The 72,089-nt window shown below is 43.0% G+C and overlaps 1 protein-coding gene across 1 annotated transcript; it reads left to right on the top strand.

Moving 5' to 3' along the window:
* Positions 1-21,150: 21,150 nt before the first annotated feature.
* Positions 21,151-70,458, top strand: ntf3 (neurotrophin 3). The gene is made up of 2 exons (XM_084049854.1): positions 21,151-21,293; positions 69,421-70,458. The coding sequence occupies exons 1-2, from the start codon at positions 21,276-21,278 to the stop codon at positions 70,273-70,275; spliced, it is 873 nt and encodes a 290-aa protein (XP_083905980.1). The 5' UTR covers positions 21,151-21,275; the 3' UTR covers positions 70,276-70,458.
* Positions 70,459-72,089: the final 1,631 nt, after the last annotated feature.

Here is a 72,089-nt window from a genome sequence, read left to right as displayed (position 1 = left end):
GTTCAAGGAAACCAATGGGCTGATGATGTACACAAAGATTGGCAGCTCTGTTTGATTGTACTTGAAACAATATTGAGGGATTAGAACAGTTTTCAAGAACTGGAACGTCCTAATGTTTATATACATCCTGTATTCTGTATGAAGCCACATTTCAACAGAGTAAACCTATACTGCTTATGTACAGCAAAATCATTCAGTCAAATATCCCACGTGTATGTGAAAGTAATCAACACCCAAATTCAGGCACCAGTTCAGCTTAAGTGGTTGAGAACAAACACTTTGAACCCATCCTTTTTTGTTTTGACTTGCCATTGGATATTGGCGAACACCAATCTTCTGTACAAAACAGACGGCATATGTGTATTATTACACAAACCACGTCAACACGGCGGCATAATCAGTACGACTACCAACAACTTGGACAGACACACCGAGCGTAACAGCAGGCAACCTTGTTAGCTGTCTGACATGCAGTTACAGTCATAGACACATAATCCATTACAGCTGTGGAGAGCTTAATGCAAACCAGGACACTGCAAAGAGTCCGCTTTTCTCTCTTATCTGAATGGGCGAGTCTGATGGGCGCACATGTACACACACACACACACACACACACACACACACACACACACACACACACACACACACACACACACACACACACACACACACACACACACACACACACACACACACACAGATGTTATTTCCCGGTATATGGGCTGATGAAACACTATGAATTACAGTGATGTAATTTCCTTTTTTGTCCCACAAACCCTCTAAAAGGAGTGTCACTCATCTACACATCCATAAAGCACTAAGACACCTATTGTTCTTAAACTTTGTTGAAGTATAATGTCACATTAAGTGTTTACAGGTGCACATCACTCACTGAATAGTATGTGGTGCTGTAGACTGTGTTTCTGTACTATATTGTTGCATAATATACAATATGTGTGCTCTGGCTGTGCAGTGTTTGTGTGCATATCAGGTTATGTGTAAGCGTTCGTGGATAATTGAAGTCAAAAGTTATAGTCTTAATACAATATCACCACAAACACCTGTACTAATACACTGTGTGTGTTTGCGTGTGTGTTCACTTCTGTCTGACAACAGAGGAACTGTCTGTGACAGCCTATGATGTTGTTTTCCAGTACAAGTGGTTTCTAAGTGGAAACCACATGTACGAAGAGATTTTATGAAAAAGACAAATAATGATCCTATACGGGTTACAAAGCAGTAGCCGGCATGAAAAAAGTAACTACGTTCTAGTAACAAAATTGTCAGTGACTGTTTGTGTGAACTGGGGAGTGGTGGGTTGCAGAACAATATTCCCCAGCTAAATAAAGTATTTGTTGGGTCAACCCCTGTATGAGGTCACATGATGAACTGCTAGACTTGGCGGTAACAGCATCTTATTTATTTGGTGACATTTTGATTGTAAGCTTATTATAATAGAATTTTAACGGAGAACATCTTCATAACAAAAGGTCTAAGATCTAAGATTCAAAACAGAATACAGCGGGGCAGTTGGTAGGCTGACGTCACCTCTCAGGTCTCTATCTAAGAGTGCACGCACATTGTTCTACAGTTAATAATGCGATTAGTAATATTTGTCGCACAATGCTATACATAATGCTACCAAATAAAAAAATCAACAACACAATTCATACTTTGAATGTCATCATTCAATTTCAACACAAAATGAATAAGTAAACATGTCCAAGCCATCAGATGCCCAGTTTAGGAAGAATAGGGAAGAACAAATATGAGAAATGTTTTTCTGCCCTGAATAAAATGAGAGCTATGAGAGTGAGTGAGCGTGCATCAGAGATTTGTGCGCTGCACGCATCAGAGAAAGTGCACATCAGAGATTAAATTGATTTGGTGTCGGGTCTCGGGTAGGGCTCGGACTGAGAAATTGCAGACCCATGTCAGGTTGGGGCCGGGCCAGGCTCGAACACCACGGGCCAGGACCGGGCTCGGGTTGCAGTTTTGGAGAGAGAGAGAGAGAGAGACACTATTTCACTTATGCAATAACCAAGCCAATGCTGGGTACCGAGAACTGAAAACCCTGATCAATGTCAGTGCAATAACCCCGGCAACAAGCTGATAACACAGTGGGAGACACCTTTGCTTATCCCATGGCTCACTTGAGGCTTCTCTTGGGTGAATGACAGCTTACTTGACAGAATGTTTCACCATGTCGAGCGACGTCCCACAACTCCCTGTTCATCTCTCTATATCTTTCACTTTCTCTTTCTACTAACCAGCTCTTCCGCTGTCAATTCTGTTCATTCAAGTCTGCACACTTTCACTTGCCACTAATCCCATGTCTCTGTGTTCTTCTTCTCATCCCCTTATGTTCCTGCCATTTCTGCAGCCTCCCTTCAAGTTCATCCATGGTACAATACTGTACATTCCATTCTAGTGAGTCATACCCTCCTATTAAACTGTCATTGTGATCATCATCATTTGGTCGACTGACAGCGGCCCCTAAAGGTCTCTGACTCAGGCAGGACAAACAACTGATCTTACAGCGTATATATTCAAATCTGTCCTGGGGCCACAGAGCCAAATGGGCATGTTTTCATGATTGCTCAAGAGCTGTTACCTTGGAACATATGAGCACTGTAACCAGCTGTTTTTTTGGTCATGCCCGAGATCTGTTGAGGATGAACATCAGCCATGGATGTATTTACAACAACTGAAATGTGAACAGGCGTGTGTAGGGTTTTGGTTCTAGTGTCACAAACGAACACTTATTGGAATAATACTGAACAACAATTTTATATTTGCAATATAGATAAATATTAAAATATAATTTAGATAAATAAATCTGGGGGGAAAAAATAATAAATGGGGCTGCATCATTATACTGTATATGATGGCCAGCTGGTGGACTCTTTAATATAAAAAAATCCAAAGCACCTTACAGTACCATGAGTGCATACACTTTCAGGGTGATTGACATTAGTGCACATGTCTCCTGAAGGAAAAAGAAATCATCCTGACACTTCAACGATCTTCTCTACACTACACGATGGACAGCTCCACAGCTAAAGTACAGCAGACTGGGGAAAACATGACATACTAGACTGGAGACAAAGTGACTAATAGAGCATCCAGGATGACTGATATTATGATGAGGGTACAGAAAATGGTAGAACTACAACAATACAGTACACAACTTGTTTTTGGATGCAATTTTAGTTTTAATGTGTGGATCAGTGGTTGTGTGCATAAACCCTCTGCTTCTGTACCAGCATGTATTGTAAGAGCTGGTCGAGTCTGGTCTGTCTGCCATTCCCTGCCTCCGCTGGATACATCCCCTGCAGTTTTCTGTCTAAATTATGGAAACGTACAGTATAAAAGGGGAGACACCAAACCTGCCAACATTAGGCTGTGAAAAAGATGGAGATTTTCTGAGGTATCGGCATGGCTTACCCTAAATGCCCCCACCCTCATACAACTCTACACTACAGATGAATTAATAGAATAAATACAAAACATTTGAAACTAAAATGGCTTTTAATTAGTCTTAAATTCATTGCTAACAACGGTAAAATAAAAAAGTGACTGTAAAAAAAAATATCCAAAAGAATCTGAAACTTACATCCAAATAATAACAATCATTGTGAAAGAGAGTGAGTGAGTGAGTGAACGAGCGAGCGAGCGAGCGTGCATGCTTGCGTGCCTGCGTGCAGGACGTCCCCAAGTCTTGTGTGATAAGGAGCAACTGTGCTCTACAGCTAAGGTTTGCCCAACATATCTTATTAATGCATGGTGTTTTCTGGTGTAGCTATAGTGATTAGAAGGGTTGAAGGTCTCGCACAAAATGTATTGAAATTTGGAAGTATACTTCTTCTTTGGACCGATTTCATCCATTTCTCAGCGGCAAAGTGAGTGGAGGGGAGGGCTTGAGCGAGCACATTGACGAGTGATGCCTGATCAGGCATGCTCACTTATATCCAACACAGAAAGTGAGAAACACCCATTTGATTTGTATCACTATGAATTGGGAGATTAGCAGGATAAAATGGCAATTGGGAACACAATGGGAGAAAAGGTTATAAACAGGGAAACTCCCAAGAGAATCAGCAATGTTAGTTGGTATTCATTTCACAGAAAGACATACATCAGGCTGACAATGTCAATCCCTGATCATTGTGTCACACCAAATGAAAAACAAAGAGGCAGTTCTTCTGGGGGAACAACTACTGTACATAAAGCCTCAGAACTCGTTCATAAGGAGAACAATAAAACCAACATGTTTCGCCCAACACTGGCTCCCGTCAAAGGCAAGGGTTGGCCGACACATGTTGGTTTTATTGTTCCACTGAACGAGTCATTAAAGGCGTTTTATATTTTTGCTACCTTAGTGTTTTTTCCTTTGGTTTGATATATCTAAAAAGCACGTAGTATTCATCCAGTACCTTTTTTATGCTTAAACAGATACAGGCTTTATGAATGACGTTCAGAGAGCCTATCTTTGATCTGCAGCTACTCAGGAATAATGTAATTGAGCTTTTAGGATTACAGTCACATGCTGAAAAGGTGTTTGTTCAGTCCTTCTTGAAGGCATGAACACTACTTGATGTGATGTCTCCAACAACAGCAGGGGGAAGGCTGTTCCATGTTGTTACTGCAGAGTGGAGAAAGCTCCTGTCAAGGCATTAGGTGAGAGCCCTGCTGCTTGACAAGGCACGGCATAGTGGTTCAACCTGGGACATGAGCTAAGGGCAGCAGTGCTTTCAGATATGCTGGACAGTTGAAAGTGTACATTTTGAAAAGAACAGTTGTTGCAGCATCTGTTCGTGGATAGCTCAGCTTGGTGATGGCATAATGCTTTAGTTTTAGGGCATACTCATGTGCACCAAAATAATGTAATGCTTTTTTTCTGGATGATACCCAACTACCATGTAGTTTGTGTGGCATTCATCCAGGCAAGGCAGGGGTACTCCATGATGCTCCTGATCTGGGTTTTATAGGTGTTGGCTCTGCCTTTAGCTTGTTGGCCAGCTTTCACAATGCTCCAAGATGTCCAGCGTGCTTGCAGATGTGTTAGACATACAGTATGCTGTACCTGGCGAGTCCACTTGAGTTTTGTATCGATGTGTCTCAGAACTTCCATCTGCTCACAGAGCTTGAGTTTAGTGCTCCCAAAGAAGAGATCTGGACGAGATGATTCCTCTTTCTGGACAGGATCATTGCCTCACACTTGCTCTGCTCAAAGGTAAGCTTCCAGGCATCAGCCCACTTTCAGACGTTATCCAGCCCTTTGTTTAGGCTTGCTGCCATCTCAGACCTACCAACTACTGTACTTTGCCGTTTACTTTCCACATTCATTGGGCTTCTCAAGACAGAAATTAACATATGTGGATCCTTTAATTGAACTGTATTCACATTTTAAAACCCTCTTGCTGACTATGAAATTTAAGGCCGTAGCCTTTGAAGTGATAGCGGGTTCTTTTGAAGCCTCACGCCAGCATATCTTTCTATCATTGCCTCTAGACATACTGTGTACGTAAGCGATGCAATCAAAAGACCTGTTGTCAAAATATGGTGCTGTTACATTTCCAACGGGAAATTCCACTCTAACACAGAAGTACTGCAGAAGTAAAAGTCTTTCATTCTTTGGGGCGGGTCAGTTTAAAAATTGTTAATGACACACACAAAATCTAAACTATTTTTAAAATCTACAAGCTCACATTGTGTCAACAAGCTCACATTGCTCATATCGTGGCACGTTGTGAGCTTGTAGCCTGTAATGACATTACCAAAATAAGGATGCCAGAGTTAAAGTGGTTAAACAAGACTCCATAAATGACAATATGACCAAAGAGGTCATTTCTGAATTTCTAGGAACAGGCTGCTTCTAAGTTATTTTTACGGTGTGGCTCTGAAACAGGCTGGCCGTCGACAAGAGCCGTCTCCAAAAGTGCTTTCAGTAAGTTCTGCCTATTGCACTGTTTTGAAAAAAAGGTTTAACCATAATGTATTACATTGGGTCCTGACAACTGTGACCCAAAGCTGCCTGCAACCCACACCTGCAACCCAACACGTATACACAGCATTGGGTGTGCAACCCAGCCTGGCAGAGATATGTGCTCTGCGGAGCGCCCCTTTCTAGCTATTCCTGTACCAACTTGCACTGTACAAATCCATAGTTCTGAGTGGAATTATTACAACTGACATGTTCCCAACTTTGGCCTTTGGAAGCCTGCCAATAGATAATAGGTCTAATAAGCACTTCCAGCAGCAACAACTGTTACTTTGTCTGTTACATTTGTCTGTTATTTCCTCATAGCAGACCACTGTTTTCAATAATCACTGCTTTGCCTCCGTTTACATCGCTATGGAAGCGGAAGTGGGTAAACTAATAATAAAAATAATTAATTTAAACATATATTAAAATGATATATTCATTGGTTATAGATGTAGGCCCATGCTCACCAACCTCAGCAACGCCTCTACTTATTTCTCGCCAAACATCCCCTTCTTTACCTCTCCTCTTCCCTCCACTGTGTCTCTCCTCTAGTTCCCTCTGACCCCTTTTTTGCATCCTCACCTACTGTCCTCCAATTCCTCCACTTTCCCTCCATCCTCACTCATTTTTACACACTCTCTCCCTCCCTCCTCTCTGTTCTGACCTTCATTCTTTCTTCCTTTCTCTGGAGAGAGAGGGATGAATAATGCAGTGTTCTGCTCTGATGATCATCTTCATCATCACTCCATTCTCTCCTTCATTTCACTCTCTCTCTCTCAATTTTTTACTCTCCATCATTTTCTGTCTATAGACTGGGGACATTTTCTGTACCTGTCAATAGTTAGTAATAATGAACTATAAAGCTCCTTACACACCGGGGGCGATTTTTTTCATGCGAATAGTACGTTTTTTTAAAAAACCTTATAAAGTCAATTCAAGCTTCAATGGAGCGAAAAAGCGAAGCGAAAAAGCGTCTTTTAATTATTCGGAACGAGTCCGAATTTTGCATATATTCGCATAATCACTGGTGTGTAATGACCTTATGAACCCTAGTCCCTACCAGACCCGCTCGAGTGACTTCCTGACGCTCAAGGTTCCATTTGCTCATACAGAGCTATAGGCAAGGATTCTCTGTTAGTGCTCTGTCTGCTTGGAATGGGCTCCAGAAGTCCTTAAAAACCAGATCACTGCCTTCCTTGGGTCAATATAGGGCAATGGTTTCCAACACTTTTGATCCAGACTGTAACTTCTTTAATTAAGTTATTTGAAGATCCTCAGAAGAGCCTACCCAGGGCTGTGTAGCGTCCTCTTGTAGTGCCACCATGAGGCAGTTATGCCTTGGCCTAGTGGGAAAGTGTGTGCAAGGTTTTACGCCAATCGGATGCTATGTTCATGATTTGTGGCATTTTGTGCAAAACGGGCCGGCCCTGCAAACTTTGGAACTTTGGAAGCCAATCGTAGCTAAATCTGACAGATAAATCTTGATCACATGACTGCATAGATAGCATGTACCAATTTGCGTGAGTATTCGAGAATCTCTGTAGGAGTAGTAGCAAAATGTGTGCTTTGAAGAAAACGCAAAATGGAGCACATGCTTCGTGTCACTTCGTGCCACGCAGCCAGCTTGTACATCTGCTATTTCTGAACATTTTTTTAAAGTCTTGAAAGTGTGAGAACTACTGATTTAGGAGGCATTTGTAGAATCTGCCTCAGGTCTTAAAGGGCAAGACCACTTTGGTAGAGGTTTGGGTTGTGTAGTTACCTTGCCATGATGTAACAACAAAGGTGGGCAAGACATAAAAACATATTTCTCCATTGACTAGAAATTGATTTAAAATATGCCACTCATTGACTTACATTGTACAGTGAATAGGATCAGGAGGAGCTCTTTTAGCCTGTATTTTCTTTCTATAAAAATGTCAACTTCCTATTGATTTTGTTATTTTTATTTGGAAGAAAACCTGGACTGGATCCACGGATCTGGATCCGGATCCGGATCTTCAAATAGTAAAATCTAAAGGAAGTTGACATATGCGTTCGTTTACGGGCTAAAAGAGCCAGCATCAGAGTGGCCTTTCAGGAAAAATGTTTTTGACTGGTGAATGTATCATTTTGACTAGGCTACATTTAGTTTTTTCTGGAAACATATCATTATTAAATGTGACTATACATGCTTGCATAGTTTGCATGAGTGTGAATGATATCTGTCAAGTTCCCTGCTAAGTGTTGACAGCTGCATGCAGTGGAATGGACCCTAGCACGCACACACACACACACACACACACACACACACACACACACACACACACACACACACACACACACACACACACACACACACACACACACACACACACACACACACACACACACACACACACACACACACACACACACACACACGGCTACTGAAGAGGCCCTTGTGAGGAATCAGCAATTAGGACTGTGCCTATTGACCACAAGCTGTGCCCCTGTGTCAATACAATTACACTGTCTTTATGTGCCTGTCACCAGGAGCTTGTTTCTCCCTGTGAGGTCTGAGAGTGTGTGTGTGTGTGTGTGTGTGTGTGTGTGTGTGTGTGTGTGTGTGTGTGTGTGTGTGTGTGTGTGTGTGTGTGTGTGTGTGCGTGTGTTTTCTACTTTCACCCTTGCTGTGAAAAAAGTTTCCTGTCTGTCTAAGACTCAGGCTCTTGCTTGCACGCTTGCACGCACGCACGCAAACATCACCATGGTGTTTTGGCCAGCTTCTCTCTCACACAAACACAATCATGCATACACAACGTTGCACATGCACATGAAACCTTGCACATGCACACACACGCGTGCATGCGTGCGCACACACACATGCACACACAATCACACACACACACACACACACACACACACACACACACACACACACACACACACACACACACACACACGCACCAACTTCTTCACCTTCTTCTGTTTGTTTGTTCAAATGTCTGGTAATCAGCAGAGCAGCGCTACAGCCCCCCCCTCCATCATTTAGCCTGTTTCCTCTCTTCCATTGCTCTTGGCTTCCTTCCTCCTTTGCTTTATAGATTCATCTTTCTCTCTCTCTGTGTCTCTCTCTCTGTCTCTCTCTCTCTCTCTCTCTCTCTCTCTCTCTCTCTCCCATATCCGCTTTACCTTTCACTTTCTCTCCTCCTCCCACATCTCTGTTTGTTTTATCAGCGTGTGCATACGGCCACTTGTATGACAGGGAGAGTCCCTTGTGTTTGTCAACTCAATGTGCGTGCACGTGTACGTAATGCGTGTCCACCTGTGTTTATTATGCACTCGCGTCTGTGCGCGCGCATGTAGGTTGCATGTATATTTGTACGTCTATAATGATGGATGGTCCTCTTCTGTTTATTGTGTACCCTGAGCATTCCTTTGCATGTGCGCTTGCATTTGTGTGTTTGTGTGAATGTGTACAGTGTGTACATTATGTGTTTATTATGCGTTCGCGCCTGTCCTAGCAGACATAACTCTCCACACGCTTTGAAGAAACCGACGGTGACACGTCACAAGTAACATGCAGTGACAAAACAAAAACGGCATGTTGATTTTCTGGGTAGTGATTGGGGGTCGTTTTCTGATGCCTATCGCAGTGCAAACACGGAAACAATTGCGCTGCGCTTTTGAACGAGCTTGTTATATATCCATGCAAAGTACGTGGCATTCACTGTGAAAGCACATCTAAGCCGTGTGTTGTAATTAGAACATGTGGTTGGATTTGGGCCTGCCAAAACACACTCAGTCTCATATTGCTCAAGCAGTGCGGCATCTTTTGTCTGTTCAGACAGTCTGCCACAAGTCTGGTCTCCGGCATTGGGAGAGAACTGTTTTTACCAACCCGACACAGACAAATGGCGAAACATATGTATTATACCCAGCAAAATCCTAAATGTTTAAGTGTCTATAAATTATCCACACATTTTATGTCCTACCCGGCATTCAAACCTGGGCCTCTAAGTGAGAGACCAAATATGTACAGCCAAGGGGCAATCTCTGCTTGACATGGGGAGATGTTGCGCTGATGAGCTTCAGGCAGCACTAATTGTCAACAAGTCGTACTGTAGATGTCCTGCCCGTCTAAATGTCTCAATGGAAGAGTAGGGAGCCCACCTCCAACCACAGTAGATATACTAGTTATATTTCATGAACATACTCTACCTTACAGAATGGTTGAAACATAATTGTATTCATTAAAATAATTACATTCCAGATTGCAGCTTAATTTAACTCTGGGAGTGTCAAAAGGACCATTACAGGTACATTTTTACACTTCCAATGTTACATTGTGAATTGTATTGAAATTGTATTCTCCACACTCTTGTCTTTCTCTTGTCAGTTATTACAATCATACTTCCTCTCCATCATTCTTCAATGCCTCTCTCCACCCATCAACCTCTTCTTTAAGTCCTCTCTCCTCCCTCGTCATCACTCTCTCCTTGCATATTTGATGATGTCTCTTTCATTCATAATAATTACATGGTGCTAGATTGTGGAGCCTGGGGGAATTGTGTTGTTGCTTTATTAAATATTCAAGGTGTCCTTTAAAGAGATGATGTTGAACATGGATTATTGAATCTTTTTTTTTATGACGGGTGACTAGATGACTAATGCTGAGTCATGAAGGGAACTACCACACACTGTTCCTTTCACACACACACAATGGGTCATTTTACATTACTAGTGCAGTGTCTGTTCGGGGTGTGGCCGTCATTCGGAACACACGCCAATTCGTAGTGGGCTGGTTCTGGAGAACCGCTCATTCACACACTCAAAACCACACTTCCTTTGGTCCTCAGCAATGCTTTGCTAAGAGTGAAGTCGATTAGATAAACAGTTCTCAATATATAAAGGCCAGACAGACAGACAGACAGAAATTCATGGAATTTATAGATAGATAAAATGAGTTGGACAAATCATGATGAAAAGGGGAATTAGTTCATCTGATTGGTTAGGTGTGGTATAATAAACATATAGCCTGTTTTAGAGTGCCGGTGGGAAGCTTTACACCGTTCCAGGTGGTTCGGCAAAGAACGATGGATACATTCGATAGTTTACTTTTTTACTGAGGCTTTTACATACAGGCTTCAACTGTACAGAGGTGTGGGTGTGCTTCTGTCAAAATACACCAAACAAATAACACAAAACAATTAACACCCAATCTACAAACATTAATGTCAAACATAATACCTGCCTAAATAACACAAACTTAACAATCAATGTCAGACATCAGCGCAAACAAATATGTACTCACAACAAAGGTCTGCACAGATAAGACAAACTCAACAGACTGGTCCTGTTTTATAGCTGACTGCTAGGCTTGATTGTCATGGGCTCCAGCTGACTGACTAATTAAGCAATCGAGTTCAGCTGGCCTTGCCAATCAGTGGTACTCCACTGCCTTCAACTGGCCTTTTTCACATAGCCTATGGCTATGACATTTTACGGCTCTATATCACTCCAAAACAAAAAACATTAGGCTTGTAGGTCAAGGTGAAATCAACCTCAAAATAAGGTGACCTTCGATTTCCGTGGAGGCTTAACTACGGAGCACTTAATAGAGCATGGTCCAAGGGGAAAAGTCCACCTTAAAACGATGACATGCCGAGCAGCAGGAAGATGAGATTGAAGAATGTGGGGGGATGAAGTCAGCACCATTATGGGCCATCAAATGCTTTGATGACTGTGTCAAGAAAAAGGTGAACGATGGCCAAAACGCAAAACCTCCTAAGTGCAAATTTCATGATTTTCAGATTTCACTGTGGATGAGGACTATAGGCCATGCTGCACATGCTCAGTCTGTCTGCAAGATAGTCCCGCCCCTCATTTTGTCAGAAAAGTCATTTGACTAAAACCTCCTATCTTGTTCAGTGCAAATTAGTGCTAAAATGTTGAAGCGCAAAACCTCTTATCTGCACCAGAACTAGTTGAGCAGCAGACAGAGCTGAAACTTTAGAATTCTGTGTTATGTAGACCATCTAAATGTCTTTCAGTTTGTACTAATCAATTATTTTCAAAATAAAAAAGTGTCTTCCACTCTTACTATTTAAGTATTTGTTAGTAACTGTCAAGTTAATTGCAATGCCTTGTTGATTGCTAATGATTAGTGTCAGGTGGTGAAACTTATCACACCAAGAGTATGAGTTGATCAAAAATGTGATTGGTAATACTTGTTACAGTACTGTAGAATGTCTTGATCTCAAAATGAGCATAAAAAAAACATTATTTATTCATTTGTAAGTCTAACTGTTTCTAGGTAAAAACCTCCTATGTGCATCTATGTAGATAGGAGGTAATTTTTAGGTGTAGATAGGAGGTTTTGGCGTTGAACATTTTGAACTTGTGGTTAGAGGTTGTCGTTGCTGCTTTGCTGTGAACATCCATGTTGTGATTTTTTATTAAATGCAGACACGTGAACACCGTGGCAGCCAACAACCCTGTCAGAATATTGTGTTGTGTCGGTTGGGGGGTATGAGGGTATGGGGGTGGGATGGGGTTTGGAGTTATGGGGTGTGGGAGGTGTGGGGTGGCGGTTGGGGGGTTATGGGGTGGGGGGTGCATGAGGGCTTGGGTGGGTGGAGTTTGGGGGTTGTGGTGTGTTGGTTGGGGGCATGGGGACCGGGGGTTCTGGGAGTGGGCGGGGGTAATGGATTGGATGGGATTTGGGGGTACGAGGGTATGGGGTGGGATGGGGTTTTGAGTTATGGGGGTTGAGGGTATGGGATGGCAGTTGGGGGCTATGGGGTTTGTGGGAGTGGGGGAGTATTGCAGGTGGTGGAGTTGGGGGTAGAAGGTATGGGGGGATTTTGTTGAGGGGGCATAGGCAAGTTAGGCCAGATCATATAGGATAGGGTCTTTGTGATGCGAGAGTGTGGTCTAGCCAACACCAACTCGGGACTCCTGAAGTGGAATGGGGTTTTGAGTTATGGAGGTGGAGAGGTGTGGGCTGGCAGTTGGGGGGGTGGGGTTTGTGGGAGTGGGGGAGTATTGCAGGTGGTGGAGTTGGGGGTAGAGGGTACGGGGGGGGGGGATTATGTTGAGGGGGGCATGAGTCAGTTAGGCCGGATCATATAGAATAGGGTCTTGCGATGCGAGTGTGGTCTAGCCAACACCAACTTGGGACTCCTGAAAAGCTGCCCTCCACTCTCTCCTATCTAGCATCATGGTTTTGAGCTCTACAGTGTTGTTGGCTAAGCTGTTATGCCGAAGTGCATCTACGTAGGTGGTGCACTTCCTGTCTTTCCTGGCTTTGCCCTGGGTTGGCTCCCATAGTGTCAGTTTGCTTGCCATTAGTTACAGTATGGGTGCCTGACGCAGTGCCCTGCCTCATCCTTCTCTCTCTGACTTTGTCTGTGACACATGGTAGGTTCCCGTAGAGGACCACATTTTTGATTTGGTCCGTCCATGTGACTCCTAGTGCCATTCATAGCATTCTTGTGTAGACTCCATCCAAGGCCCTTTCCAGCAGTACTGACTCAACTGTAACTATATGAACAGCCGCCTCTTGAGGTCTTCTCCCATGTCTGATTTCCACACTCTCCTCATCCCATGCAAGGCATTCCAGTCAAGTGCCCCCCGGACCTTCAGGTCCTGCTCCATTGAAGCAGTCCAGGCCCAGGTTATTTGAAGGACTGCCTCAAGTCCTGGACTGAGGCACTGCCTGGACTGCCTCAAGTAGCGTGTCTCCATCATCTGAACCATCTTCTCAGGAACTCCGTAGGCCCGGAGAATGTTCATCAGTTTCCCCCGGTGGATGGTGCCAAAAGCCTTTTGGAAGTCATGAAGGTGATCACCACTGAAAGATTCATCTCCTACTCCTTCCAGTATCCTCCTCAGCACCAGTATCTACCCGTCTGCTGTTCGCTCTGGGCGGAAGCCATTCTGCGAGTTTCTCAGTACAGGGTCTAAGACGGTTGAGGATCATCCTGTTAGCCACCTTGGCGACTTGTGAGCTCAGGTTAATGCCTTGGAGGTGTCCGTCTTGGTGAGGTCGCCTGATTTTGGTACTGGATCGATGATCATTTGCTCCACAGCTTCGGCAGCTCACTAGACGTGTGTGCTTGATGAAATCCAACACCACCTCGTCTATGGGCACATACATCAGAACCTCTGCTGTCACTCCATCCTCCTCTGGCCTCACTTGATAGTAGCCTTGGCCCTCTGGTACTCATCCATGGTAAATGATCCATGATCTGGTATGGGAAGGTCATGGAAGACAAGAGCATCGGAACATCCTCTTCTTCTGCTGGTACCATGTTTCAACTCGTTCCTCTGCACTTTCTCCCCAGATCTTGGAAGATTGAGAAGAGCTTCTGCCAGAAATTCATTGATGAGCTTCCAGCTCTTGCCATGCTTCTGTTTAACATGCACCTTTTTAATGTCCCTGATCTTTTGGGTCAGCTCCTGTTTTTCGAGTTGCATACACTTGGTATAGCTCCTCCTTCCTACGCTTATATTCCTCCCTCAGACCCTCTCCTTTTTGGTCAGCGACAAAGCCCCTGTGTGCTGCTCTCATCTCCCTGGCTTTGGTGATTCTAGGGTCAAGGCATCCGTCTTTCCTCCTTGCTTATAGGCTCTTTAAGACATTCAATGATCTTACATACTATTCCACTACTGGACCACAAGGTCCAGTTGTATGAGTTAGGGGAGTTGGAGGGCATGAGGGTTTGGGGGGTGTGGTGTGCTGGTTGGGGGGAATGGGGGTTGTGGGAGTGGGGGGGGGTATTTCAGGTGGTGGAGTTGGGGGTAGAGGGTATAGGGGGGATTATGTCGAGGGGTGCCTGGGCCAGTTGTTTTCTAGTCCACCTAATTGTATTCCTGTTGTCCTTTTTGTACATTTTATTTGTAAGCACTTTCATTTTAGATTCTTGTTGTGAGCATTGCCCTGCAAACTTTGGTTTGTTTTTGAATAAAATAAAAAAGCATTCAATGCAACTCAGTGGTGTGTTCTACCGTGTTACGCTGTATACAGTGCAGATTTTTTTGGAAGAAGGCGTATACAGTCTACTAACCATTCCATCCATTGAAAACGCACTAACGTATACCCACAACCACGCGCATTTCGTGCAGGGAATGATTATCGTATACCTCAACAAAAAAAAAACTAGACCACACCACTGATGCAACTGTTTTCAGCTGTAAATGTATGTATTTGCAGCTAGTACTATGTGTCATTATGTAGTTAAGCAATCACTTTACATTGAATGCAAAAGCTCCTATCTGCAGAATTATCCAGGAAAAGTGGGGAAAAACCTCCTATCTGCATTTGCAATATGAAATCAGTGTAATTAACATATAATAATGTAATATAGTCCAGACATCCAGAAACGGTGTATTATGTGATGGGTTTCATAAAAAAATAGCATTGTGCAAAAAAAATACAACATTTTGTAGTTTTCTTTTTCATTTTCCCAACAATTAACATTTTTCAGATAGGAGGTTTTGCGTTTCTGCCATCGTGAAGCTTTAAAGATGCACGCACTTTAAAGATGTATGGTTAATAGGTTTTTGAAGCTTACCCATTAAAGTCCTGGTGCGTGTGTTTTTCTTTTTTCACTCTGCATTTATCTATCTATGCATTAGAGATGCACGATTTTGAAATTTTGGATATCCGATAATATACTGGGTCAAATCGTCCGATACGATATATTACATTATTATATATTATATTTATATTGAGCTCATTGCAGATTTATTTTTATTTTTCATTTTCAAAGACATTAACGGTCACATTATTATTGCATCAATATCGGTGAAATATCGGTCAATATTCACATCGGTCAATATCGGTGAAAAGATATCGGTCAATATCGGTGATAAAATATCTGGATTGTTTTTACATCAGTTCGATACCGATATTGCATTTTTAATGAAATATCGGCCGATATCGATATGCTACTGATGATATCGTGCATCACTACTATGCATTACTATATGGATGTTTGCGATCAAAATCTGGTTTTCAGACCAGCAGTCCCTGAGAACAGGTGTGACGTACAGTACAGTAGTACACACAACTCAGGTGCGATGGGATTGCCAAACTAACAGGAAGTGAATCGTTTGCGCACATGAAACAGTGCATTCGCGACACACAATGTGTTGCTGTGAGCATTTCCTCTATGAGAGAGAAGTGAAACAACTTTTATGGGGCTGCTTAATTGTTCACAGAGAGCCTGCGTGTGGTCACAAGCTCACTGTAGATCGGCTATTTTCGGAGAGTTGGTGTAGAGGGAAAAAGAGCAGACCAAGTATCTGTACTTGGTCTGCTCTTTTTCCCTCTACACCAACTCTCCGAAAATAGCCGATGACAACTGACAAGTCTATGAAGCTATCTATTCAATCTATGAAAAAGTTGAATCTGCAACACAGTTTTATACAATATGTAATAGGGGGTCCCTGCTTCATCTCTCTCAGCTAAGAAAAAAGTTGAAGACCCCTGCTCTTAACTTCATTGATACGCACATTAGAAGCGACCCAAGTATACGCAATGGCAACGCAATAACATCATTTATGACAGGTTGACGTTTATCTATTGATCCTGTCTTCTCAAAACGTCAGGCTGGTTGCACAGAAGCACCCACTTTATTCTATAATATAATATTACAGTAGGTTACTATACATACATCACAATTAATCTATAACTTAGACAAATGGGCTAAGAACAAATAAAAACCATAGCTGAAGATGTGATTGGAATCGGTGTAGGGTCCACCTCTGGAGACATTCTCGCAGGGGTGTGGACATTTCGGCATGATTCTAGGGTGTGTCATATGGGTATATTAATGAGGGCATATTGGCAGAATAAATAGATCAATAGTTCCTGGACTTTTTTTTTAGGTGTGAACAATACTTGACATGAACATGTATTGATCAGATTTTTTAACCTGAACTGCAACTTTAAATCTTGCAACATCAAAGGTGGTTTAATGACATTTTGTGAGATTTCTATGCCAATATCAGAAATGGCAAAGGACAGGTAGAGCTGAGCAAAAACTGACAAATTTGAAGAAAGGATTGATATAAACGTTGCATATCTTTTTTAATTCAATTGTTATTATTTGGGATATGTCTATATATTCTTGTCATGTTTGCTAACCATTTCATAAAAAGGAATGACTAGGGCTCTATCTTGCCTTACCCCTTGTGCCTAAATGTTTAAAGGCATTTTTTACTATTTTGAAAAACATTTAAAAATAGTTAAAATAGCCGATCTACAAGCTCACAGGTCTTAATTCAAGATCTAAACCCTAGAGAAGGAAAACTGCACATGAGAAATTTCAACATGACTGTCAGACACTTTTTCAGCAGCATAGTGCATCTCAATGACCAGATTCCCCTTTTCATCAACTGGAAGGCATTTGACTTCCTTTATGTGGGTCAGGGATTATGCATGTACTTTGAAACTCCTATTTTTGCTTCTTTAGGTACAAGTTGGTACATAATCTCCCGTAAATAGAATATATTTCAACGTCCCGGGAGCTTGATGACAATTGGTCCTCCAGTGTCCAAAGTACATTATCACTCGGAGAATAAAGTACAAGTTCACTCTTTGGTAATGTCAGGCTTCTGTAGGACACTGAATATGACCAAAATTCTCATGAATATGATGATTATATTAAAACAAAATAGATTTTTGGGGATTCCGGAAATGTTTGTCTTTTGTCTACAGCTGTGGTAATAATGGTCCATCAACAAACCCATCTGCCAGAACAATTACCTCCCGGCTTATGAAGCTGGGGCTGTTGCGTTTTGGCCAGTGCAAAACATTCACTGCCATTACCAGCTGCGCTATCAAGGTACGGTAAGTAGAGGCATGGATTCTTGTTGAGAGATGAGACCAGATGTGCAGCTAATAGGCCTTTGCAGTGTTTGTTTTGTTGTTGTGCAACACACACACACACACACACACACACACACACACACACACACACACACACACACACACACACACACACACACACACACACACACACACACACACACACACACACACACACACACACACACACACGCAGTCAGGGATAATATAATAATACACAATAATCATAATAGCCTAATAATCATAGTAATAATAACATCTTCAGACTAATCTGACTGTGTATGGTATTTGGTTTGGATATTTTTAGCAGCTGCTGCAAGCGGGCTGCTCTACAAAGAGACAGACACATCATCATCCACGACACCTATTCAACATTGGCTGTCCTGGCTGTCCTTCACTCCTTTAAGCCAATGGGGACACTTCCCCGTTTAAGCCAATGGGGAGATGGCCCGTCCTCCGCAGTACCACCCCTCCCCTCCCTGAGGAAATCAAGGCTCCTTAGTTTCTTCAACAACAGTACGCTGCAAGTGCAACTTAGCTTCAGACTACAAAGTTAGCTTAAATGCTAGCGTGCTTCCTCAGACCTAGTTGGACTATTAAGTTATTATTTGGCCATGTTCACCCTGACTTTAATCTTCGCTATTGTGGGAAGACCCGTGTGTTGTCTAAGAAGGTTGCCAACACTTATATAAAAAACATAATTAGCGTTTAGCGGCGCACATTCAATGCTGCCAGGTTTGGCGAGAAGTCAGGCTATAGAGTTAGCCTAAATGCTAGAGTGCTTCCTCAGACCTAGTTGGGCTATTAAGTTATTATTTGGCCATATTCACCCTTACTTTAATCTTCGCTATTGTTAGGAAGACCTGTGTGGTGTCTAAAAATGTTGCCACCACTTATATAAAAAACATAATTAGCATTTAGCGTCGCACATTCAATGTTGCCAGGTTTGGCGAGAAACAAGCAGGTCTATGATAACAATCACACACACACACACGCTGACAAGCCGCACACACACGGCACACACACACACACACACACACACACACACACACACACACACACACACACACACACACACACACACACACACACACACACACACACACACACACACACACACACACACACACACACACACACACACACACACACACACACAAAATACAGCATGCAGCTGCTAATAATATGACTGTCAAGTCATTTATTCTTGTTTCTTTTGACATGGCAATCATTGACATGACAATGGGGAGCTTGATGACAATTGGTCCTCCAGTGTCCAAAATACATTGGTATCACTCGGAAAACAAAGTACAAGTTGACTCTTTGGTCATGTCAGGTTTCTGTAGTGTAGGACACTGAATATGACCCAAATTGTCATGAATATTATATTAAAACAAAACATTTTGGGGATTCCGGAAATGTTTGTCTTTTGTCTACAGCTCTGGTAATAATGGTCCATCAAAAACCCATCTGCCAGAACAATTAGCTCCCAGCTTATGAAGCTGGGCTGTTGTGTTTTGGCCAGTGCAAAACATTCACTGCCATTACCAGCTGTGCTATCAAGGTAAGTAGAGGTATCAATTCATGTTGTCCCTTAAGGTTATTTTATTTACATTACAGTACCCATTCTATCTAACATGGATATAGCTTCTTTTTTTGGTAAGTTAGTGCAGCATTGGATCAAAACAAATCAAAACAAATAAAGCTTATCAGTGGTGAGCCACAAAATAACCATGTAAACAAATTAAGTGCAGTAACAAAACAAAACCAACTCTACTTGAAAGAGGTAGCTTGACAAGCTTCACAAGTTGACATTCAGTTTAAGAAATACAAATTTGTCTTAGCGCAGAATTCTACACTTAGGACTGTTACGGCCCTTCAAAATTGGCTCGAACACCAAAGGGCCACACCATAATAAGACAAAGTCAGGTCAAAAGCATGCGTACGTGCGCCTGTGTGTGTGCACAATTAACTTTTATTTTAAAGTGAAAAGCACAAATCAAGTGTCTTTCTTTCTTGGCAGACAACAAAATACTTAGCAGCTGACAAGAACAAGACCTAACTAAATATCCTAAACAACAAAACAGATGGGCTGGTCAGAATCAAAAGTGGGGAGTCTGGTGAACCAAGCACTATGTGTGCCCGTCGTCTCACCAGACTCCCAAAACATAAAACTAAACATAAACTAACCAATAAAGGAAATACGCCAAACCATACTAACGACCAGCCCATCAGAACTGAAATAAAGAAAGTCAAAACTACTAAGGGTTCAGGTAACTCATGTGCTCTGCTGGGGTGCTGGGGAAATATTGAGACCTGGCAACGGCTCTTCTTTATAGCCTGGGCCCTAACCATGAATGAGACACAGCTGAGACATGGAGGGGCAACCAGCAATCTCAGGTGATTGACAGGTGAGTGTCTAGCCATAAACCTGCCATAAACCAGCCATAGACTAGCAGCAGCATGCAGCAAGGCAGTGTATACACTAAAGAGAACAAATAAACATTAATGAACAAATTAGTAAGTGATTTTCTTTGGTTAAGATAAGTGTTAAATTGCTCTATATTCTGATTCTCATTGATATAGAGTGTTTGTTCAGTAACAGGAGTCTCCATGTCTCTCCAGCTCTTTATTAAACAGAAAATGCATTTTACAGATTCATTCATTCATTCAAAAACCTTTTTGTTTTAAGAAAAGAATACCACTTACCCTACCTTTAATCAGACTAATCTGACTAATGTTTTGGTATGGTATTTGTTTTGGATTTTTTTCTATTGACATGGCAATCATCGGGATATCAAAGGGCAGACTGCGATGCCAGTAGCTTACCTGCTGACATGTTAGCCTGCCTGTCATATGACATGAACAATGTGAAGGTTATATTTGCCCATATGACGCTTAACATTTACACAAAGACTGCTCGGTGTCCTAATTTATGCGTTGGGCTTGTCGCCTTGTCCTGCTGACAGACAGATAGTGAGTGACAGCATGCATGCAGGTCTTTAGACAAACATACGCTAAGAGCCATCTGTCCCGCCGTGGAATACAAGAACGCTCGCCCCAAAACACCCCGGGTCAACTCCGGCGACCTCGGAACGGTCTGACTCCACCGGTTATTCCTCAACTTAGCCTCAGTAAGGTTTGCGGTTGCGGCCCGCGAAAAAGAAATGGGGGCGAGCGTGTTTTGGGGCGAGTTTTCCGGTGTTACCCGGCCGTGGTGTAGCCTACCAGAAAAAGAGCGAGAGAGAGAGAGAGAGAGAGAGAGAGAGTTGCGCTTATCGCACTCTATCCACGCTAGTCACAACTAGAGTGGTAAGCAGCGCAGGCGGCAGCAGCAGCTCAGTGCGCTCCGTTGCATTGAGAAAAGTGGGAAGTTTCGCCAAAAGGATTCTGTCTTCAAATCATCACCTTCATGTCGACTCTGTTGGATACTAACCTGCCGATGCTATGGTTACCCTTATTACGGTAGGGACGCGTTTATTCTTTATTCTCACTGGGCTTCTATAGTTGATGTAAACGCTGCAAGATAGTCAAATGTAGTCTCTATACACTACACGGGCTGGGGTTAAGAGTGACAGCAGATGTTCCTAAATGTTCCCCATAAAGACGGAGAAAAAAACATATACATTAGTAAAAGTTGTGTTTTATGTCTATTATTCTTTTAACCAACTTGTGTGTTAGGTGACACATTATTCGTTGAAGTCGTTGTGACTTGGACACAATCGCAAAAAAAGTTTTGATCCTGATAAAACAAAACACTTTACCTCTGAATCAGGCACTATTAAGATCTTCGGGGCGAACACAATGAGATTAAAATGATTCATTTTATGGCAGATGATAATTCATGACCAGTTTGTTTATTCTGCTTTAGTTTGTGTTTTTTGTTGGTAAAAAAAAATGAACCACGTATGGAAGAGGAATGTGAAATGCAATGCGTCGTGCGCTGCCCCAAGGCACAGAGAAACCAGTACGGGCATATATTCACTCCTTATACCTCCTCTCCTGTCTGTGTGCGCAGGTAGACAATAGACTGGGTTGGTCCTCTGCCACTGACTGCACACACACACATGGATTATAAAATATAACCTTTTCCAAATACACTTGGAAAGTTATTTTCCAGCAAACGGAATTTGAACTTTAGGTATTATGGCAAAGCAAAACTGTGTCTAGCCTGCTCTTTGCCTTTGGATTACCACACACTAATTGTTCTTTAGCGTGCTGTTATAGTGGGAGTGAAAGCCGATATGTCACAGTTAACTCCTGGCACAAAGGCGGACTATGCATTGAATTGCTTTCTCCCTCCTCTCTATATCCTCCTTGCACCCCTCGACCTGCGCGCTCGTGCGTGCGTGCGCGCCTCTGCATTTGTGCGTGCATGTGTAGCAGAGTGGCTCTCACAGCCTCAGCCTGATGAACTAAAACTCTACTATCTCCCCCAGACAACGGGAAATTGCCTTTAGTTTAGCCGTTAAGATGTTGGCTTTCCACGTGGGAGACGCGGGTTCGAATCCTGGACGTTACGCTTGCATGGCATGCGTTATGATGGTGTGAACTTTTAGAACACACACACACACACTGATATGCACTGTGCACACATGTGTGCATACTAGGTTACTACACACAAATGCACACCGCATGTGCGTTCTGACAAGCACATGGTACCCCAGCTCTGTATACCTCAAAACTCCTGCAGTTCTCCAGCTCCTTATCATGACACCTGGCCGCTTAATTAGCCTAGTGGTTCTCAAGGTGGGGTCCAGAATCCTTACAGGTCTGTTTTCTGGGTACATATGGCAACAGGATATGGGCACTATAGGCACATCTGGGCACCCAATTGGCTATTTTGTACAAAATGTAAAAAAAGAAAAGAAAAGAAAAATGGTCACGTAATGTAAAGTATACATGATTAGAAAATGCTTAAACATTCGACAATTAGGGTCTAATATTGCTATAAATTGCTACAAAACCTGTACACCCAGTCATTTTGGGGCATGAACAAGAAGTTGAAGGATAAAATTAAGTCTGATAATGATGTACGGTGCATGTTCAAATCATGTATACTGTACTTAACAATACTTAAGACCATTTTTCGAATATTTTATTTTTTAAGATTTTGGACAAAATAGCCAATTTTACATCGAGGTGCCCAGATGTCATTAGTGCCCACCTATCCTGTATCCGTTATCTGTAGCCTAACTCACAGAGTTATGAGGGTCCTTGAAATTAAAACGTTGAGAACCACTGGCCTATAATAACGATGGAACCAGAATGTAATGTTATATCAGATAAACTGACTGCCACCGTGACCATTTCTGTCCCTGTTATGTGTCTAAATATTACACAGGCTGCTGTGTGTGTGGACTGTGGAGTGGAGTGCTGAGTGCAGTTACTGTGATCCCGCCGGTAACGGACCACCAGTGGTGGTCTGTTGTGTCAGTTCACTACTGCTGCGTGTGTGTGTGTGTGTGTGTGTGTGTGTGTGTGTGTGTGTGTGTGTGTGTGTGTGTGTGTGTGTGTGTGTGATGTGTGCTGTGTGGTGCACGCATTGACCGCTGCAGCAGCTGCTGCAATGGTGGATCTAACGCAGAGTCCCTCGTGATGTGCTGGGCTGCTGGGCAGGCGAGTAGGCAGGAGGTAGGACAAAAAATTAGGACGCATGCAGGCAAGGAGACATGAGTGAGGCAGCCGTTGCATGCTGCACATCTGTAGACCATCATGGATCCGACTATGTGCATCCTGTCTACATTGTACAATCCTGAGTGTTAATTTAATTCTGAATTTAATTCAGTGGACAATTGAATTCTGTCAACAAATTCTAACCAATTGGACCCATAATAGTCCATTTGTTTACTTTTGCACACCTCGAGTTACAAATGGATCGTTTAACACTGTGTATGCACACAGACACAGTGCAATCCAGAATGTTAATGTGTCTCTGATGGTGTCCTTTACAGACCCAGAATGGCCCGTGTTTATGTAACGTTTAAATCCTCCAAGTTCGGGACAACCTGGCCTCACACATAGCTAAAATAACAGCCAGGATTTTGCATGTTGGGCAACTCAAGGTCAGCAGTAATAGCTCAGTTTTACTGCACCAATCTGTTTTGTTTGGTTTAGTTTTGATTGACAACTTAGGAAGGAAGAAGATAAGGCAAACAGAGATCATGTGAAGGACAGAAATAGATTTGGTTAGAAGAATGTAACAAATGGGTTGTGGCAGGGCTCCCCTCATGGTTAAGTGGATGGTTAACGTTATGCTCTTGTGAAACTTGTGTCAGAAAGTGTTGGACTCAGTCCCTTTGTGTGTATTGCACTGCATAGCCACTTCTTTCCAAATTTGTATGTATTGCTCCCTGCTCTTTTCCTCTATATTTTGCACATACCCTCCCATTTTTCTTTTGATCACTGGAATAACCTTACCCTCTGCTTATCTATTGTGCTATACTCTTTTACACTTTTTCTTTGTCTTTTATTTGGCTACAGGAAACTAGAGACAAAAACACTACAAGTAATCCAGTAAACCTTAGCTGACACTATACTCGGATCTGCCTGAACTTCATTTTCATCTGTAGTTTGGACACCTCTGATCATAACAGCTTTGCTGAGTTAGACCAATGACCATGCCCAGAAGGCTTAACATTGAACATGGTGTTCTAGAACCATAATCATCATGAACATTTCACCACGATTAGTGTGCAAACATATTAATCTACTTGAGTGTAATTTAATTTGACATTTATATTTTAAATTTAGCAAATGCAAGTTGATTTTCTCCACTGACGTCAAACAGCTACTTTAGTGTAGTGACAGTCCATTATATCAATGGAAAAAAGTTGGCCTGCATCCTCGGAACAAAAGTTGGTCTCTGTGGTGGTAGTGCTTGCAGCACTATTATGTTAACTGCACTGTTAATTGAACTCTGAGGGTGTGAAAATGGTTGACACTGATGGACACTGTGGCCCTACAAGTGCAGCTGCATCCAAATGCCCGTTGACAACAAGATGTCAAAACTTTGTCAAACTACTCAAAGCCGTTGTCTAAACATGATTTCCTCTACATTTGAGGGTCTGAAGTTAAGAATACATGTGCTGTAAAAACAGAAATGGCCCAGGAAGCAAGTTCTTCATTTTAGTGAGGTTTCGTGTTTTTAAGACGTTCAAGAGTCTTGTAAATGAAGTCAAGTACACCTGTCTGGAGTGGCCAACGAGTGTGTCAATGACTACATTGTCACTTTAGTCTGACAAGGGTGTTTTCAATGAGCCTACAGGGTAGTAGGGAGGGAGAAAGTGCTCTGTCGCAAATAGATGAATAGCTTCTTTGGTCATTTGGTATGGCGATATTAAAGACATATTGCACAGTAAAGTCTCACCTTTTACAGTCAGCAGCAGATCTAACCAGTACTTGATACTACTTTCTCTCCTTCTTAGTTCAAACTATCACACTTATGCTTTGTGGTTGGTTACAGATTTCCTCATAGTAAAGTCCCAAGTCTTAATTTAACTCTGAGAGTGTAAGAGAGGGCAGCCCTGCATAGATGGAGGTGGTTTACACATTTTAGCAGAGTGTTTACAAAGAGCACATTCTTATGGTTTGTTAGATAGAAACCATACCATAAGTATTTACATTAAGAATGGTGGGTTTAGCCTGTATGGGGCAAAAGAACAGCCTGGTGTGTATACACACACACACACACACACACACACACACACACACTTTTCAAAACGGCCGACGCGCCTATGTAATTCATTTTCAATGAGAGGTGGGCGATTATTTGGGACCCGCAGAGAAGTTGAGGGGCGGTGAGGCAAGCGCGGTCCCGTGAAATCAAGAGCTGGATTGTGGTGAGCTTTTGTTTTCCCCGCACCGTGCAGGAGGACAAATGATCAATGATCGCGGCGCAATCACCGCTGATCCGAGTGGTAACGCATGCGTGGACCGCTTCCCGTCCGTTACAACCTTAACACAGAGATGAAGACACATACACACAGGCACTCAAAAGCCACACATATACAGAGAGATATTGATCATGAGCGGTTTCAAGGTGATGGCTCTGACTTCCTAGTAACAGTAATATGACAGACCCCTCTCTCTCTCTCTCTCTCTCTCTCTCTCTCTCTCTCTCTCTCTCTCTCTCTCTCTCTCTCTCTCTCTCTCTCTCTCTCTCTCTCTCTCTCTCTCTCTCTCTCTCTCTCTCTCTCTCTCTCTCTCTCTCTCTCTCTCTCTCTCTCTCTCTCTCTCTCTCTCTCACATCCCAAGCAATTCTTTATATGCCTGCCCCCCTTCTCTCTCTATATATATATCTGTCTGGGGACATGAAATAGAAGTGCACTCAGTGCTTCGCTGATAGCAGAACTATCTGGCGTACCATCGTAACAGCACTGATCAACTGATATACAGTAGGTCTGTTTCCCGTACTTAAAACATTTAATAGAATAAAGTAAAATAAAATGAAGGTAAACTGTTATTTTGGATTGGACTCAGTGCTTTCCTGTGTGGGGCCCTGTCCTTGAAGCCGTCCCCAGAGGGCCCTACAGTATGGCACACTGTTAACACATTCAATCCGGGAACGCATCTGTGTCATTTTAGATTTCTTTGGCTATTCAAAAATAGCAGACATACAAGCTCATAGTGCGGCACCGAGTGCCGAGCTATGAGCTAGTAGATCTGCAATTTTTTGAAAAATCGTAAAAAGTTGTGCAAATCTTGGAATATATAGATATGTTTTAAAGCAAACATTTGTAACTCAAATCTTTGCTTCTGGGGGTCCCCTGGAACAAAACATTTTGAGATCATCAGCGGTGCTCCAACCCTTCCATGTCAAGGACCCCCAAAATGATATATTTTACTTATTTCTTACTTCACAGTTGTACACTGTCGGTAGTATCACTGCAGTCCTCTATGACATATGACTCCAAATTTGGGCAAGATTTCAGCCCGATCAGAGCACAATTGAATTCCACTATAAAATGTAAGTTCAATATTTCAAAGTACACAACATACTGTATGTGAGAAAGAAATTAGTGAAGGCACCAAAGAAATATGGCACTGATCGGTGCAAGATTATCTCTGGACACACACAGTCTATATAGACGGCTAGACTCCTGCAGAGCCACACTGTAAAAATGTGGTAAGGGGAAGTCTGTTAAATATGTCAAGACTAGGACACAGGTAGAGAGGTTAACAAGCCAGGAACCCACTGCATGACCAATCCATGCCATTGAATGCTGTGCATTTTAAGCCCACTTAAGTGGTTCTCAGTATGACCCACATTAACTCCATAGACGGTTCCTTCATTGATCTATTATTCCATAGGGAATTCATGGCTCATAGACCTGGGAGTGTCCGCCTCCGTGGTTATCCCCCCCTCCCCTCCTCATTGAACACGGGCCTATAGGTTACCTCAGTATGGAGCGATGTGTCAACCTTGTGGCCGACTTTGATATTTGAGAAAACAGATGTGTTCAGCTGGCCTGAGGCTGAAACTCTGTTCTGTAAGACTATACGGTGTACACGTTTGAACCACACACACACACACACACACACACACACACACACACACACACACACACACACACACACACACACACACACACACACACACACACACACACACACACACACACACACACACACACACACACACACACACACACACACACACACACACACACACACATTTAGTATACACAAAAAGATAGAGCGGAATAAAATGAAAGAGACAGAGAGAAGGCTAGTGTCAAAGCATACCATATTTTACTGTAACATGCTTGATGGCTCAAAAGATCTCCATCATTACTGATGGATTCCAATTATTCTGTTTCTACAGTCAGAGCATGAATTGCCACAGTCCCACAGGTTGTTTTTTATAGGGGAACAGCAAGTGTCAACCTTACATACTTACTGACTTTCTAAATGACATCCACCTAATTTACTAAGTGGTACTCATCACTGTGTTTGTTGCCTTTGCAAGCGTGCCTAAGATAGCTGACTGCATGACTCGCATCTTGGCCTGAATTCTTTTGAGCCTCAATCCATGTTAAAAAAGAGCCCATAATTTAATAAAATATGATATAGTCTCTGGACACTGTGTGACTCAAATCCCTAAGTCAGGCTGCTCTGGAAGCTTGACTCTTTTCCCTCCTGGCTCCCAAGCTGTGGAATGACCTCCCTCCTCAGTCAGGACTGCAGACTCACTCCCCATTTTTCGCTGCAGTCCGAAGACTCACCTCTTCAGACTTCACCTCACCCCCTATCACTTATAGTTGCCAATTTTTAATAAAAGCTAATTATACTATACAGATTTTTGCTTGTCTACAAACATTAATTATGTTATTTCAACAGCATGCTGTTTAGACAGATGCTAGGTTTAATGTTTACTTACATGTAGTATTCTAGTTACTTTGCAGCACTAAAGTACTTTCCTTCTATTTACTTGACCATTTACCCTGTATATTTTTGACTAGGGTTCATGCTGCACGTTGTAAGTCGCTCCGGATGAAAGCGTCTGCTAAATGCCTAAATTGTAAGCTGTCATGCTGGGAGAGACATATGCATATGTCTTGCCAGAAATCAACTCAGTGCTGCAGGATGGGTTGTCTGCATGTGGATTTGTCATGAAATCCCATGGTAATCTCTGGCATTAGTGTGTTTTCTTCACGGGTAATGTGTCCAGGCTTTGACAGGACATGCTGGTCAGATGGCCTGGGGGGTGGTAGGGCTGCTAAGTGGGACAATGAGTTGGAACCGTATCCTGCATAGCGGTTGGGGTCCTCTGCTTAGGAGTGATGTGTATTTTTCAAGTATGGAATATTTGTAACCACTGGGATTCATACAGATAATAATTAATCAGCTCTAATACTCCACATCATGCTGCGTTCACACTAACGGCGGCAAAGCAACAGGCTACAAGCCAGTGACATCAAGCTACAAACTGTCATCAAGCTACACACTTGTCGCTGCGTGCCGTGCTGACGCGCTACAAAAAGAAGTTGAGCTTGCTTCAACTTTTTTCAGTGCTCCAATGACGCAGAGAAGCGTCAATCAATCACATGTTTTTGTTTAACCATTTTCACTCCCCTTCTCTCTCCCCACAATTCCTGTTTCATTCTGTAAAATGAAGAAAAACTCAGCCATTAACCAGTTCCCTGTGCTATTTAACGCTTTTGTCGCCGCTGGTGTGAGCGGTTGCAGTTATGTGGCTGGCAGCTCAAGATGAGTTCTGACAGTTTTATTGTTACTGTGCTGGGATATTCATCATCATATTCACTGTTGATAGACTGATGTATATGTTACAGTATGATTGGAAAACCAGTCAGATTCAAAAAGGAGTGCTTGTTTTCTTTCTTTGCAGAGCCCTCCCGTCAAAAAAAGAAAAACAAAGTTGAACGTCAAAATATTTTAAAAATAAATAATAAAATAAAAATGATTAATCGTCTGTGAAATCCGGCGAGCGACGGAGGGTAAAACGGCGCTTAGCTTTAGCGGCTAAAGCTAATCGGCTAACCATAGTGTTCCTTAGATGAGCGTGTTGAGGTGTTGACGTCTCGGAAGTACCGAGACTAGGGGGTTAGACAGACTAGACGATTCTGTCCCTATCGGTACGTAACCCGGACAGCGCTGAGTTGAATGAAGGGTACTTCGCAACGCTCGGCATGGTGACTTGCTCGCTTTAGCTCACTCGGCGGTGCCTCTCGTGGCTCAAGTCCCCTTCATTCGGCGCGCCTCCGTCGGTGTCCGAAGGCAAGCACTCCTGCACCCCGCTCATCCTAGGGAAACCTAGGGAGTACAGTCTGTGACATCACTGAGCTGTAGGGGGAGCTCAGGGGGACGGTGCCCCCTTAGCTCTGAAGCTACTATGGGGGCTGGGAACTCCACATGCACGCGCGAACATGCACTGTCAGCGGCGAGCCGTCTTTAACACCTTAAACAATGGCCTCAACCTGGCTGCTTTGCATAACATTAGGCTACTCGAGAAAAGCCATGGAGTGTGAAAGGGTTAATCGCTTAGCAGAGGACACAAGAGCTGTAGCCTACCAGACACTCACGAAAGTATCCCTGTCTAGCTCTGATCCATAGCGTTAGAAGGAGTTCTCCTTAACGCTATGGTACTTTCGATTCTTTCCCCTCGCACCACGGTAGCGCAGCCTCTCGTCTGTAGTACAAATAAAAAATACACTTTTGGTACTCACCAAAACAAAGACTGTTTTATAGTTGAAAGCCTACTCTACTAAGTGGGAACACTGTGAGCCCCCCACCTCACGTCTAATATACACTTTTTGGCCAGAAAAGAAAATATTTCACCGGAAGGAAGAATCTGGTCAATAGGAAAATTCCATTGACCAGGTGAACATACATGATACACTTTTTCTGGCCAAAAAGTGTATTTTAGACATGAGGTGGGGGCTCACAGTGTTCCCATTTAGTAGAGTAGGCTTTCAACTCCATAAAACCGTCTTTGTTTTGGTGAGTAGCAAAAGCGTATTTTTTATTTTTTACTTGTTTTAAAAAACACTGTTTTGAAAGCAATATAAGTCTTAAAAAAAAGTAATTCAAGTAAAGACAAGTTGACTGATTATTTTAAGTACTTATGTGTGGGTGAATCTATGTAAAGGGCTTTTATATAAAACTAAAAGGAAAATAAAATGTATTAAAACAAAAATAAAAACAACAAATTAACAATGCAACTAAATAATAAGAAATATAATTACATTACAGTCATACTAGTCAGTTAGTCTCCATAATGGGGCATGTTACGTTAGTGATGCCTACCATCCACCTTCCACAAAACGTCCACCCAACAAGGTAATTCCAATATAAGATCTACATGTTCAGTACGTATACTGTACCTTCACTCGTCTCATTCAGAGACCCAGGGCAGATTCTTTTAGCTGTAGGCTACCTCTCCTGTGTTTTTGTATGACATTTGCAGGATGTTGGTAGTAATGGAATTACCTTTGACTTAATGGAGATGGACACAGGTCATTTGCAGGTGGAATATTGACATTAAAAAAAAACTTGGAAAAAAATGAGTTTTCTTTATGATACAGATAAATAGGAACTTATACTACATTAGTTCCATTTATCCAAGTTGGAACACAATCGATTGATTGATCATTAAAATGAACATGCTCTGAAAATGCACATGGCCCACCTATCTGACCACTTAACACGGCAGCGGTTAGATGGGTGGGCTGCAAACGCTTTTGAGAAGTGGGCCGTGATCCAGAACAGGTTGAGAACCACTGAACGAGGGTGTGACGTCACAGCTAAAAGAAATAGAATCAAGAAATGGAAGCAGAGAGAGAGCGAGACAGGCAGAGAGTGAGACAGAGAGAGTTGCTCTGCCAGTGTAAGCAGACATTGAGGACTGCATTTGTTCCATACTTGGAATGCATTTCAGTGTGGTTTCAGTGCTCAAGTGACCTCCATTCACAGGGCTCTGGTAACACTGTGTAATAATAATAATTTATTATTATTATTAAAGTTTACATAACTTTACATAAACTTTACCTCCATTGCTGATGGCGTCACATTGGATTAGCCCGGTTCTACAGGACACGATTTACTGGCTTTTACAGCTTGTCTGTACGTCATCCAGCATCCTGCATAATGTGCAGACACTGGTGCGTGCGTGCGTGCGTCCGTGCGTCCGTGCCTGCGTGCCTGCATGCGTGTGAGACAGAGAGAGAAGTAACAAAATACTGGCACCTACTGGTGTACAAGTAGTACTGCCTGAATCTCATAAGCCCAGTATCTCCCCTCCCAGGGTTTGCCTTTGGGTGAGCGATAGAAATGTGGTCCCTCATGCGAGAGAACCAGGTCCAAATCCCAGGTAGGACAAAAAAGTTACGGACTGCAGCTTTAAAAAGAGATGTGAGAGTAGGTACTCTCACAGAAACATGCAGTAATCCTGGTCTCTATACTGCCTCCCCCTAGTCAACCGGGGCGCTTGATGGAGGGGAAATGAACTGGTTGGAATAACGTGTTCCTTCCACGCGCTACGTCCAACTGGGGAAACTCCCCCCTGTCGGGTGAAAAGGCTTGTTAGCTCTCATGCATTGAAGGAGGCATGAGCTCGGCTCTGGGCTCTCCCTAGGCTGGCAGAGTGAGAGTAGCGCCCAGGATTACATAGAGAATTGGCACTGGGTGAAAAAAATGGGGTTGCAAAATCGTGGGATAAAAATGTAAGTCAATTCTTTTTTTAAAGAGACGTGAAATAAGTAGTGTTCCTTGTGCATGGAATGTACAGTACATGCACGCACCACACACATATACACAGATGCAGTACATGTAGATATACTTCTTCACTAATAATCAACTCACAGTGCACACGCAAGCAGAGTGAGACTATTTTTTAAATGCTTCCCATACATTTTCTTCGGTACACTGCTACCCTGCACAAAGGCTTTGGGATTGATGGCAGAGCGGAGCGGCAGAGGAGAGCCTCATAAAGTTGAGATTGTCTAGACTCTAAAGTTTATGCAAAGGAGAAGCAAGTTTCCCTGTGAGGTGGCCAATCAGATTGTTGAATCAATGTTACAGGGCAGCAACCATGTAGTCAGTGACGCACGACACCACTTGAGATTGACAGAAAGGAGACAAAACACACGTTATTCACAGATGGATAAAGTGCAGCTGAAGGTAATATCATAACATGGGCATGTTTCATTTAGGTATTTCTGTGTGCCAGCTGTACAGACGTTGTCCATGCTGGTATGAAACATACTCAGAATGAACGTTTACATGCACCTTCAGCTAGCTCCTGGTACCCATCTGTCAATCTTTCTGAACTGGTGCAGAAAAAATAAAACAATCATGGGGAAAGGTGTTGGTGCTTCTAAATAATAACGATTTAGTCCCCACTGCATTTACCCATTAGGAGCAGTGGTCGCTATTAATAAAGCACCAGGGGAGCAGTTAGGGGTTAAGTGTCTTGCTCAGGGACACTTCGCCACAAATAGTGGGTGAACCGCAGGAATTGGGGACCTTCTGATTCCCAGACGGGCTTTCTAGAGGCATTAAACATTTATATGCAGCTTGAATTTTAGCAACACAGGTGATTTGTTCCACTTGCATGTATCTGCACCATTACAGAGCAGCAGCAGGCTGGTAGACTCTGCACTGTTACAGAGCAGGTAGACTCTTCTTGACCTTGCTGGTGAGCGATTTGATTTGATTGATTGATTGATTGATTGATTCTCAATCGATTGATCGATCCATTCATTCATTCATTCAATGATGAAAAAATATTGAAAAAATGCATAAATAGGACTGAAATATTTACATACTTCATTTTATGTTTTTCATAAATGAAGGACCTATTATTTTATACTTTGTCGTATGACAGTGTCATGTAAAAGTGCCAAAAATAGCATTGTGACGTGTTATGAGTTATATGTATTTTTATTCACCTATAATGATATGCCCAAAATAGTGATGCCAGGTTGAAAGTGGTTAAGTCTGTCTGTTGGGTTTTATAAATATTAACACGGATTACTTATACTGTAATCTTTGTAATCTAACAAGAGCTTGAGACAGATTAATAATTACATTGGATCCAATGGAACACAGGTTCTTTAAGTAACACTTAAAGTACGGTCTTGTACATTCGATGTTTCCACAGCGATTATATAATTGTAGCCTAAATATCTGTCAAAAGGACAGAACACAATAAAGCTTGAGTGCTTTATTTCGATAAAGTGTATTTATGTGCCATACCTTTTCTACAAAGATACAGGGAACATTCGCTGTGCACTCACTGACCATCCAGACCTTCACACTAACCCCCCCCCCCACACACACACACACACACACACACACACACACACACACACACACACACACACACACACACACACACACACACACACACTCAATGAGCTCAGATGAAAATCTTTTGGAGCTGGATCTCGTGTGCTGTCACAGACCTTCAATCTGGTGAAGAGAGTTGGCCGAACTACTGTATCTGCTTCCCAACATCAAAGGTTGAGCATGGCAGTCAGGGGAGAGGCATGACGTTATGGCACCATGACAAAAAGAGAAGCGCATTGAGACGTTTGTTTGGGATGGAGAGTGACATGCTAAATCATCTGGGTGATTTATACACGACAACAACATTCCTCATATTCAGGCACTGAAACATGAGGCATGAAACGTGAAACACGAGGCAAATGACATTTTGATGCTTATACCTGTATGAGCGAGTGACAAATAAACCACTGTTGATCTTGAACAAGTGGCTGTTTGCTAAAGCCTTTCTGCAGAACTAGTTTGCAGTATGTTGAAGCAGATCCATTTAAGGATTAATTCTGGCATCGGACGTCATCCATGCTATCCATGAGACAACGTGCACACAAGCTTACGTACACGCACAGTACGCAGGTATACACATATGTCCCAGTGAAACGCAGGCACACGCAAATATACACAAACATACACAAACATGCACAGTCGCATTCACGCACGCGCGCGCACACACACGCACACACGCACGCACGCACGCACACACGCACACACACACACACGTACGTCTGAAATGCAGTATTACCCTAGCCTTGCTAGCCAGTGTTTGTTTGGTATTCACCCAGGGACACATGAGAAAAGTTAATTAGTATTTCTGGATCTGGGATGAGACAATTCTAACCATAAATCATCAACCATATCACAGTTGAACAGGGCAAGCAGTAGCTAACAATATTAAAAGCTTTTGAATCTGGTTAATTTGATTTGGTTGCCAAATGCATTTAGTACAGTAGCTAAATATGTCCTAACTGTTTTCACTACATGGTACAGGTACTGTAAATGTTCAATTCAGGATCAAAGTCACCCAATTTCAGCCAGTTGTATATAGCTTCAGAAGGTTCTGTGCATCTCAATTCAGTTCAGTGCAACGTGTTAGAGCGTTAGAGCACTGTTATCTAGTTTGAGCAGAGTAATATCATGTACATTTTTGTTTAAATGATAACTGATTTATTCAGTCTGTGTTGGACATTCTACAATGCTGAATTTGGAAACATGAAGGAATTTTTTATATTTCCTGGCAGAAAAGAGGTGCAGATTGACAATTACAGTAGATCCTTAAGCCCAGAGGGTATTCTGCCTTTAATTGTTACTACAGGGCTAAGGTTAGGTATGCTAGGTTGGGGAATTGGTGATGGAGTGGGGAAAGATATACAGTTCCAGATGCATTTTACAGATACTGTTTTTCCCCCACATTCCCCCCCCCCACACACACACACACACACACACACACACACACACTCAATATGCACACAGACAGGTGCACGCTCATTCACATAATGCATGTAAACAGAAATGCACAGATCTGTGGTTTTATCTATAGTCCTCAGAAGCAGGGGAGCCTGAGCCAAAAGTAAACACACACACACACACACACACACACACACACACACACACACACACACACACACACACACACACACACACACACACACACACACACACACACACACACACACACACACACACACACAAGGTCAAAGCCAGTGTTCCACCCATCAGTCTATTCCTGTGTCTGTGATTCTATTAGCCTTGACGCTGGATTAGCTTCCTTGATCTCTGGGGCTGATTTAGACTGGTTATAATAACCTGTTACAACATATCCACACAGTACACAACACACACACAGAGAACGATATAAGACATGATAATAATAATAATAAACTTTATTTGTATAGCACCTTTCATGACATGACATGCAGCTCAAAGTGCTTTACAGAGCAAGAATACAATTACAGTTACAAATAATTTAAGAAAAAAAAAGTAGATAGTGAAAACGAACAGTCCATCATATCCGATTCTTGGTAACATCTCCCCCGTCTGCCTAGATGATTATAACTGCCCATCCTTGGATTACAGTTTACACTTGCAAACACAGCAGCCAGCAAGTGCCTGAGCACTTGCCTGATTGCTTTAGGAGAAAGTGCACTTTTTTATTCCTAAATCATTCTCTTATGCTGAACGACTCATGCTCTCGACTCTGACCCTGTTCTCATTTAATACATAGTAAAATCCTGGGTGTTAATTCAACTCAGAGAGTGTACAAAGTGTAACCAAATGGAACCGTCAGGCTGTATTTGGTTATAGAGTCATAAGGATCCATTTGTTTACAAACTATCAATTCTCGTTGAGAACCAGTGCTGATCTACAAATTATCCACCCTGCCGGACCATTTGCAGACTCGTTACGGCAATGGACATTATAGGAAACACATTTTTAAAGCTGCATTCTGGAACTTCAGTGAATAAAACGTTATTTTACAGAGTATACAATATTTACTAGCACATCTGCAGTGGTGGGGAGTGGGGACCACTACTACTCCCTACTCTTCCATTGAGAAATGTAGACCCTGTGGTTGGGTAGGAGCAGGTGTTCTATCTTAGCTCACTGGTAGAAATGTCATCTCCCATGCGGAAGAGCTGGGTTCGCATTCCAGGAAGGTCGTAAATCTTATGAATTGCATCCCATTTATCTAACAGTATGTATGTGTGTGTGTTGTGTTAACCCATTTTGGGCGGGAACCCATTTTTGTAACTATAGCCTACCTTTCAGGACGGGAACCACTTTTGGGGTTCCTGTTGCTATGTACAGTATATAGCAACATACATTTTTTGTAATTTTTTAATAAATATTTGAAGTTTTTCAGAAAACTTAGGTCAGGATTTAGAAGGCGTTTTTAGAATCGGCCTCAGGTCTAAATGGGTTAATGTTAGCCTTGCGCGCACACTTAGACATCATTTCAACACGTTCACGTCACATTATCTGGCACATTGTTACCACATGAACTGCATCAAAGACACAAGGAACTCTTCCCTGTGATTTTGAAGGATGCTAAAAGAAATGCTGCTGTTAATGTTGCTTTGTTTGTCTCATTATGTTTCTGATGTTGTGGAATGGAGGTGGTCTCTCTCTCTCTCTGAGAGAGAGAGAGAGAGAGAGAGAGAGAGAGAGAGAGAGAGAGAGAGAGAACACTAAAGGAACCAACTGATCCTCTTGTAATTAAAATGTTTTTGCAACTTTTTTTCATTAAGTACATGTAAAACAAATCTTACATATTGTTTAAAAAAACAAAACTAAAAAAACTCAATCCAGGCCATATTTCCATTGTCATCTCACAAACAAGCAAAAAGGTGACGTGTGTGGCAGTCATAAGATTTCTCTCTCTCTCTTTATCACACACACACACACACACACACACACACACACACACACACACACACCACTACAGTAGTGCACAGGTGCCTAATGCCAAGACATGTTCACAGTCACTCATAGTCCAATCTAGGAACCCATTGTCAAAAAAAAAGGAAAAACAGCGCCCTCTGCTGTTTTTTTTTACCTTTGATTTGACTCTGGGGGGGGTTAACTAGACCTAACCTTACGTGGTTTTGTCGGCTTTGAGGACGCTATTGTTAAATGACTTTCGGTTTGTTTCCAGTGGGAAGCGAGCGCACAGATGTAAATCCCGGCCACTACATTTGATTGGGTAAAGCGCGGTCTGCTTCCTGATCTGAAGGCCCGCCCACTTGTAGCCAATGTGCATAGGTTCTCAACGGGGCTCCCGACAAATTCAAGCGCAGCTCTGAATCTGTTCTTGAGAGATTACTCATAGTCAGACTGGTTGAAAGTGTGGTGTGCAGCTAACAGCCTTGGTCGGGCTCTGTTGATTATAAAATTTGAGTTATATTCAACTACTATTTCCCTGGAGACAATAAGCTTGGTATAAGTTTGCCACCTGTCATGGGTATTTTTGATTGATATCTACAGCACTAGTACTAGCGTTGGTAAGCTAATTTTATGCACGTGTTGCGCCTGTCCACACAGTGTTACATGTGTAATTCGTAGGAATGCATGCTGTTTTTTCATACCTTCACATTTCACACATAGGATTTTTATGTGCAGCTGACAGCCAGCTGCCGGCCATTTACCACCTACAGCAGTGGTTCCAAAAAGTTTTAGCTCAAGACCCCAAAAAAATAAAATAGCAGATCACAACAACTGGAAATTATTTGATTTTATTTTTTATTTTTTCATTTTATTTATGAAATTATTTAGAATTTGTTTTTTTGTTTTTTTGATGAAAAGTTGTGATTTCTTTGTTTAAACTTTTTTAAATCGTTTGAAATAATATATATTAAGTAGGAAACCACTGTTTGAGAAACAGTGACCTACTGTACAGTATGCATTTCTGGGCCTACAGCTTCTCTGGTGGATTTGTGGACAGTGCTAACATTTTTAATACATGAACTCATTCATTTGAATTGAAGTTACTCTCTGGTTTCATACGGAAAGGTTCTGTTGGATTTTTATTTGTATGACGCAGAGATTTGGCTACGCTGCTTGGCATATTATGCAGCATTAGTATGATTGTATCAAGTGAAAAGGCCGAAATAGACAAAAAGGGTTATTTTGTGTTGTATAGTAAATATTGTTGTTTCTAGACCATAATAACCAACTAAACTACAAGGGATTAGTGTCTCTTTAAACATTGAGGATTGTGTGTCCTCATGATTTATGTAAACTGTTGTGAAGTGTGTGGTCTGCTGGCATGTTCTGTTCCATGCACAGGAATGTGTACCTGTTAGGTATATATTGTGTAAATGTACACACACACACACACACACACACACACACACTCTCTCACTTTCTGTCTGTCTCTCTCTCTCTCACTCATTCTCTCTCACCTACATTTATCTTTGTCTCTCATACACACAGGGATGAGAGCACTGAGGAATGTATGCCAACAGATGTGTGTGTTTGTGCGTGCTGTGTGTGAATTATACAGATCCACACACACACACACACACACACACACACACACACACACACACACACACACACACACACACACACACACACACACACACACACACACACACACACACACACACACACACACACACACACACACACACACACACACACACACACACACACACACACAGGTGACTCACCTGGCCCCCGGGCAGCGAAACATTCATAGTATAATTCTCAGATTGACTGTTATGAGAGGAATCCTGCCCTTCCCTCATCAGTGTGCTCCCCACATCACAGCCGTGTGGGAGAGGAAGGACGAGTGAGCGGACGACATGAGAGAAAAGAGGACAAGGAGGGACTATACACAGTAAAAGGGCAACTGTAGCTGAGTGGGTAGAGAGGCTGTCTGGGAATTGGAAGGTCAGGACTCGGCGGGTCAACCCGCTTGCCCAGTCTATAGTATGTGTCAAAGTATGTCTGAGCAAGACACTTAACCCCCCTCCCCCCGTGCGCCCTGTGTGTCTGAGAGAGAGAGAGAGAGAGAGAGAGAGAGAGAGAGAGTAAGTGAGTGAGTGAGTGAGTGAGTGAGTGAGTGAGTGAGTGAGTGAGTGAGTGAGTGAGTGAGTGAGTGAGTGAGTGAGTGTGATTGATTGATTGATTGATTGATTGAATACTTTATTAGAAGTTTGCAAAAAAAAGCACAGGAAAGTACAGTTCAATACAAGGTCTGCTAAAGAGGATTATACCCAAGAAAGCGCTATGGCTTGTTTCCATTGGGGTCCTTTGTACTCAATTAATTTAAACATTTAATCACATATATTCAATACTATGGAAAAACGTCACATAAACAAGTATTAATCAAAAAGAAAAATATGCAGGCCTATAGTAAACAGGTGTGTGTGTGTGTGTGTGTGTGTGTGTGTGTGTGTGTGTGTGTGTGTGTGTGTGTGTGTGTGTGTGTGTGTGTGTGTGTGTGTGTGTGTGTGTTGTACATTTATACAGTACAGTGTATACCTAACGGGTACACTGTGTATGGAACAGAACAGAGAGAAGTAGAGTTTGAAGAAGTAGTGACGGAATGCAGAGAGAGTGGCAATGCGATTTTCTGTAGAAACGTACAGTTTACTATAGTTTGGTGTCAAAATAACGCCAAACTGTATCATTATACAGTAAATGTATATTGGGACACCGCAAGTCACTAGACAATGGCTGACCGTGCCATGGTATAGATTGCCGTTTACCCCACCCACCCACATACTGTATATTGGTCATGTAATTGTATATGGCAGAGGCTCCTCCTAACTGTCTGTTTTGACTTTGTATACTATGAGCAGATATGAGGAGACGATTGAGCTAACGCTAGCTGGTAGGCTAGCTGGCATTACATCAGGTATAGCCTGCAACAAATTATGTCGCCTCCTTATAATTAATAATCAGTGTGATTATCCATATAGCCTATCCTATTGCATGTTTCTTTCAGCAGGGCTGGCAATTAATGGGCCACTTCAGATGTGCTTTTCATCCCTTGGCCGTATATCACATTTCATTTCAGCATAAATAAAAATTCAGAGTCATCTGTAATGCATGTAATGCACACATCCTCTGTCATAGCTAACACATTCCAAGGTTTTTAAGACAGCTTGCCTATACATACAGTATATACTGTATACTGGACACCTGACCCCATGTCAAGTGAATGGGCTCAGCCTGTCCCCAAATCTAACGGCAACGCATGTGCATGCTGCCTGTGTCCTGCTACATGAAAAAATGGAGACACTGCACATGTAAGCACACACGCATGCACACAGACACACACACATCATTAGCATTATTGTATAATCTTATTGCTTATTACTTTTTACAAACTGTTAAGTATTCAATCAATCAATGAAACACACCAAGATGAACAAAGATGTGCACCTGACCTACTAGATGTTGCCGCTTATAAAGCCATATTCCATTATAATGTACTAGAGTTTCGGGGGGCTACGCCCCCCTCAACCCCAGCCGCGCACGGGGCCCAGTGTGGCCGCGTGTATATTGGGGGACCCAAATCGCCGGAGTAAAACTGTGGAAAAGTTTTTTTGAAAAAGGAAAAAATTAGAAGAAATAATATTTTTTATGTTTCAGGGGGTCCACAGGGGGTCCGCGGACCCCCTGCTGGTCCACTGACCCCCTGTGGAGTGTTGGGACGCGCGGGGACACCCCTGGAACATTGCGGAGCCCTACGGTGTTTTTTTTTTTGTCATGAAGGTGGTTGCTTGTTTCTGGCGCTTGTTTTTAGAGAACCTGGCATGCCTGGCAACCCGACTGACATCACTGACGTATCCTTGGTATTTGTACTTCCGGGTTGCATAATGATGACATCACTGGCGAGTCCTTTGGTGTCATGAACCTAGAACGGTTTGTTTACCACATTAGCCTGGGCAACGTGCTGTGCTGTGGCCGTCGCTGTTTGTTTGTGTGTTTGGGATGAACATGGCACGTGAAGGACGGACATATTGTGATCGAGACATGAGTGAAGTGAAAGTAACGGCCTGGGTGGAACAAAGGAGGTACGTAAGAAGGGGGGGGGGGGGTTGAAGCAAAGGAGCTGCGTGTGTGGTGTTGTGGAGGAGATGGGCAGAGTGCAATGGCGGCCGCTCGTGTTGTTTCGGCGAAACCCGTCGGCGTTCGGTGTCGGTGGTGTGCACGGTAAACGGTACGAAAGTGATTCACCTTCCGTTTTGTCCGACATTTGGTGAGTAGAATTAATTATGTTGCGCGGTGGAAAAGGTGTAGTGAGCAATGAGATGTCCCCTACGCGACGCGTAAATTCAGCGCGGCCGCCGTGGCTTGTCAGTTGGCGACATGTGGTCTGGCGGTGCGTTGTTTATTCGATAACAGAGCTGTGGGGTGTCCTCACCGAGGGTGCGGAAGTCGGTCGCCATTTATATAGTTAGATTTAAAGTCCATGTGTTTAGCTAGTTCACACTCAATGGCAAGTATTGCTTGCAGTAGTGTCAGCTGACAGCTGTAACTCTAAGCTGATCCATTATATCTTTAACTGGGTCTAAAGCCCTTGCCAGCTACATCTTTTCATGTGTTTTCTTGTCCTGTTTGTCCATGTTCCTGGTATAGCACGAAAATCAAGTCCAGTAGACTTTTTATTGTCTACTGTCTATTGGCCGCGGACATGGTACGCTGTTAAACCGCATATTGTTACTCATCCGATTGTGTGACCTGCCTATGCATTGCGGGACGCGACGCATATTGGATAGCATAGCATTGTCGCACATGTAAGCCTAATAGTAAGAAAGGTTGAGTATTGACTGTCCGTGACATGATTTGTGTGTGTAAGAAAGAAAATAGGGCTTCTCCTGTCCACTTGTTGCTGCCTCGTGGCATGTCTTGTTTGGCGTGAGTCCTGCACCGGCCGTGTGCATTTGTGGTTTGACACATGCGCTGATGCGCAGTAGGCCCACTGCGCATGGGCCGCCCTCTACAGGGCAAAATCAGGGCATCTGAGTTTTAATCCAAGTTAAAGGGAAATATGAAAGTTGCAAGCATGAAAGGTAGTTTATTGGATTTCCCATGGCATTTATTATATTTGTGCAAAGTTTGGAGGCAATTGCACTATTGGTGTGCCATTAGGAGGCGAACGGATAAACGCTGTACGCCTTGTCAATTCTAACTGTAGGATGTGTTGAACTCTGCAGCTCCATTCTCAAGTTCAAGCTCAACTTGATCACATACATATGATGTACAGTATATGCATGTGAGATTGATTGTTCCCGTATGCATCTCTCTCAAAACACAATAATCACAATGAAATAGAAAGACAATAGACCCAAATGTAATACTGAATTCTGCCACAAGACTGCCATAATCTTTTTGTGATTTGGAGACGGTGGTTAAAAAAATGTGGCAGTGGTGGAATAAGTAGCCTACAAAATATAAAAGTACTATTGCAGAATGTCTTATTTCAATGAATGACAAAAACAGACACATGATAATACACAGAAGTCTCTGGTCTTAAACTGGTTGAGAGACCGGCTAGAGTCCAATTTTAAGGTGCTTTGTAGCAAGTTCCAGGAGTGTGGAGCAGCAAATGAAAAGGAAGACCACCAAGCTCTGACCGAAGGGACCTCAAGAACAAGCCAATTATTTGATCGAGTAACACAATGATCAACATACTGGCAGAGTACATCATAGGGATGTACAGTAAGATGGCAATTTCCCAAGAAGCACCTTAGAGATAAAACAAAAAACAATAACAGTTTTGTCTCATTTCAAGAGATGATCAAACAACCATGTCATAAAGAGACAGCTGGTGTGTAGGGGTGTCATGATTCTCCAAATCCATGATTCGATTTGACATAATGATTTGATGTTTTAGTTATTTTCAGCAATGCCGTTGTTGGCTATTGAGTCTTGATTGAAAACAGATTAAAATAATAACAAGTATGACATGCTTCAGATAATAAATGAAGACATTAATAAAAATGAGTCAGCCTATGTGCTTTTCATCCCGTGGCCGTATATATCACAATTAATTTCAGCATGAATTCAGAGTCATCTGTAACGCATGTAATGCACACATCCTCTGTCATAGCAAATACAGTCCAAGGTTCTTATGACAGCTGGCCTATAGCGGCTGCACATACTATACTGGACTTGGGCCCTGACCCGTGGGGAAGTGAATGGGCTCAGCCTCTCCCCAAATCTGCTTTACTCAACGGCAACGCATGTGCATGCTGTCTGTGTCCTGCTACATGAAAAAACAGAGACACTGCACATGTAGGCACGCACGCACGCACGCACCCATAGACACACACATCATTAGCATCATTGTATAAACTGTTGATAAAGTATTCAATCAATCAAACACACAGAGATGAACAAAGATGAGCACCTGACCTACCAGATGGGGCCGCTTATAAAGCCATATTCCATTATATTGTATTTAAAGTCCATGTGTTTAGCCAGTTTACACTCAATGGCAAGTATTACTTTCAGCAGTGTCAGCTGTAACTCTAAGCTGATCCATTATATCTTTAACTGGGTCTAAAGCCCTTGCCAGCTACATCTTTTCATGTGTTTTCTTGTAATGTATGTCCATGTTCCTGGTATAGCACGAAAATCAAGTCCAGTAGACTTTTTATTGTCACGGCCACAGACATGTTTGTTGACTGTTGTGACTGTCCGACTCGGTTGGTCGCGGACATGGTACGTTGTTACACCGCATAAGGTTACTCATGCAATTGTGTGACCTGCCTATGCATTGCGGGACGCGACAGGACACATAATGGATTGCATCGTCGCACTTGTAAGTCTAGTAATAGTAAGAGAGGTTGAGTGTTGACTGTCCGTGGCATGATTTGTTTGTGTATAAGAAAGAAATTAGGGCTTTCTCCTGTCCACTTGGTGCTGCCTGGTGGTATGCCTTGTTTGCCATCTGCACCGGCCGTGTGCATTTGTGCATTTGCGGCGCCTGTGCAGAATGCTGGCTGTAGGGGTTTGACACATGCTCCCTCTACGGGGCGCCCTCTACTGGGTTGTGGGCCGCCCTCAACTTGATCACATACATATGATGTACAGTATATGGATGTGAGATTGATTGTTCCCATATGCATCTCTCTCAAAACACAACACAATAAACACAATGAAATAAAAAGACAATCCAAAGATCACATTTTCAAGATTGCGCCCAAGATGGCTGCCTCATGTGTTTGTGCATAGAGAAGTGGATTTAGAATCCATTAGATATCTTTTTTTATAGCTGCCATCTATTAGATTTCTCAGTTTGGAACAGTTTGGAGCTGTGTTTGGAACAGTTTGGAGCTATTATTTTTGTATTTGACCGGTTCCCAAATGGCAGAAACATCATTTCTTGTGATTTGGAGACAGCGGTTTAAAAAACTATGCAACAATGGGCAGTGGTGGAAGAAGTAGCCTACAAAATATAAAAGTACTAATGTAGAATGTCTTATTTCAATGAATGACAGCATAAAGCAAACAAAAACAGACACATGATAATACACAGAAGCCTTAAACTGATTGAGAGACCGGCTAGAGTCCAATTTTAAGGTGCTTTGTAGCAAGTTCCAGGAGTGTGGAGCAGCAAATGAAAAGGTGGTCTTGCCAAGCTCTGACCGAAGGGAAGGCCAATTATTTGATCGAGTAGGATAATGATCAACATACTGGCAGGGTACATCATAGGGATGTACAGTACAGTAAGATGGCAATTTCCCAAGAAGCACCTTAGACTTAGAGATAAAACAAAAACCAATAACAGTTTTTTTCAAACAACCATGTCATAAAGAGACAGCTGGTGTGTAGGGGTGTCATGATTCTTCAAATCCATGATTTGATTTGACATAATGATTAGATTTTTGAGTTATTTTCAGCACTGCCGTAGTTGGCTATTGAGTCTTGATTGAAAACACATTAAAATAATAACCCTAACCCAAGTATGACGACGTGCTTCCCTCAGCACCTCTGCCAAATTGTCTTTGCAATGGTCACAGAACATTGCGATGTCAGAGTGCAGACTAGCCAAAACCAACTCAGGACTCACTGCCCTCCACACACTCCTGTCTTGCTCTGGTCTTGAGCTCCGCTGTGTCGTTAGCTCCGCTGTAGTACCAAAGTGTGTCTACGTACTGTAGGTGGTGCGCCTCTTTCCCTTCCTTGCTGTACAGTTGGGTTCGTTCCCACAGTTTCAGTTTGCTTGCCACCAGTTCCGGGTGCCTGATTCAGTGCCCAGCCTCATCCTTCTCACTCTGACCTGTGGGAGGCCCTTGTGGTCTGGTTTGACCATTACTAGTTGATAAGGGGTACCGACTAAAGGTCAACTTTTAATTTCTCCCTAGAGCAAGCAGGCAGGCTCTGTTGGCTCAGTGGTAGGAATTTCAGCACTTAGAGACCTGGGTTTGAATACGGAGTAAGACATGAAAGTTAGAGAGTGTAGCTTTAAAGTATGGTAAAAGAATGAGCACATAAAAGAGAATAGAGTCAGCACATTGGTAATGCTGAACAAGCTCTGCTGTATTTTTATTGCGTCGTCAATGTTTCGATCTATTCAGATCTGAAGATCTGAATAGATTGAAACATTGACGACGCAATAAAAACATACATATACATGTGTATGTCCTGATGAAGATCTGAATAGATTGAAACATTGACGACGCAATAAAAACATACATATACATGTGTATGTCCTGATGAAGATCTGAATAGATCGAAACGTCGACGATGCAATAAAAATACAGCGGAGCTTTCTCAGCATCACTAGCGTGCAGACTCTATTCTCTTTTACGATACTTCTGCTTGTCTTGCACCTGGGCCACGGATGTGCGTACACTACCTTCCTCAAAAGAATGAGCACAATCTGTGCTGCCAGAGACTGACGCTGTGTTCACACTATAGTAGCGACAGGCTACAAGTCGTTTTCAATGGAAGCCAGCCATTTGAAGTTACATATTGACACCCGTCACTTGTCGCTTCATGATGGACACGCTACAAAAAAGTTGAACTGGCTTAGATTTGTTTCAGTGCAATGACGCAGTGAAGTGTCAATCAATCCTATGTTTTTGTTTCGTCATTTCCACATGCCTTCTCTCCCCCCACAATTCCTGCTCCGTTCCATGAACGGAAGAACAACTAGTTCTGGCTGTTAACCAGTTCCTTGTGCTATTTAACCCTACCCTTTTCATTTACACAGTGTGGCTTGAGCAACACTTCAACGGCACGCTAGGCAAGACCTAGGCGGTTGAGTGTCTAAACGAAAGTACCGGATTTTGGCGGAAGTTCTGCCCAAGGAAATGACGTTGATGCTTTACATATCTGTTTACATTCTCTGTGAATGAAACGAGTGTTGTGATTGGTCAAAAAATATAGTTTCCGGGGGAATTACGTACGACGGAAGTCCCGCTCCTATAGACACTCTCTGTTTTAGGTCGTGACCAGGCTTTTCTCTTCGCAGATGAGTAAGGCTGGGAACGAGGCTACTTCAACGGCAACTCTGCAGCAATGTCGCTGGCCACGGTTGGTCGTTTTGTAGCTTTTGTTGCTGCTAGTGTGAATGCAGCATGACAATACTCTGTCTGTCTGTCTGTCTGTCTGTCTCTCTGTCTGTAGTTCACAAGTGTTGCATCATGTAGCTCCGGAAATCCACACACAGTAACAACAAACTACTGTAAAGTACTTCTTCAACTGGATACTGCTTGAGTTGAAAAGAATTCAACTGGAGTAAATAGTACCTATATACTTAATATTTCATTGACAGGGGTCCCCCAGGGGTCTATCCTTGGCTCCCTCCTTGTTCAATCTACACCAAATGTCTTTGCCGATCTACAAGCTCGCAACTTGTAGATATGCCATTTCCCCCGAATGTTCACCTACAGTATTATGACATGCACAGAATAGGGACAGAAGTGGTTCAAATGATTAAACAAACGGCTTTCTTTCATTTGTAATTTTTACAATTCATCTCATATGCAAAGGGCCCCTTATGTATGCTGTCCAACTGTTTAGATGGCTCTTATACATTTTCCCTCCTGTCTTGAAGGGCAGTATGTGTATTTTTTAGTTTGTTTTTTTACAGAGTGCTGTAGTAGAGAGTTTGGTCCTGATGGTCTTCAACATGTGGAGCTGATAATTCAAACTGTGGTTTTTGGTTGGGAGACATACTGTAGACACATTTGTATCAGTTCCTTCTGTACAAATATTGTGGTTTCACTTTATACAATTCCAAGTGGAAGCTGGATCTTATCTCATCTCATCTGGATATCCAAAATCTTCTGACAATGGTTTTCTCCAATTGTCTGTAACACATCAAGAGCTACATACTGTATTTTACCGTGTTTTTAAATCACGTGCTTTGAAGTGATCATGCAATGAAGTAGCGATTTAAGTTATTTTTTATAAACGAGGAGCAGAGGCCGAAGGACGAGAAAAAGAGGAGCGAGAGAGAAAGATACTGAATCTTTTAACCAATGGAGGGTGGACTATAAAAGATGGGGAAAGCACTGGAGGTAAAGCAATAGGATAAGAAAGAGTGTTGAAGCAGTGTGTGTGAGAGAGAGAAGACATTCAAGACAACATTTAGATTCAAACGGCGGATGTTGACTCGGACAGGACTCAGGGCTTCAGAATGTAAACTCTCAAACATGTGGAGGGGATACATCACTCACTGGAACACCCCCCTGGAACACCCCCCCCCCCACACACACACACACACACACACGACCAGATGGTATAGTAGAAAGGGAAAGATGGGAGGGAGAGAAAGAGCGAGGGAGCAATATGTTTGAAAGTGTGGAAAAAGGTCAAGCAGGAAGAGTAATCTTAAGGAAGGTATTAGTGAGTCTCCTCTCACATACACACCCACGCACCCACACACACACATTTGATTCTCTCGCTCTCTCTGTCCCCCCATCCCCCTACCCCACCTTCACTTCAACATCTGGAGTCAATTGGACAGCATTAGAGCTCAGACTATTGTTGGGTGAAACTCTTTCTGGTGGGTTCGCTGGTTTGGCCCGCTGCCCACTCCCATCCCTTACCGCGCATCACCACTGGGTTTCCACGGTAACCACAATGCACACCAGAAACCCTCCGTTGCCTTTGGCCCCAAATTGATACATTCCGTGATAGCCCTCACCAGGCTATCTTAGAAAAAACAAAATAAAACATTCTCATTAAATGGTGCTGGTATGTTTGAAGCCACATGTTGCCACCAGAGCAAATGCAATATAATTTGCTTGCTGTTGCAGGAAAAAAATTGTTACGTGATTTTCACATGTTATTTCAAATTTTACTGGGTGCTTTATAGGCTGGCTGCTATAAATTTTATGACTGCTGGGCCTGAGTAACCCATTCAAAACCCACCATAAGCCTTCAAAAATGCATGATCGTCCATCTGAACATGAGGCTGCTTTTCTGGTATTCCTCAGAACCTGACATGTTTAAGGGTAGAGGCTGGCAGATTCACTTACAGGGCAGAGACTAAAGTGCTGCCAACAACACACCTGTACTGTCCAACCACCCCGTCTCACTAGAATGAAACATCCCAGTGTCTCCAGACTTCCAAGTACGTTCCAAGTACCATGCAGCCACTTTATGATTTGAATTATTGTTTGTTTCTGTTGGCCTGTCGCCCCCCCCCCCCCCCCCCCCCCCCACACACACACACACACAGAATGCGTAATCCACACAGATGCTGGGGCGCCCGCTGGCCTAACGGTCCAGGCGCATACCACATATAGGCTCTAATGCGTTGTGGGTTCCAATCCCGATCCTGATGACCTTTTCTGCGTGTCACTTCCCGTTTCTCTCTCCCTGTTTCCTGTCTCTCTCCACTGTATACTATCAATAAAGGCACAGATGCATCACAGATGCACAAAAACCTTTGCTGTGTTGCATTTGTTTTCCTCACGCTCCATACTGTATGAAATGGTCAATTTGATAACTGGTTCACTTCAGTTCAGTTCAGTTTCAGTTTATTTCCAGCTTTTTGGACAATACATAAATGGTAAATGGTAAATGGTGCATTTATATAGCGCTTCTATCCGAAGCGCTTTACATTGATTGTGCCATTAACCCATTCACACACACATTCATACACCGATGGCGGAGGAAACCATGCAAGGCACCAACCTGCTCATCGGGAGCAATTAGGGGTTCAGCATCTTGCTCAAGGACACTTCGACACTAACTCCAGGGGAGCGCCCCAGCCTGGGATCGAACTGGGAACCTTGCGGTTTTCCAGTTCACTCTACCCGGCCACTCTACCCACTGAGCCACTGCCGCCCCGTACATAAGGAACTGCTTTAGTGCAGTAAAACACAGTACAGGCAGTTTACAAGTGTCCTTGATGCTGGAAAAGGGGAAGGGAGAAGCATAGTGCTTATCGAGCCCTACCCCTGTCACTGCGGGTCTCCTCGATTGCTTTTGAGATATTAGCCTCCTATTCTGGAACCCAGGTTCATTTAAGCAGAACACCTTGTTATATTCAGGAAGACCCAGGTAAACCGCATGCATAATGCTTTAACAACACAGTAAATTAGTATACAAGTTTCATGATCTGCATCTCCTTGTTTGTCATCTTGGCACTTATCACACCTTATTTTAAATTAAATTAAATGTATTTATTGCATATTTAAGTACATTTAAGATGCATTTAACACATCCTAATCATTAGATCACTTTGGGCAGCCATTATCCAACTCCCAGGGATAAGATCTAGCTCTAAGGCCAGTCAAGGTCAAGGACAGAGGCAGGAGCATGTACCCAACATGCATTTCTTTTGGTGGGACGAAACCCACTTGAACACAGGGGGAACATGCAAACTCTGCACAAGAAGCCCCCCGTCGGCCCATAGTGGGATTCAAACAGAATTCAGAATTCAGGAACTTCTTGCTGTGCTAACCACTGAACCACCGTGCCACTACATGGCACTTTATCACATCATGTATGTAACCATTACACTTCACTGATTCACACAAAACAAACCACAGGATCAGAGTTGTGCTAACGGTAACACTTGAGTAAAAAACTGAGGCACTGTCTGTCATACTTTTTTCAGCTTTGGCATGGCTTGCCAAACCTAACAAAGTTCAGGGCATTACTATTTTATACACGCTACGGATTAGTTCTTGGAGTTTGTGGGTGAGTTTACTTCACCCACTCAGTAGTCTGCCTAGCAACACTGTGGCCCGCTCGAGCCGCTGCCCACTGAAGCATTGTGTACAGCGCTGGAGCGGTAGAGCTCCACTCGTTTCGTTTTATTCATCTCCATCTGACGTGCATCTGATGGCAAATTTGTCATGGAGGTTTTGTAGTTTCTTGCGGCAGGTTGTTGCACCTGGTATTTGTACCTCCGAAGCTCCGCATCCAACTCTCAAGGCTCCACCGAAGTTCTTATGATGTCATTTTGTTCTTATTGGCCTACCGAAGCCAAACAAAATTTGTGTTCGGCTGAGTATGTTGTAGCCAATACTCCACTTCAGTATTGGAGGATCAGGATTTCAGAACAGAGCAACACTCCATTGCAATCTTAACCCCCCCCCAACCAAACACACACACACATTTGAAATATGTATTTATGTCGACAGAAGTACAAGAATGCCTTGTACAAAGGCATTCTTGTAGGACACTGCCAGTGCAGTCAGATAATGGGAAAACAGCCAGTAAGGCAGAACATTGTTACATACAATAATGTTGGCGCACGCACACGCACACACACACACACACACACACACACACACACACACACACACACACACACACACACACACACACACACACACACACACACACACACACACACACACACACTTCAGTTGGCACTCAATCCAGTGCCTTACAGCCAGTAGATTACCAGACTGGCGCCCCGGGGTGTAATCATTCCAAGGGTCACATGGGACTTTACTGGTCATCTGAAGTGCACCCAGCCAGCCAACGTCCTTTTTTCATCCCTTTGTCATTATCTTCCACTTCTCCTTTTACCCGCCCCCCTCCCCTTTTTATGCCATTGCTCTGCAGGAGCGCTGTCTGTAAGAGGTCTGTCTGCCTGTCTGGACCTAACATCTCCCAAACTGCTTGACCTATGTTGTTTTATATATTTTTTTAAAAAACATTTAGCTTTGATCTTAGAATTGAAGTCAATGGGGATTAAACTGTGCCCACATTTGGAGTTGTGTACGCCATAAATACGTCATAGATGACTGACATTACTGTCTGGCCACAGGAAGTTACTAATCTCTCCCTTTTCTCCTCTTATTCCATTGCTTCTTACAACCCACTCTCTCCAGCATCCCCCCCTCCCCTGTTATACAGTATTTCAACTAGTTGGCACAGCGCTCTGCCAGCACGCACACTACTGTTTCTGTCACTGCTGAACTGCAGGAATTTCCATTGTATCCTCCTTAACACTAAGGATTTTACTGTGCACAGTAAAATCTGTTCCAAAATGTTTGAACTGGGGACTCCCCACCCTGATAATCACACGGAATTGTTGGAGTTGATGCATTACATTTTGTTTGACTCGGTTCCACAGATAAATATTGTGAAAATAGCAGATCTACAAGCTCAGATAAATGAAAACCACTGATGTAGACCTCCAGATTTAATGTGGAGGCTGGCACATTCACTCACAGGGCAGAGAATGTAGAGAGATTGTAGACTAATGTTGTTTGTTTTCAAGTCAATAAAACCACTTTGCGGTTGGGTTACGTGTCTGTACAGACACGCAACCCAACCATAAAGTGGTTTCATTGGTTAGCAAGGCGCGGTGAGGCTGGCATTAGTACTCACAAATATCGTTGGAGATGTTAAAGGGGGTGTAAACTATATGTTTTTTGTTTAAAAGTTCAAGCTCTAGAGTGTTTGTTCAGTAACAGGGGTCTCTTCTGCATCTCTCCAGCTCTTTAGTAAAAAGACAATACATTTTCAGGTTGGGATAGCATTTATCAGCTTAACATTTATAGTGTTCTATTTCCAATTTTGTCTTGTCTTTTTTTCATCACTTCCAATTGCACTTGTTTATTCTCCTCCTGTATCCATTAGGATCATAACATTGATATGCTGACCTGAACATTTATTTTGTAAAGAGGCCGGAGAGACGTGGAGCACTTTGAGTACTTGGGTAGAAAAGCGCTATAAAAATGCAATACATTTTTATTATTATTAATCCACACAGATCTACACATCTGTCCAATTCTGTCAATCTGTCATGCACGCTCTTCTCTTTCTCATGCATGCTCTTTTCCCTCACCCTCGTGTAGGGTCTTCGATCACTCTCTCATGCACGATCTTCTCTCTTTTGCACGCTCTTCTCTCTCATGCACACTCCTCTCTCAGGCATGCTCTACTTTCTTTGCATTCTATTCTCTTGTGCATGCTCTCTCTCTCTCTCTCTGTCCCTCTCTCTCTCATACATACTCTTCCCTCTTTCGCCCCCTTCTATTTTTCACACACTGCTACTTTACAAGTTTAAACAAGCATGAACCAGGCCAGTGTTTCGAGGTACTCTTTCCATGTGTGTTAGGTTTACATTCCTCATGGAGGACCACATTACTCCAGTGCAAACGCGCGCGCAGATATGCGCGCCCACGTGTGCGCAGACTGCGCACGCACGAGACGCATGCACGGAGGATGGTTTTGCTAACTTTTCAAGATTCAAGAGGGTTTACAACATTAATATTAAACATAATACTGAATTTAAACAAAATACAAATAGAATAGAAGTTGAGTATAGCACGGATTAAGAAAGGCAGGTAAGGGTAAAACTCTTTAGCAGCAATGGGGAATGTGAAGAACGGGGAGTTAATTTAGTAGCTGGATGAACAGATTTCTGGATCGCTCTGTATTATGAACTAGCAAATTGTACCATTAAGACGTAACTATCGTTGCTGTCTGGTAGAAACCTTGTATCTTCATATCTTCTTCTTTCAGCTAATTCCTATCAGGGGTGTTTCCATCTGTTTCTGTTCTCTGCATGTCCTCTCTCACCGCATCCATAAACCTCCTCTTTGGCCTTCCCCTTGTCCTCCTCAGCATCCTTCTCCCAATGATAAGCCTTTGCTCCCTTCTCTGCACATGTCCCTGTAAATAAAACATCAACTGATGCACAAACGTGGACACATCATCAGTGTTGTTTCCTGGAGTCACTGGGTGTTTTGGGTCTTGCAACAGACACCCTTCTCCAGGCGACGAGGCTGATCAGACCCCGGCATGTGTCCAAGTGGCATGCTACTGCCCCCACTGTCTCTGCGGGGTTAGAGACAGTGCTAATGAGGGGTTAGGGTTAGCCTAGTCTGGGAGTCTTCGGCTTGGATCCTGGACAACAGGGGCGCGGCCACTGAGTTCTGATTCAAATCAACAGCCAATGAAGAAAAGGGGGCGGGATCCACATGCAGTGGGTGTTGCATCTAAATAGGATCGACGGGAAGCAATTTCCCCTTGAGAAATTTCGGCCGCCATTGTTGTGTACTGCTGTTTGCCTCTCGTCGGACTTTTTAGACGAGTTGCACAGCTCTCAGACCGGTAAGAGGCGTGTCCGCTCACATTCTGAGCGTAAGTTACATCCCGCCCACAAATACCAGGGCTCTGGCCCAGAAGTTCCTCGCCAGAGCTGGCGAAAACTTCTGGGAACTCAGATTAGGGTTAGCCTGGCACTAGCCAGACCGACAACGTGGATCCACTCACGCTTGGAACGTATGTGAGTAAATCCACGCCATCAGTCTGGCCAATGGCAGGCCACGTTAGGTGAGATGTTGCAGCAGGTGTTGGGGACACACTATAGGAGGCTCCAGGCACTGTGGGTTGCCTCCGGGTCTGGCTCCTCCTTCGTCTGACCAGAAGTGAGCATTCTTCTGTGCGTTGCGTCGTCGTTGCTGCTGGGCACAAACATCTCATTCTGCCTTCTATGGATTAAACCCTCCTTGCAGGTTTTACCACAGTCTGTCCAAACCATCTCAACCTCGCCTCTCTTGCTTTACCTCCAACACCTTATAGAGCGTGCCAACGTGTCGTCACCACGGGGGGCGTGGCATTGGGCAATGTTAAGTCAACCTGGATTTTACCCCTCAAAGATGTCCGCCGCTACCAAAAGACACTTGTTGACGCCCCCTTCAGGAATTTTGGCACGCTCTATTGAGCTTGTAGATCTGTTATTTTTGCTATTTTTGAAAAATGGTAAAAGGTTCTCCAATAATGACTGGGCCAAAATAGGGACACCAGGATGAGTGTGTCTGTGGGTTTTTATAAATATTTAACCAATGGAAAGTATTAACAAGGGCTTGTGACTTAAACCCTATGTGAGACTGAGTTTGATCTTGATGTAAGACTCCAATACAACTCCACATTGCAGCATTATACAGTATGAGGCCACAGGTCAGCCCTCACATTAATCTGTGGTGAGGAGAGGCTTTATCCTCACCACCACTAAGTTCAAGTCCTGCCCAGAGTACAAGTACAACTTGCAGCAAAATGCTCTGCTGTTCTCCTTTTCCAACAGTGCAATCTGTGTGTACAGTATCTGTATGCAGTGGGTAAATTGGTAAATTAATAGTAATATTATAGAGTTACGTGTGTCTTTGGATAGTATAATGGTAGAGAGAGAGAGAGAGAGAGAGAGAGAGAGAGAGAGAGAGAGAGAGAGAGAGAGAGAGAGAGAGAGAGAGAGAGAGAAAGAAAGAAAGAGAGAGAGGGCAGATGGCAGTGAGAACAGCAGAGAAAGCAGAGAGGAGAAGATGAAAGAGGAAGCAGGTGCTGGATAAGCACCAGGAACAATTAGGGCATGGAAAATCTTTTAACCCTTACTTAAACCAGTCACACTGATTAAGAACACACTCTTATTTACGGCACCTCCAACCCCCCTATCTGGCCTGGGGTAGTAGTACCTGGGGGTAGTAGTACCTGCAAATACACACACACACACACACACACACACACACACACACACACACACACACACACACACACACACACACACACACACACACACACACACACACACACACACACACACACACACACACACACACACACACTAATATGTCTTCTGTTTTTGCATTATAATTGTACTGTTTTGCTGCTGTTTTTGGTTACATTTGTTGGTATGTAAAGCACTTTGTGAGTTTTCTCTGTGAGAAGTGCTATATAAATAAAATTTACTTACTTACTTACACACACACACACACACACACACACACACGCACACGCACACGCACACGCACACGCACACGCACACACACGCCCCTTCCTACAGCATCAGTCTTGCAATGCTGCCCTCTGCAGAACGAGTGCCTATAGCCAGTGTTTAATTTGTAAATGATTAGGTGCCGGAGCTCATGAACCCGTTAGCCTTGCCACCCCCCCCCCCCCCCCCCCCCTGGCCAAATAGCATAAGGGTCACCTTTTCCACATCAAATTGAATCAGAACATTAACATGGGAATATGTAGCATATGTAGACAGAAATGTAGCATTAGAAGAACGCTATTATTTAGCTGTGGTCCCTAGCGTTAGAAGTAGTTCTCCTTAACGCTATGTTACTTTTCAGCTGTTGCCCGCACACCCGCGGTAGTGCAGGCTGCGCGGCCTCTTGTCTTTAGTTAAAAAAAATACACTTTTGCTACTCATCAAAACAAAGAGATGTTGAAAGCCTACTTTCCTTAGTGGGGACACTCGGAGCCCCTCACCTCACGTCTAAAATACACTTTTTGTCCAGAAAAGAAAATATATATAAATGGAAAAATCGGGTCAATAGAAAAATTCCATTGACCAGATCTGTAGAGGGCGCAGTGGAGTAACTAAAAAACGTTTTCCTTTTGGTGAAATATTGTATTTTCTGCCCAAAAAGTGTATTATACAGAGAAGGTGGGGTCCTGAGAGGCTTCCCACCCTGGAGAACAGACTTTCAACAACACAAAACTGCCTTTGTTTCCATGAGTAGTGAAATCGTTTTGTTTAATTTGACTTAAGACGGAGACCTGTCGCGGCAGAGTAATTTTCGGTCTATGAGCAGAGCAGCGCGCCCAGGGCTAGACTCAGACCACCCGGCTCACGAGCGCAACTTTTCTAATAGCAAATAATGAAGTGGTTATATTGTGAAGATTTATGAACCTAGTTTGATTTCATCCACGGTCCCTTTCCTTTGCAGGAAGGGACATTGAGGGGAAATGTGTAAGCTGAATTAATAATAAATAGCCCAAATAAAAATGTATTGTATTATATGTGCATTTGAGGTGATGGTAGGATTTCTAGAGGTACCGGAGCGCAAGAGGGAGGTTCCGGAGCCGAGCTGGGTTATGTTTTTCAGAAAACTGTTAGGATTTAGAGGACATTTGTAGAATCCCCAGAAGAAAACATTTTTTTAAGAATATATATATTCAAAGATTTGCACACACTTTTTTTTTCTTTTTTCTCAAAAATAGCAGATCTACAAGCTTGTAGCAAGGCACTCAGCTATTTTGGAATATCCAAAGAAATCTAAAATGACAGAGATGCGTTCCCGTATTGAATGGGTTCATTCATTCATTCACTAGCGCCGTGATTCCAACAGGCCAGCCTGCATGCTGCTGTTACTATACTGCTGAGGAAATGCCTGCTGTGTGTCCCTGGTAAGTCTGGAGGACACAGAGGCAGATTAGCCCAAAGCAATCCCTGAGGAGTTAAGAGATCAGAGGGCATAAGCCTTAAGCCCCGCTCATGCTTCAGCGTACGGAGGCGCCGCGCGTCGAAAACAGACGACCTGCAAGCTCACAACATGTCGTGGACACGGCGTGCCGTGAGCTTGCAGATCGTCTGTTTTCAGCGCGCGACGCCGTCGTACCAAAGAGCATACATTCCGAATTATAGGCTCTCATTTGTGGATGCGTTTGTTCGTGTGTGTGGTATATGTAAGTGTACATTATGTACTGTGTGTGTGTGTGTGTGTGTGTGTGTGTGTGTGTGTGTGTGTGTGTGTGTGTGTGTGTGTGTGCTGTCTTAAGGTCCGTGTGAACACACGCTTGTGGCAGATTAACACGTTGAACATACAGTTGAGGTGAGACGAGGTCCACGGCAGCTACGCAACAACTGTCTTTCTGTCCAGGTAATGATAACACTGCCGTTGAACAAAAACAAGTGCAGACAAGTGCAGAGACAGACGGACAAACGGACGGAATCAGCTACCTCATTCGTAGAGAGGGAGAGCAAGGAAAAAAACTAAAAAGAAATGTGTCAAAAGAATGATCTAAGATATGGTATATACATATACAGTATAGCATAACAAAGCAGCAAGCATGTGTGCATGAGGTTAGACATATTATGGTGTTTATGGTTTACAGTGGGGCGAGAAGACAGTGATGAATGGCCGAGCAGCACAGACAAGAATAAGGGACAGAAAAGCAAATGAGTGAGGATAAACATAACCAGACAGGTGGGTGAAAGGGGCAGATGAAGGGAGGGAGGGAGGGAGAGATAACGTGTGAATAAGAGCAGGGGTGGCGAGAGAAGGTCTGACATGGAGGATCAACGGGCAGGGTTTATTACAGAGTCCCAGGACCTGGTCCTTGACCTAATAGACCTTCAGTCTCACAAGCTGAGACATATTGATGGAGGGGTGTGGAGGTTTGTTGAGGTCAGAGAGACAGACAGACAGACAGACAGACTATACAATCAGGGACAGAAAGAGTGCAACCTTTAAGCCATTAAGACCGGGAACGCATCTGTGTCATTTTAGATTTTAGCCATAACCATTATTTATTTATTTTTTTGGAAAAATCTTGAACATTCGTGCAAATATTTTAATATTTTTTTAAAGGGAACATTTTTGACTCAAATCTTTGGGGGTCCCTGGAACAAAATATTTTTAGATTTGGGGGTCCTTAACATGAAAAAGTTTGAGAACTTATAGAAACATATACGGTTTTCAGAAAAGTGTTTTAGAAGACATTTGTAGATGCGTTCCCAGATTGAATGGGTTAAATCAGTATGAGTGTTCTATCTCTCGAAACACAAAAGGGCACATTGTCAAGCATCAGTGCTTCTAGTAAACAGTTTGTGTGAACAATTTGTGATTACCCTAATAAACATCACAGCCTCTATTCATGCTTTGAATCTGCAGTCATCTGAATTTGACCAAAGTGTTATTATCTCTGCCAGGCCGAAGGCAGGTGGGAGATTATGTTTGTGCCCCAGTGTGTGCGTGCGCACGCTCCAAAATGGCCTCGAAGTACTGACGTCATATTGATGACGACAATCTCGCCCAAATAGATAGAGATAGAGATATGCACCTTTCTAGTGCAGTTGTGTATTTTAATACTAGATTGGTGCCCTTTGCCTACTCTGGGCAAGTGGGGAATTCAACCATCACCTGTTATGCAATACCTGTTGTACTTGTTAATTGTTGTCCCAGACCCCCAGTATGGGAACCACTGCAGTAGACAAGCATACAGACAGACAGACAGACAGACAGACAGACAGACAGACAGACAGACAGACACAGTAGACAGGTACAGTAGACATACATACAGACAGATGCAGTAGGCAGCTACAGTAAACAGGTATGCAGACAGACAGATTAAGGTTGTGGTTGTGTAGACGTGTATAGAGTGGTTGTAATGTGTTGCCTCTAGCCAGTCAGGCAGCTCCACTATTAACCACAATAATCCTTATCCTGGCATCCCTATTTTGGGCAAACTTTCAAAGTAGCAGATCTATAAGCACGGCTTGTTCCTCTATTTGCTAAACAATGTATTATGTATGGCATAAGTGGTTAATACTGATATTCCTCGCACCGTACCAGACAGGGCAAAGAGAGAAATAGATATGACATGCTTCATCTTAGTGTACATGGAACATGTCCAAGCATTTACAGAGTCAAATAAACACTTTAAATGCAGTTTCTCTTAGGTTGTATAAATTAACCCCACAAGGTTGCACAGGTTAACTGAAGTTTAAAGTTTGCATTCCTTCCATGTCAAGTCATTAACTGACATACTGGGCATAAAAAAACTGGCAAACCGCAAACCTTGCTTTCATCTTGCATTTTTCCTTTCTCTACTCCTTTCCCACCTTCTCAACCACCCCCCCCCCCCCCCCCCCCTCACACACACACACACACACACACACACACACACACACACACACACACACGCACACCCACACACACACACACACACACACCCTTTCGCTCTTCCTTCCAAGACCTTCGAGTCATTTCTCCACCCTCCAACCAAACCTCCACAATAAGCCCTAATGAGTGTTGGCAGCCTGCATGGATAAAGAATGAAATATCCTGTCGGTTTACAACAAACTCAGATGGGGTACATCTCTTTTTGTTTAAGACTTGAGACTTACAGTAGTGGACTCGGCCGCATGTGGCCCTGAGCTGTACCACAGTAACACCATCCTCCTATAATTTGACAAAGCTCTGTGAGGGTGGTGTGAGGGTGGCGAGCCCAAATCTCTTCTGCCCGGTTCTCCTCAGTGGCTGGAGCGATTGATCTTAACTTGCAAACAGCCATTCACCATTACCATGTGCATGGAACAGCGAAGCCCGTTTTTCACTTTCCCCAAATGTCAGCTGTTTATTAGCGTTTTTGTGTTCGCTGGCTCCCGGGTTGCCAAATCATGTGCGCATATCCCCCCAGGGTATGGTCTAGTGTGATTAAACCGAGGAAGTACAGCACACACACAGTGAGGGCAGGTTAATAGGAAAGCGTATGAATGAGATCTTGGGTAGAGTTGACCAGAATGTCAGCATCAAGTGTGTAAATCAATATACAGCACAGCAATATACAATCCAGATGAATCATCGATTATGTAAAGTCTGGAAGTACCAAATCAGCTCCCAAATAGAATAGCAGGAAGGACTGCCAAGACCACCAAGATATCGCACCCTACTCTGCCTGGTTGCCGTTTTTTGTGAAGCGCATTTAGGGGTGTGCGATATGATGATTTTAGAGAGATCGTATAGATTGTGATACAGCGGGTGCACATTCTATGGGTCGCAGTTCTATATGCCGCAGGCTGAAAACCCACCTCTTCAGGAAACACTACCCTTCCTCTTCGCCTTGCCTACTTGTTGTAGTTGTACGAACTCTTGTTTTATTGTTGTATTGTTTTATTGGATCTTGTTTAGTCAATACACTTATTTGTTTTAGCTCTTGCTCATTTGATTTTGCCATTTGTCTCATCTGTTTAAGAAAGTAGGTAGCTGATATATTGCACTTTTACCTTAGCGCTAGGTATACTCTTGGTTGCTTGTTTTAGCAGAAAATGCACTTAAGACTTCTGGTGACTAGTAGTTTCGTTCCCTACCTATGTTGTATGCACTTATTGTAAGTCGCTTTGGATAAAAGCGTCTGCTAAATGACTGTAATGTAATGTAATGTAATGTATACCTTAATTTATACTTCTGTAGTACGGTGGTGTCATTCGCCAAAAAGAACAAAGTGTCGCGACTCGACGCGTTGTTAGCTTGAAGATCTATTCGTTTTGCTCACCCATGCTTCCACCAGCCCATCCCCCTTTTAGCAAGCTGTTCTTTGCAGCGCAGCGCACGTTGCACGCAGTAGCAACACTGTACAGACAGACACACACACACACACACAGAGTAGCAAGCAGACAGGCAGACTTTCACACGGGGGAGTTACTTTTTGTTTTGTTATTTGCAAAGTTTGAACAATGTTCGAAGTTCGAACGTCACTCGACATGTGCGCAAGGGGCGTTCCCGTGGCCGATTTGCTATCTTCTGCCACCAGCCTTATCCTTAAAACACCTGTGCTACCTGTTACATTATGCATATGTGTGGTTTGGGCGTTACATTAGTAAAACCAATCAGGTTGACAGATGCCATAGCCTTTGAGAGCAGGCTCTGCAAGAAGAAAGAAAGCGAAGAGTCTGACGTTGATTGCCTTGGAATAAAATCCGATTTGATACAGAGAATTATCACTCACACATTGCTGGTTATGAGAACTTTAAATTACAGCAATCGCTTGTGTTCTGGATTAATCAAACTGAATGGTCTGTGTGGTTATACAAACCACATTTTATTTAAAAAATAAAAAGGGAAGGAAGGAGTCCGTTCTTGTGTTGTGCCTGGTGACCCCTAGGCCGCGTTGTAACACCTGAAGTGTTTGCCGCCACCCTATTCATTTGAAGTACATCCTTACAGTACCTTGATTTGGACTCGACTATTTGTGACCATGGACTTGACTCTGTTTGGAGAGTGGCAGATCATCACTGCAGTAAAGTACTGTAGTTTACAGTGTTGTATGGGCCTATAGCAAGGCAAGGCAAAAAAAAAGGAGGAAAAAAAACATTTTGGCAAAATCACACTGAAGCTCTCCACTGAACCCAAACTAATGAAATGAATTTAGCCTGAGAGGCAGATTATCTAGGTAGGATGACCCAACATACCTATTCACTGGGAGGGGACAGGATGCATGCTGTATCTATAGTATAATAAGCAAGCATAAGTTAAGTTTCTGCGTTTATGTATGTGTGTGACTGTGTGTTTGACCTTGTGTTGTCAAAGTCACACAGATAGGGTAGTGAAGTGAATGTTGGGAGTTTCTTCAGAATATTCAGCAGATTATTGACTTTATATGCCTATGTGTAGGGTATGTCTATGTTGGGTGCTACATTGCCACTGAGTCTTACTTTTGTCATGAAGTGCGTGCGTGCGTGCAATGGTTATATACAGTAGATCAGAGGTTTTCAACTCTTTTCATGCCAAGGACCCCTAAATTGATATACATTTCGCCGTGGACCCCCATTTGAAAATGTTTTGTGCCAGGGACCCCCAGAAGCAAAGATTTCAGTTAATCTTCGCTTTAAAAAATATAAATATTCAAATATATGCACACTTTTTTCAAGGTTTTTCAAAAATAGCAGATCTACAAGCTCATAGCGCGGCACTTATATCTGCTATTTTTGAATAGCCAAAGCTAAGTGGTTAAAAATTATTGTGACGCTATGTTAAGTAATTTCGCTGGGGACCCCCTGGTACTCCCTCAAGGACCACTGGTGGTCCCCGGACCACTGGTTGAAAACCACTGCAGTAGATGGTTTAACTAAGAAAGAAGTAAAAATGAAAGGCCAGATCCACATTGAGTGAATACAGCATTGATCAGAGGTGATTATTATTGACAGTGGCCATGTGAGGTTATTTATCAATAGGCTGCAATCAAGTTTGTAGCCTTGATTGTTGAAATTAAATGTGGTCTTGGTGCAGCGAAAGTAGCATTGCCGTGATGAACACAGATCTTGTCTGCACATCTATCTTGCACAAATGGTAAGAACATGGGGACCGACAATAGATTATTTAAATTGTTTTAAATCCAGGTTTAATTTGTTTATTTCTAGGTTTAATTGTTCACAGTGTATTATTAGGGCTGCAGTCACACATGCGCAAATTGAATAATGTAACTTCCATATTAGGCGAACAAAGAGGCAAATATACATTTGCTTCTGGTAGAAAAGCATCTTCTAGTTGTGTAGTTCAACTTCAATAATGTGTGTGGTTGACCCTACTTGGCTGTCACTGACCGTAGCCTTTGCATGTGTGTCCAACAACCATAACCTCTCAAACAGACTACAAACCAGCAAACTCATTTAACTATGTACATTGACATGCTGCGTGACCATTTCCCCTCAGCAGGCAATGCTCATTTGCCTGCATTCACACGTGTGTGCCTTTTTCAGCGAAGTAATAGCAAAAATAGTCGATCTACAAGCTCACAATGCATCGTGAGATGACGTGTTGTGATACAACTTGCTATAAAATAGTGAAATGAAACTGCATGTGAGTTTTAGCTCTCTGCTAACACACTAGACACCACTATCACGTTCAATTAGTCGGAGTCAGGCAACCAAATGATGAAATAACCAGATTTTCACATGAAAAATGATTAAGCATGGTGGAGCGGCTTCTACACTTTTACTGTGTAAAAGTTCACTGTGAGCTGTGTGGCACAAAAACAGGAGCTTTTCGCTTCTCAAGACATGTATCCTGAAAGGCCATTGCGCAGTTTAAAAATGCTCCCACTCCAAAGCATACAAATAGAAGTCAGTCGTATAATAACAAAGGTAAACTTACGGTATTTCATATTCTGATAGCATCTTTAAAGTACTACACTATGACAGCTACCTGAGGCACCCTACGGTTATCCATGCCTAAACCTGCCCTTCTTTTCTTTATGCGCTTACACTATGTGTACTTCCATTTGGAAGACACGGGTACCACAGAGAGGAAATCATTTTTATTAACCACAAATTCTGGAGCGAACATTCGGTGAAAATAGTCGATCTACAAGCTCACACATTGCAATGCATTTGAGCTTATATATCGGCTATCTTTCTGTGAAGATATTTACTGTAGAGTGAAAACAGGAGGGGGCCTGCTATAGAGCCTTGGGGGACTCTTCCGCAACTCAGTATATATACTGAATGGTTTAAGAGAAGTATGTTGGACAGAGAGGTGGACATTGATTGAACTGACAACATTCTCTTACAGGTGTTGAAAATGCTCAGGGGCTACCTCGAGTACTAATGTTTGTACTGTATACACATGTTTCCCTTAGGGTTTCTGTTAGAATAGTGAAAGTTTGCTAAATGACAGCAAAATGATAAATGGCCTGTAGAAGTCCCATTCATAACTCAGTCCAAGTAGATAAGGCTTTAAAGCTGACACAATAGACAATTCTGAAAGCCTGACAAGTGGGCTTTTAAATAGGCCATCACACAGGCACAACAGTTAAACAGAAAAAGGGGAGTTTGGACAAAGAGGGACTCTGAATTCACTGTAAGCAGTACAATACACAGATAGACAGACTGGCACATTGGACAAGACAGAAAGACGGACGGAAAATTGACATTAGACAGACATGCAGGGAGCCACGCCGGCACTTACAGCAGGGGTGCAGTCCCACAGACAAGCAGAGTGAATATGTAATTAGATTCACCTCGTTGCCTTTGAGACAGCAGGTCTCATAACATCCTGCTAATCTGCAGCACACCATAATATTTTATATTGTTTTATGTTTCACAGACATTAACATCTGTCAGCATCTCCATAAATCTGCTTTATTCTCTCTCTCTCTCTCTCTCTCTCTCTCTCAGCTATTGCTATCAGCTACGTAATTGTAAGCCTAACTCCCCAAATCGTTTATACCAGGGGTACTCAACAGGCGGACCGCGGTCCATGACCGGACCGCGGGACACCGCGTTTTTTTTCCCCCAATAAATTATTTCTATAAAAAGACCAGGAAAATTGTCCCCCCCTCCACACATCACCATGCCCACTCAGCAATTTGCAGCTCACCCACCATCCCATTGTTAGTCTCTTCCAGCCCACTCTCAGATTCATTAATAACAGCCCTGCTTTTTATGGTTGCTGTAGGTAAATGTAATCTCTCTAGCTGAGCAATAAAACATTGTTTCACAGGCCAGGACAACTCATTTATGGGAGGCACTTAACACACACATTTGGTGATAAGTGAAAGCATCCAACTTATATGTGCATTAAGTTGTGAAAAAAAAGTCTAAATAATGTGTTCAAAAGTAGACAATATGGTACAGAATGGCTTTTCAAACCTCGCATCAACTACCCAAATGGGTTGGAAACACTACATCCAGTGGGACCACACAAGATGTTTAACAATTTTGGTTATAAAGGTACAAGCAAAACCCTTTTCAGCCTCCTATTTTATCATTCAATATTTCCTAGTGTTTCCACATGATCCAAATGTTATTACTACTAGTACTACAGTAAGTGAACACTGATACAGTATTAACACCTCAACAAAGTGTTATTATTGTTGTGCTGTCCTTGCAGTACAGTATAGTATGTATTGTAATGTTAGTATATGCGGCTCCAAATGGCCCCTTCACCCTGGCATTATTGCACGGCCGCTTTTCCCCCCACTGAGCTATGTAAGACCCCTTGCACGCCTTGCAAGCATTGCTTTCCTTAACCACTGAAGGCCTATATAGTGGGAAAATAGACATTCTATAAGATCACATGTTCTACAAGGTCGCATGTGACACGGTGTGAGCTTGTAGATCTGCAATTTTCTCTATTTTTGAACAGGGACACCAGGTTGAAAGTGGTTAAAATTCTGAAAGAAAGTTTGAATGAAATCACACAACATTCTTTCTTTAACGGCATAGAGTACAGTGAGGTCATTCAATTGCACTTTCTGACAGGGCACCAGCGCCAGTGCAGCAGAGAGAGAGAGAAAGTTTTATAGACCAGTTTCTAAACCCCAACCTGCATTTATCTTTCTCAGTACTCTGTAAATATATTATTTTTAAAACATTCAATTTCATATGATATAAACGCTTATAGGCGCCCAATTAAAGAGAGTGTGGGCTGCAGTAAATAGAGGGTACCAAGGGCACCGTAACGTGGAAACCCTGAACAGGGCTCGGCAATATATTGATATTATATCATAAAATAAAACAAACAGGGACATGTGTTTAAATGAGGCTGACATGGTTAAAATTGGGTTTGAAGTGCAATGGGTTTGGGGGCGTGTCTGAAAATGAATATCAAATGTCTAAAGATTGAATCAAGCAACTTAAAAACTGCCTGGGGCGCACACAAAAGCCAAGATTAGACGTTAAAATGACCCCAGAAGTGTTTTAAAGTGAAATACCCCTTTAATCCTCTAACTCATGACTATTAGATCCATGTTCATTTCCTGTTACAAAAACCTCCCTTAGGCGTGTACAGTACTGCTCGTCCATCTCAAACTCTGAATCACTTTTTACCTGCCAATTGGGAGCAAGCATGTGGTGCTGAAAACAGATACAGTACAGTAAGTAATTGGTTCTCAAAGTGGGGTCCGGGGACCCCCAGGGGTCCTTGGAGGGGTTCCAGGGGGTCCCCAGCCAAATCGGCCACCGTGGCTATTTAAAAATAGCAGATCTACAAGCTTATACATCTGGGGGTCCCTGGCACAAAACATTTTCAGATGGGAGTCCGAGGCCAAATACATATCAATTTGGGGGTCCTTGACACAAAAAAGTTTGAGAACCAGTGCTGTACAGTAAACAAATACACTAGGCCTCCAACTATGCATTATTTTCTTTTCCGGATAATAGAACAATCGAGAAACTCATTTATGCCTATCTATGAAGATCTCTGTATCCGTCTGTCTGTGTTCCTTTCATGCCCATACATCCCTGATGTCATCAGGGATGAATTATTGATTGCTTTTTATAATTGACTAAATGTATTAGTTTGTTGCACCCCTAAAACACACACAGACAGTGCAGACAGATAAACCACACACGTACAGTACACCTACAGTACTTAATCCACCCATTACATTCCAGGTAGTGAGTCGGCTTCCACAGGAAAGATACAATGCCTTTACAATGTGCACTTGGGTTATTAGGTATTTTATACTTGATGCAACATGTTGTGAACTTGTGGATCTGTTATCTTCAGCGAGTGACACCACTGCACAACTGAGTATGAGTCTTTTATGTTACGACCACGTCACTTGCGGAACATAACTGATTTTGCAATGTGTGTGTGTGTGTGTGTGTGTGTGTGTGTGTGTGTGTGTGTGTGTGTGTGTGTGTGTGTGTGTGTGTGTGTGTGTGTGTGTGTGTTTACTAGAAATGACATGCAAGCACACTCTGTTCCCCACATCATCACATTGCACATAGATAAAGATGACTGAAATGCTGTGATTATTTGTTACTGGAGTTACTGTAATTACTTCTTAATGAGGGACATAAATGCACAGTCACAATGCATTAACGTGTCTAAACCTGAGCAGAAGGGGCCTTCAGGCACTCCTACTGTACATAAAGAGGAAGGAGAAGACATGACATGACTCTGTGATGTGTGAGGACATTATGGCAGCCACAAAAATAAAGAAGTGGAACCAGACCCATGTATCGGTCTGGCTGATATATCGGCCATTGTTTGACTTTCTTGATCACATTGGTACCAGCAATTAATGCAGCCGACGTGTCTCCCTTTTTGGGGTCATGCCTAAGCCTTACGTTCCCTCAGCCCCATGTTCCCCCATTCCAAATGACACCCTATGTTCCCTCAGCCTTATGTCCCCTCAATCCATTACAACAACAACAACACATCATCCAAATTAGGCTAAACCTCAGCATCACAGTAGGCCCTTCCATAATGTGCTGTTGGGGTAAACTGTTGGGGTCCCCTGAAGGACCCTCCCCTGTGTGTGTGTGTGTGTGTGTGTGTGTGTGTGTGTGTGTGTGTGTGTGTGTGTGTGTGTGTGTGTGTGTGTGTGTGTGTGTGTGTGTGTGTGTGTGTGTGTGTGTGTGTGTGTGCGCTCCATACTTTACTCCATACTTATGAAAGTTCATGCCAAGCAATCCCTTGTATCATTAGGGAGAGTTATGAGTCTTTCCTGCCACTCGGTATGTTTTGCATGTAGCAACACATCGATTCTCACAACTTTACTCACTTACACGCATGCGCTCACACACACACACACACACACACACACACACACACACACACACACACACACACACAGTTTTTACATTGTGGTAACAGAGACCAGATCAAAGAATCCCACACTGCCTGTTAACTGACTGAGTCCAATGGAAACACATTACAACACTAAACCACACAAGATTAAGCAAGAGGAAAGGTTTTTACACAAATGTATTTCTCAAAAGTACATTTGCACAGTGGATGTACAGTGAACCAAAACTAATCTGAATATACCACAAATTGATATAACAAGCTAATACCACCCTCAGCTGTCATTTTCAATAAAGTTTAATAGAATCAGTTTTTTGAAGCATTCTATTCTTATTTTGCTGTTGTTTTTTTCTTAAAGGGACAACACCATGAATTTTAACTTTTTCTTCTTTTTTGTGTGTTTTTGGTCTCCCCTACCGCTCTTCTATCCCCCAAAATACCCCAGTTTGAACACTCAGGCTTTCACAGCAAATCTGGGGTTTTCTGTAAATTGGTCTCAAAACAGGCCAAAATGATTTGCACCCTGACGTGACATCATGTGAGGGTACAAATCCCTCCCGTTTTTCTTTTTTCTTTTTTTTACTTTTTCCACACAGAACCAGGAGATAACATGCATACAAACTGGCTCAATAGCGCCCCGTGCCAAACAGGACAATGTGGTATTGCAGGTGAAAGTGCTTTATAAGCCAGAGAGAAGTTAGTTGGAATGAGTATATCTGATTCTTGATTTAGGCTCAAACCTTTTGAAAAAGGTTACAGCTAACAACAACTATCTAAATGACAATGTTGACATTAACAAAAACAAATCTAAATAGCAAGACGTCTACAAGAAACCAACCCATATCTGCATGGTATAGCATCTATCAAAAAGTTGATAACCCGCCATCATATATTTATTCGGTGGAAACCTAGGAGTTAAAGGTTTCATGACATTCAGTTTTACAATACATTAAAAGTCTGTCATGGTCCTTCAAACGTGTATAAAAAGTTTTAACTGAAAATTCTAATCTAGTGAGCCATTGCAGGTGTTTTTCTCTCACATTTCTAAAGCCTTTTCAACTGCAATGAAAAAATAAATCTTTGCCTGCGGGTGTCGCTCTTGAGGGATTTTGCCTGTCAATCATCACCTCTGCTAAAAAAAAGTTAAAATGAATGTCATAGAACCTTTAAAGGTGTAGTGAAATGAAAAATATGTTTTTCACACTTTTAGAGCATATCCGTGGTCATCATATGGGCATACCTAACAATAGATGCCCAAAAAAAAGAAAAAAAAACATTTTTGTGTATTTTTACATCTAAAGTCCCTAAAAAGACAATCTTAATTACTTCCTGTAAACGAAAACGTGCTGCGTGATGACATAATACAGCCTTCACGAATATAAATGAATCTTGATTACATGCACCTGTTTGATTCCCATAGCTGCACGTTCTTCAAACACAGCTGATTTTAATTACAGAGATACTCCGTTTTGAATCTCATTGAAGATGAGTGTATTACTTATTTTAAACTTCATCTGCACACTAAAATATGTATCTGAAAACATTATAGGTTAGAAATAAGCCATGTAGTAGCAAACGTGCTTCACTGGCCGTGTCTGTCTCTCTCACTTGTAAACAAACACTAGCCGTGTGCCAGCACGGCTGAAGCATAGAGGTATAATATGGGCTGAAGTGATTGAGATCCAACGTCCCATAGCCTGAAGGGATGGGACCTTCTGATTGGTTTAGAGTCGTCGAGCCGACGTTTCGGGCTGAACCTTCAAAATGAAATGACCGAAAATGTCACTTCAGTGCGTCTTTAAGATCTTTTAGACCTCTGCCGATAACTAACATTATGCATTTTTTGTCTCCGTCTTCAGATCTTACAGGTGAATCTAGTGATGTCCATCTTGCTGTACGTGATGGTCCTCACGTACCTCTATACCATCCAGGCAACCAACATGGACAGCAGTTACCAGGGGCAACAGCAGCAGCAGCCAAGTCCAGACCCTCTGAACTCCCTCATCATCAAACTGCTTCAAGCCGACCTGACCAGAGGAAGGACCAGGGCCAGCCACCAGGAGGGAAGTCGGACCGCTGAGTCCCGGGACACGTTACCGTCCCTGGGCATGTCCGCCGGCAGCCTGTCCTTCGAGGAGCAGGCGGATCCGGTAGCACGGGGGACGGGTCTCGCAGGTACCAGTCACCAGCCCGTCACCATGTTGAACAATGACCTTCTCAGGCAGCACAAGCGGTACAACTCGCCACGGGTGTTGCTGAGCGACCGCCCCCCTCTTCAGCCTCCACCGCTGTACCTCATGGACGACTTTATGAGCACGGAAGGCGGAGCGGCAGGGAACAAGACGAGGAAGAAGAGGTACGCCGAGCACAAGAGCTACCGGGGCGAGTACTCGGTGTGCGACAGCGAGAGCGAATGGGTGACGGACAAAACCCAGGCGACAGACCTAAAAGGACAGAGGGTCACCGTCCTGAGGCAGATCAGGTCCAGCAACATGCAGGAGGCCAAACAGTACTTTTACGAGACGCGGTGTCGGACCGAGCCCTTCAAGAGCAGCTGCAGGGGCATCGACGACAAGCACTGGAACTCACAGTGCAAGACAGTGCAGACGTACGTGCGTGCGCTCACGCAGGTCCGCAACGCGGTGGGCTGGAGGTGGATACGCATCGACACCTCCTGCGTCTGCGCCTTGTCCAGGAAACATCGCAGGACATAAACACACTACAAACACCAGGCCACGGACACCCGTCTCCCTGAGGAACTTCCCGTTTTCCTGTATGGGATTTTACTTCCTGTCTGCGGGGCTTTGCCCTGGGGGATTGCCCTGGGGGATTTTGTGAAACTGGTGCTGGGGCCATACACTACACCTACTGAAGTGATCAATTCCGGGTCAAATCTTAATCGGTATTTCACACGTCTGCGCAAACTCACAAGTCAACATGGCTTGGAAGACCCCAGTGGACAAGAGGAGGGAGGGTGGGGGGGAAGGAGGGGTGGGATGATGTTTGGGGTGTGTGCATAGGCTATGCGTGTGACCGGAGAGGGGGGGGGGGGTTGTTGTACATATAAATTATTATTTAAATTATATGAAATGCATGTAGTTAATACATGTCTATCTATCTATCTATCTCTCTATATATGATGTATGAATATATTTGTGTTATTTATTGAAAAGAAGTCTTCATCAAAGGTTAAAAGAAATCTATAAAAAAGGAAAGAAAGAACCCATGGACTCATTTTGAGACTATAATATAGTGCTGGGATCCAGAGGTGCTTTGTTGTAAGACTTTACATGTGCCTTGACCATGGGCTTAGAGGAGAGAGAGAGAGAGAAAGAGGTTATGGTATTATGGTAACATACAGTCAGCAGTCAGTCAGCAAGAGGAGGGGTGGAGTCGATGGTAAGCTGGGGGGGGGGGGCTAGTAAGGCCGTCCAATGGTCTTACAGTAATATGTTCAATACCATGCTAGCATGGCGTGCTGACCCTGCATTGATAAAAGTGATGGATGGTTGGATCAAAGGGTTTCTGTCACCACCAAAACACATTAGCGGTTAATGAGCACTGTTCTTTCACCAAACTTATAGGTTTAGATGTCAAGATATACAAGTCCTCTGTTATTTTATCATGCAGCCATTGCAGCAGTTCATCCCTGTGCTTGCATTATGTCAGAGGAGCAAGATGCCGTACAGGAAAAACGCAAGTAGTGGGACTTCTACAATGGTTTCCTCCCTTTTAGAACTCAATTTGGAATCGAATGTGTGAATTGATAAATATTGTATGTATAAGCTATCTCATGTTACTGAATAGTTGGATGTACGTGTTAAGGAACACCTTCCACAAGCATCAAGCTGGCCTTTAGTACAGTACCATTTGCTCATTGGCTACTGGAAAGCAACATTCTTTATGCAACCAGGCTTCTATTTAAAAGTGAAAGTACTACTAAAGGAATGCATGTTATATCATTTAGTTACTGTATATTACTCAAATGGTCCCTAGGCTGTTTTATCCAGGCACACTGGTTTGTGTTGTGGGTCTCCCAAAGCTTTCAATGTTCCGGTAGACGTATTCCTGTATCAGACTGTTGAAACTAGAGCAACAAAGTATCATTTGAGCGATATTTATTTCTTACCTCAGCGGGTTGCAGTTTGTCTTCAGGTCGACAAACAATTCCTTCGGATACGGATGCTTTGGGAAACCTAACCCAGATCGGTTGCTGTTTTGCTATGGGTCAAAATATACTGTACTGTAAGGCCTGATTCATACTTGCGTGCCGGTGTTGTGCACCGGAAATAGCAGATCTACAAGATCTTTTGTTGTGCGACACTACTCGCAACCAAGTATAAATCAGGGGTAAGATTGCATTCTCACTGGAGACCAGTGTGGAGTGAAAATCAATACCGGATCATTCACATCATAGAACCACACAGTACAATCTGGATTTGACTGTGCAGTCTGAAGAGTTCTATATCTGTAATGGACACTGTTTAAAATCACAGTACGCACGCACGGTCTCCCCCATTGGCATCAA

This window comes from Gymnoscopelus microlampas (genome assembly GCF_963454915.1).
Source record: "Gymnoscopelus microlampas genome assembly, chromosome: 23".
Lineage (NCBI taxonomy): Eukaryota > Metazoa > Chordata > Actinopteri > Myctophiformes > Myctophidae > Gymnoscopelus > Gymnoscopelus microlampas.
Note: the sequence above shows the minus strand (reverse complement) of the source record. Positions and strands in the feature narration are given on the sequence as shown.